This window comes from Cololabis saira, chromosome 12 (genome assembly GCF_033807715.1).
Source record: "Cololabis saira isolate AMF1-May2022 chromosome 12, fColSai1.1, whole genome shotgun sequence".
Lineage (NCBI taxonomy): Eukaryota > Metazoa > Chordata > Actinopteri > Beloniformes > Belonidae > Cololabis > Cololabis saira.
This window is the reverse complement of record NC_084598.1, coordinates 28335371-28388536: the sequence shown is the minus strand read 5'-3', so window position 1 is coordinate 28388536 and position 53166 is coordinate 28335371. Positions and strand designations below refer to the sequence as shown.

At 42.6% G+C, this 53166-nt stretch overlaps 1 protein-coding gene across 1 annotated transcript; it reads right to left on the bottom strand.

The window, feature by feature from the left end:
• Positions 1-412: 412 nt before the first annotated feature.
• On the bottom strand, positions 413-48308 carry casz1 (castor zinc finger 1). The gene is made up of 20 exons (XM_061736362.1): positions 48197-48308; positions 33857-34416; position 31993; positions 27698-28598; positions 25748-25813; positions 23093-23183; positions 20482-20646; positions 18738-18910; positions 17374-18242; positions 13443-13575; positions 13003-13066; positions 11850-12013; positions 11447-11569; positions 11040-11360; positions 10738-10936; positions 9772-9943; positions 8042-8190; positions 7194-7431; positions 6043-6408; positions 413-5317 (listed from the first exon to the last, which is right to left on the bottom strand). The coding sequence occupies exons 1-20, from the start codon at positions 48273-48275 to the stop codon at positions 4053-4055; spliced, it is 6099 nt and encodes a 2032-aa protein (XP_061592346.1). The 5' UTR covers positions 48276-48308; the 3' UTR covers positions 413-4052.
• Positions 48309-53166: the final 4858 nt, after the last annotated feature.

The window sequence follows — 53166 nt, the reverse complement described above, 5'->3', positions numbered from 1 at the left end:
TCTTCATCTAGCAGTGCACAGGCACAGCCACCTGCTTTTCCTCTGCTCACCCTCCCTCCCTCCATGCTTTGTGAACTTAATAAAAGCTGCCATTACGCAGCGCTTCATCTGTTTGGGCCCTAATCTGCCTTATAGGCATCATGTGACCACATATGCAGCACACACCTGTCGTGTATGTTCCAAGCCTCAACTGTTGCCTCTCCCTGCCGCTCACACACTCGCTCAGCCTGCTCCTGGCACGTCCACCGACTGTGTGTCGCTGTTGGCCAGCACACAACGTACAGCTACCACATGCACAGTTGGCACTCGTGATATGTACAACTGTAAGGTTGGGGGGTTTTTTTTCCACGTGAAAGAGAGAAAACTAAAAAGAAATGACCTCTTAATGATTTGTTTTATTGTTCAGAAACACACTGACACTGAAAACGGACCTAAAGTCATTCGGTATGTTTTTATTTCAGTGAGTGAAAAGCTCAAACTTTGCATCAGACATGCAGAAATGAAAGGAAAAACATAAATATAGCACAATGACGACGGACAGCACTGCATCTGAGAGGAAATAAGCAATTTGACGAGAATGTGAAGTAGTGCTCAGGGCAAGTTGTTTTGGTTTTTTTATGTTTTTCTTTTGTTTGTTTTTTTAAAGCACTATTTTTCCATATAAAATGTCTCATAAATGAAGCCAAATTGAATGCTGATTGTGAATGGCTTTTACTCCAAAAGTGCAATATATTTTACAAAATCTGAAAAGTTGCTCCGTTTCTCCGCAGTGGGTTTAATATTTTACCTTTTCCAGCAGTGGAAGCAGATCTGTGTTTATCTCCAGACCACTGTTTTATACCATCTTTTTTCCTCAGTTAATTAAAGCAGTAAAATGATCTGTCTTTTCAGTGGAAGTCTACGCAAGATTTGGAGGTTGTTTCCGTCTGGTTTTTGTGTAATATAATTTTCAGCTTTATTCCTTTTTTTTTTTTTTCCCCCTCTGGTAGATTATATACAGGATACCAGCTGGCTGACAGATGGTGATGCCTTTATCTGTGTTTTTTTTTCCTTCTTTTTTTTCATTAAAAACATCACAAGGAAGAGAAGGAGGAAGCATGGGAACAGCTGTAGATGAGGGGACAGAGTCAGCACACTGGCCTCTGGGTGACATGAGGGAGAGGGAGAACTCAGCACATGGCTTGAAGCAAAAGAAAAAAAAAAGGGGAAGAAATGATAATATTAAATGTGCCCTGTTAGCAGTGAGCAAGATGCAGAGAGCCGTCTTGTTAGCGGCAGCAGACCCTTATGTCTCCTTAATGGTCCTTGGCTCTTGTTCCCACACCAGAACAAACAATGGGGTGACCCCGACAACAAATATTGTTGATTCGTAAAACCTGCATGGATGCAGATGGTTTACTCTCTTTAAATGCTTTGAATTAAAAAAAAAAAAAAAAAAGGATCCCAGTTGGATCCCAGTTTACAGGCAGAAAGTCGGAAACAGATGCACGAGGCGATGAAGTTATTGAAGTTATTGGTCTTAACCGGAGCTGTGAGCGGCTTAAACAGAAATACAGGTGTGTTGTTACAGCCTCTCTCGGGGGGAGACCACACTTCAGTAGTATCGGTGACTGACAGAGGGGGCTCCGGTGACCTCCTGCCCCCCCGCGCATCCGCAGCACCTCTCCGCTCCACGCACACGTCCTAATGTTCAGGCTGGACCGCCGGCAAGCAATACATGTTCAACGTCATAATAATTCAATTTATTTAGTTTTAACTTTTTACAGATCCTGCTCTTCTGCAGCTTCACACACGCGCGCACGCGCACACACACACACACACACACACACACACACACACAAATTGAATTCAAGTGCATGACGTCTACCAGCCCCGACACTTATCTTTGCAGATTATTCAAGTTAATGAGCCACAAAAACAAATGAAAGAAAAAAAAAACACACGCAGAAAAATGACAATGAATAAAGTGAGTTGATAAATAAAGCAGAAACATCAGCGAATGAGTTAAGGGTCAGTGTATTTCAGTTTGAGCTGCTGACAAAATTTGGAAAATTGTATGTATAATGCAAACAAATTGAACTGTCTAAACAACCTTTGGTGTAAAAATAACGAAAAGAAAAAAAGCTCACACACACAAGCAAACTATAATGAGGCTATTTGATTTTTTCTTTTTTTTACTTTTTATTATTCATTTCTCCTTTTTAGGGTTTTTCTTTTTAAAGGAAGCTGTTCATCAAAGAGCATTTTGTTCATATATAGTTATTTTTTACAGAGGAAAATACTGTACAGCCTTTTTTTTCCCTTCTCAAAACAATATCTCAAGGAATATAATCTACACACATTATTATTCCCTATGTTATGATCATTTCTTTCCAATGCCAAGCTCAGGAGATAATTCAATGAGTCCACTCCTCCGTCATACATATTTGCTCAATAAAAACCAGAGGGTGGTCTGACAGGTTTATAATTTGGTACGACAGTAAGTGAGCATTGCTATGAACTTCTGAAGAATTAATTTAAATCACAGTCCATATTAGTGTTTCTTATTTGGTTGCCCTTTTTCTGGCACACCGCAGATTCTTTTTTTTTTCTTTCCCCATATCAAACTGTCTAATCACAAAAGAAGCAAAAAATAAAAACCAGTCTTTAAATAAACCACAGAACAACAGTTTGTTGTCACACTAACATCTATTTGTGCATCAAAGCAAAAGTGAACTAAAACAACATCTTTAAAGCAAATTCCCTGTTAAAAGATATATATCATTCTTTTTTTTTCAGACGTTAAAAATGAACCTAAAAAGTGCAATAACACCCTAAAAATTTCGCATTGGAAGGTCACATAAATATTAAATAAAAACTGTTACAACAGGAGCTCAACCACAACCATAGTGAATGAAAAACAAAATGCCGTTGAGACATTTTTCGGTCTGTACAGTTTCAACATAGACACTCCCTGACGCCTCCGCCGTCCGATCTGCTGCGTTCGTTCGAGAGACACGTTTCTTCCTCCGATCAGTCCGACCCGGCCCGGCCCCCCGCCCTCCCCCTCCCCAGCCCCACCCAGCTCCACCCTCACCACTTCGCCTGCTAACAAATCGATATGCTTCTGACTAACAACACAACAAAAACATTTTAATGCAAAGATGCAAATAGTAACAAAAATATTTTTAAATATGAGTCATCTATGATCACTGTTTTTCATCATGGTCAGCTAATATAAAAGTGCACTATTCACGCACAAACTTGATTCCTCCACGGAGGGTAAAATGACGAGGGCTACGCTTGGAGTTGGTGCGACTTGAACATTTCTTGCGAATGTCAGAGAGAACGTTTGAAGCTGGCGGCTTGCTGGACGCCTAAGTGCAGCTGATACTGATCAAACAGTTACTGGTCAATTCCATCTGTCACTGAGAACATAGAAGCAGAGAGATGGGAGCAAGAAAACGGTGTCCCTTATCTCTCAGTGTCTAATAATATTAATCAATAATAATAACAATAATAATACAGAAAAAAGATTAAATGTTAGAAACATGTCCTGTTTCCCTTAGTGATTCATGCCCCTGTTTTCTATGTATCCTGCAGTTCATGTCACTTGTGTCAGCTAGTTCCTTTTGTATATTGTCGTTCATACACACACACACACACTCACACACTTACGGATAGTTATATAGAGTGATTTGTTTTTGTTTTTCTGTTGTTTTTTTTTCGCACACAAAAAAGTGAAAAAATTAAAAATAAATTAAAGTCAAACATGCACGCACACAAAAAGACTGATGTGTAGTAAAATGCTTTACATTGCTGCCCCGTGTGTAAAACAGGGGGCCTAACTCCTCTGTGTGTCTCTGTTCATATTTTAATGCATAATTGAATTAATAATGTTGGTCATCTTGTAAACATCATGATAAATCATTTTGGGCCGTCATTTTCTCCTCATTGCTGTTTTTTTTTTATTTTAAAGTCATCTTAAGTCTCTAAACATGATGAATGAGGCCACTTTTCTTTTGTCTATTCATGGTGCGCAGGAGTTCCTACAGTCTGTCGCATTGCTTTTTTTATGGGTCAGTGTCTTCCTTTTCCAATTGGTAAGCATCAGTGTGGTTAACGGAACCATCAAAAGTCTTGCTGTTGTCCTTTTCACCATCCGCCATTGAATCATCATTTGAGTCACTGTTTAGCTCATCCTCTGCCTCCTCTTCCTCCTCTTCGTCCTCTTCGTCCTCTTCTTCAGCATGTGCCTCCTCCTCGGGTGACAAGTCCTCTTCGGCATCTCCAGATGTTGCCGTGGTGTCGTCCTGAGCTGCCGACACGCCGAGCGATGGTGCGGGATTGTGGCCCAATCGCGCTGCATCGTGGTGCGTCTTCTTGCTGAGGTCCAGCGAGTCGCTCAGACCCAGGCCGGCTGCGTTCTTCAGGAAAAACAGGGAGCTGCTGGTGTCGGTGCCCAGGTTGAGGGAGCTATCCAGGCTGATGGAAGACGGCGGGTACGAGTGGTTGTAGCCGGAGCAGACGCCACCTGTGTGGTAGAGCATGGTGGGAGCACTGCTGTTCATGCTGTGGGACAAAGCGTGGAGGCCACCGGGTGAGGAAGTAGAAAGACCCATGGAGGAAGGAGGGACCACCGCCACATTTCCTGGCAGGTGCGCCCCTTCTCGTTTTGGAGACACAGACGGCAGCTCACCCCGCTCCTGCTTCTCATGCTTTCTCTTGTGGGAGTCCATCTGGGACATGCCGACCACTGTGTGCTTACACTCGGGGAAGGTGCAGTGGAAGTGTGAACACTTAAGCTTATATTTGCAGTCAGGTACCTCACAGTCAACACTGGAGCTGAACTGGCAGAAGCCAGCGGCGCTGATCACATCTTGCTTGCCGTGGTGCTTGCGGTGGGCCGTCACCTTGGTGCTGTCGGTGCAGCGGAAGCCACAGCGCAGGCAGTGGAAGTGGGTGCTGTTGCCAGAAAACTGGCAGTCTGGGAAGTTGCAGCTGAGCGAAGACTTGAAGCGCTTGAAGTCGTCCAGGACCAGGTTGTCCACGCGGTCGTGGTGCTGCGCGTGCTTGTACATGTGGGTGCGTCCGCAGAACTTGTAGCCGCAGTTCTCGCGAGTGCAGTGGTAGTGGGTCACCTTGAGAGAAAACTGGCATCCTGAATCTTTGCAGTTCTCATACAGGTCGTAGCGCCGGAAGCCGTCCAGCATCATGCCCTCATCCAGCATCTTCCGTGATGATGCGGTCTTGCGGCGCTTGCCAAATGGTGACATGTCCTCGATGATCCAGAAGCGCTTCTTTGCACCAGTGGCTGTGGGAATGGAGATGGTATTGCCTGAAGAAAAGAAGGAAAAACATTAAAGATTAATAAGTTGGTTCATAAGGTGAAAGCTACAGAATAAAAAACTAATTACTATCCTGGTTAAAACTTTAATGTTGAATTCTCCTCAGCCAGAAGTGGTTCAGAGCTGAGTAAGCACGGAGAGCCACGTTTTATTTAAGTCCTAATTCCCAGAGTAATTAGAAGAGAAGAAAAATGATAGATTGACTGTTGAACATGACACTTTTACAGGGTGTCTCAAGCCTCCAAACACAGACTGAGCTGCGCGTCTTAACCAACCCTCTCATCTCCGTGTTGTTTTATGAGGGGCACCCACCTTGTGCAACACCCTGGGGTCACTGCTAATGATCTGATCCCTGTTCTGCAAGACAGGAAGCAGCGGGCCTCGATAAAACTTGAGGCGTGATTAAAATAAGAAGCTGCTGATGCAGTCTGGTAAAGGGAAGCTAAACAAGGCCCAGGCTTCGGAGAAAAGGTGCCACATTTAAGCAAGTAAAACAAAAAGTGAAAGTAGTTTGAATGGCATCAGTGGAGCAGTTATACATATTTCTGTTGTGACTGTAAACTTTCACATATATTTCCTCTTTTTGCATGTCTCGTATTTTTCATTTTCAATCATCTTTTGCAACAAAAAGGCTGGATCACACAGTTAAATGCTGCACAGGACTCAATAATTGAGAGTGACAGCTGCAGTGTTGGTTTGCGCCGGGGATAAGTACCTGCAGCATCCTGCACTATAGGGACGTCATTTTTAACTGGAGACGGAGTGGCAATGATGGGGCTGAAAGCTGGTGTGTTGGTTGGCATGACAACACTCCGAGTTGCTCCCAGAGAGGCGCTGAGCAGAGAGTATGACAGACAGGATGGAGAGAGGAGGTATGGGAGTGAGGGGAGAGAAGGTCGGAGGAGAGCGGGAGAGAGAGATGGGGCCTGGGACTGGTAGCCAGGCTGAGGACCGCAGGGTAGTGGCAGTGGAGGAGGAGGTGGTGGTGGAGGAGGAGGAGGGGAAGAAGGAGGTGCGTTTTGGGTTGTGCTAGTGTCAGCAGGGGTGGTAGGAGCAGAAGTGGTGGCGGGGAAGCCTTGTCCTGGAGAGACAGGTTGACCAGAAGGGGTGAAGGACAGGTGAGAAGGGGAAAAAAACATACACAAAAACAGGGGCCAAATCCCACACACACACACACACACGCACACACACACACACACACACACACCAAGGGATGGGAGGTAAAAAGGGAAAGATAAAAGATAAGAGAATGATACAAAATGAGGCCCATTCAAGACAAGTAACCCAAACACCAGCCAAAAAAAAAACCCAGTGATGAGAGTGGTGGATAACAACATGACAGAATGTGAAAACAAAAGATTTAGCACAACTAGAGAAGAATCTGTCAGGTATGTTTGAGGAAAAAAAAGTGTGAGTTTCTCATTTCCCTTCATTTGTCCCACAGCTGAGCCAACTAAAAAAGTTAAAGTGTACATAAAGCCACAGAGATGATGAGCTCTGGCCAAGGAAAATGTGATAAGCTACATTCAAAGCAATAACTCAGACCACTGATGTACAGAATGGAGGTTTTATGACAATGAACAGGCAAACTGAAAAAATGTATTGTCCACGACTCAGAGCATAACAATACAGCACTGTCATCAACCTCATATATTATTACTAATGTGTCTATTGATTGGAAGTTAAACTACTGAATCATGAAATACGTGAATGAAGTATGAATGAAACGACAAGCTGCTGGCTTTCTGGGTGAAGTATGAGCGTGTACGGAGGGCGGAACATTAGACAAGAAAACCTGTTTTTTTTTTTATCTTCAGACAAAACCACATCAAAATGACCCCTTGGGGATATTTTACACATGCTCACCTGCTGGAGAGCTATCGTTGCCTACAGGTGTGCTGGTGCAGCTTCGGTCCTGGTTGGAGGACTCAGAAGAGAGTCCCAAGGGGCTTCCTCCTCCTCCCATGTAGTCCATGTAGTCATCGGTCTCATCAATGGAAACGGAGGAGAAGCTGGAGGTGATGCCAGATTGGCCCATCATGGACCCGGACATAAAACCGGGAGCTTGCTGCATCTCGTCCCCCCTTTGGCCGAGTGGCATCACCTGGAAAACGAGTCATCTTCATCGTTAAAGTGTGTTAGGAACAAACCACTCGAGCTATCATGAGTCATCTATGCAGGTGTTGTCTCCTGGCATAAAAACAAGAATTTCTCAAAAGAAGAATGTCAGAAACTATTTTTGAAAGAATGAACCTCGCACTTTTGTCACATGACAATCACAACAGAAGAAGAAAAAAGAACATACAGGACAAGAAAATCCACATTTAAAACCATGTATGGTACAACATGTACTTGATGATCCGTGCAGGAAATGTCTTTACAGGGTAAAAACATTTTTAACAAAGGATTGTCGTGACAGTTTGTTATCGACTGGTATGACAGGATATGACTGGTACTTTTTTGTAGAACATCAAACGAATGAAATCCTTCCCCGAATCTGACTCATAAAATAGGAGACAACAAAAACAATTAAAAAAAAATTTTAAAAAGAAAAAGGAAAAAATAGGTGCTCCCAGACGAGCAGGAAAGTGGGCAGACATTGTTACTTTTAAACACTGATGCACGCATTTACTGAAAATGCCCATTTGTAACATTAACATTCAATTCTTTGAAAGGGTGTGTCGGATACTTGGCTTTTGTTTGCATGTTTGTACCTGGGACGGGACTCTGTCAAAGTTCTTCCCCAGCATCCGCCTCATGTGTTTGCGTGCGTGTGAGGTCATCTGGTGCTTGAGCAGGAAGGAGAACTGGCAACCCTCTCGGATGCAGTGGAAGTGGCTGTTGACTTGGTTATACTTACAACCTGCCAAGGAGAAAACGGTGACAGCTGTAAACTCTCCATTTGCAGATTAATTTGTCTTCGGCTCGTTGCGAGGCAGCCAAAACCAGCTACAGCGCTAAAGGCAATATTATCAGTGTGAGGGTGTTATGATGAGATCAATCACAAGGTGAAATTTTTTTTTTTTTTTTTTTTTTTTAATTTCATGATATGGCTTTGACAAAAGAGGGATCGGGTTTCAAAGTGTTTTGGAGTGTACATGTAGGAGGAATATTAGATCACTGGTGTCACACTGAGCAAGTCAAGGCTTCTATGCACTAAACCTGTGGAGCTCTTTTATTACACTGACAGGCTTTATTCAATTAGGAATTTACATAAATAAATTCTCATTTTCTGTGGGCCAATAATGCTCACATCCCTGCAAACCAAAGTAAATATACGATTATTACCATATTAAATTCATTTTTCAAAGTATCTCCATTGTCATTTCTCCTTTTGCTCTACATTGTTCTGCTGTCTGCTTCATAGTCTTCAGTTATTTTCTCTTGTTTTAACTGGTCTAACTCTAATTGCTTTATGATTTCAAATTAAATGATTGTTCCGTTTTGTGCCTGTTAATCAAATACGATTATATAAAGCAGGCAGAAATAATTGAAAGAGTAACATGCTGGGCAGGTGCTAGCATGTCAGTAACCATGACACCCGGTTTAAGAGAAAAACATGTCTGTGTCATCAAATAGCTTTCGTACACACAACGCTTTAGACACGCAAAGTTGAGCAAATAACAGTAACCTCTGTGACACAGAGGCCCTTTTGTGAGACAGAAACCAGGTAACATCATCAGCGGTGTTCAGTTTAATGTTGCTGCCATGGATACTGGCAACCCATCAATTCTTTATGACTGGAGCGCTGGTGATGGTAATCCTTTCTGTTTTTCCTCCAGCCTGAACAATGCAGTTGGCAGATCAGGCTGGGGACAAAAAACAGCTGTTTAGGGCCTGGTTTTGTTTGCTTTGTTCATGTGTTCTGAAAAGCTTGTATAACCGACTAAAAAAAGAAAAGGAAAAAAAGATCACTTTAATTTGTTTCTGTGTGATGGCAGCGGTAGCTGTGAGGCGCAGCTTCAGAACACAAACAGGCTAAACCAGACAAGCCAGATAATTAACAAACACAAACCTAATTGCTCATTTCTGACAGGGGCAAAAGAAAGAGGAAAACAACCTGGATGTGATTGCCCTCTTTGACATTATTGCTCATATAGTAGTACAGGCAAGACTTCCTTTGGGACTTGAGGTGGCATTGTGAATATGCAAAATGTGGGGACAAAACCTACGAGGCAGCCTCGTTTCATGCCTCTTAAAACAACTTACAAAACACGATGCTGTGTTTGCCAACACTGGTTTCGCTCCCTTAGTAAACAGTGAATATCCTCTTGCAACAGCCAGTACAAATCAATCCATATCTCTCTCAGTTTAACACTTTTAATCTCTCTCGGTAAAATACCCTCAACAGCTGTTCAAGTTCAAGACATGGAGGTTTTCAGAGGAAGCACGAGTCAAACAGGCTAAAACATATATGCAGGATCAGAGGGATTTCTGTTCTTACCCAGCCTCCCACACTCCTCCCTCTTGGTGAAATATTTGAAGCCGTTGGCCGCGCGGCGCTCTGCCTTCTCGTGCTTCTTGACATGCCACGGCAGCTTGGTGGTGATGTTGGTGACAAAGAAGCAGCCAGGCCGCAGACAGTGATAGTGGCCCCTCATTCTGAACTCACATTGCTGCAGAAGAGACAAATAAGTGCAGAGTTTCAGGGGTCACGTGTTGTCGATGTCTGAATGTTATTTCATTTCATTACATACGTCTGTGTAAAGTTAAGGTGAATACACATCTTCTATAAAACCATAATAAACACTTTTTCTCTTTACAGTTATGAAGAGCATCCCGCATTTGTAACCACAATTACTTTGCCTTTCCAGGGTTCTCACAAACACCCCCCCTTTCTAACATGTCTGTACACCACCATCTGTTTGTGAGGCCCAGGTCCCAAAGGACTGGGCCAATAAAGATCTGCTCAGTTCAGGAGACGGAGACTAAAGGGAGGAGGAAGGGAGTAGAAGGGAGAGGGGGTGCATTTTTTGTGAGAGGGGGGTGATTTTCGACACATTAATGAATTCATTTAAACGGTTTTCCAAATACGGGCTCATGAGAGCAGGCAGGGGCTGCCATTTAGGTTTCATTTGCCAAGCATTCCCCTGATTTTTGCCCTATTCCAGACAGCCTTGTTTACTGTGCAAGTGACAATGATTTATTGGGTAATATCAGCTAAATTGGCCTTTTCTGAGAGGAGAATGCGGCAGTCAAAATGACATCATTGACATATAAACAGGCATTACTGGGGTGAGTCGACTGTCTTTCTCAGCAGAGATGGAAGACGGGGAGCAGTGGTTGTGAAAGCCTTGAGTCAAATAACCTCAAATACTGGTCTAATAGATAGCATACTTCATGCTTGGAAACCTCTAGGAGTTGACAGTCAGTGATTCAGCGAATGGCTGAATTATCAAGCTGCACTCACCTGGTTGGGACAGAGACACTGAAGAGAATAGTAGGAAAACTGGTCACGGACATTGATCAGGTTGTTGTTGGGATTGATGTGGTCCAAACAATGGGACTCTGCTTTCCCGGAGGTCTTGCACACATACTTGCAGTTCCCAAACAAGCAGTGGAAGTGGAACTTGTTTGAGTACTTACAGTCAGTAGCCAAACAGGGATCACTGGGTGGAAAAAAAAATGGTAAAATATGGTTTAATCAGCTCTTGGAGGAAAAATAAAAAACAACACACTGAGCTGTTTATCAGACTCAAATGTTTCCCATACTTTTCCTGGAACTGCAGAAAGCCAGGTTTGACTTGTGGCTTTGCATTCTCCAGAGAGGTGGTGGCCAGAGGGGAGTTTGCTGGCAGGTTGGGCATTGATGCTGGAATCTGGGGGATGCTGCCGGTTAGCTGCTTCCAGGCCAGCACGGAGGGAGGAGGAGAGCTGTAGCCGCCAGAGGAGGTGAGGTGTGCCACATCCATGGAGGGATTATTGGCCATGGAGACAGGGGCAACAGGCTGGAGCGGGGCTGACTCACAGGACTCCTTGCCGTCACCAAAAGGAGGCTCTGACTTCACCTTTAAGGTGGCTCGGAGATGGAAGCTGAGAGAAAAAGACAAGTCCTCATTTTTACATCGATCATCAAAGTGAAAAAGGTTTTTCCAGACATGAATGGGTGTAACACTCACTTAGCATGTTTAATTGCTCCATCAACAGTGCTGAAGAGTGCACCACAGTCCTCAACCAGGCAGTGAAAATGCACCTTCTGAAGGAAGTCGCATTGAGCTTCGCAGAAGTCATCTGTATCAAACCTTCACATGCACAGACAAGAAAAACTATTAACTGCCTCATCTAAAGAAACACCAACAACTGGTTCAACTTCTCATCTGACAGGAAATGCTTTCAGGTGTGATTCTGTAAGTCACGCCACAATCCTGCAAGGTCGGATTCTTTATGTTCCACGTGATTTACAGTTACTCTGTACGTGAAAGGATGGTATTTCTATGAAAGGAGCTCATAGAGACGCTGCTTTCTGACATTCTGACCATTATCTCACTATCATAATGAGTGACTCTTATCGTGTTTCTTTACCTGCGGAGGTATGTCCTCCAGATCTCAGAGGGTTTCTCTGGCAGGGGCCTCTTCAGCACTCTTTGTGTGTACATTGCTGCCTCAGAAGCGTTGTTGGCCTGGCCTCCCTCCGGCTCCATCTTCACGTTCATGGCATTGAAGAGAGCAGGGTTCGCCTGTGACATCTTCAAAACACAGTACGCATAAACCAACAGTGGCAGGCTTGGCTGAGCATTTGTAAGCGCGGGAACTTGCATATGGTAGTGGCAGTGTGAGAATGAGCAAACACACACACACACACACACACACACACACACACACACACACCCACACACGCACAAACTGAAATTGGCAAAGCAAAAGAGAACAGGCAGAATTACAAACATCCGGACTTTTGCTTGAGTTCTGGCCAAGCGTGTTTTCTAAGCATGCTCCGGGGACATCTGTTAACCCTTTTATGTGAGGTGGTGGCTTAAAATCAGAAAGCCTGACACAACAAGAGTTGAGATATTAAACAACTCTGCTTTCTAGGTTTAATAACTACAACCCTGAAGTTAAGCTCCAAAGGAAAAGCTGAATAGACTGTGTGTGTTTAGAGAAGATGTAAGAGAAGGTTGTGATCAATGGGTAAGATGAGAAAAAAAAGGAGACTGATCTGCCATTACATCATCAATGTGATGGAAAGCGCCAAGCATATTTGTATCAGTCAGATAAGACATATGACTAAGACATTGCCCTTTTTAATCTTCACAAAAACGTATACACATTTTAATTTCCATACGCTAACATTTAGAGTTGTTAAAAAATGAGGGCAGCGCCTTTCAGTTTTTTTCTCCTCTGGCTTTTTAATCAAATAATTTATAAACTCTATAAATAAATGTAGAGTGAGGCGGGGAAGAAAAAGTATAAAGGGGGAGAAAAAAAATGGACGGCGAGTTCAGAACAGCTCATCAAAAAACAAACATCTCTATATATCTGGCATGGCACGCAGCTACTGCTTCATTATATTAATTTGTGAGAGGTGCAGTGAAAATTACACCATATGAAAAATGGCTGGAAAATTTAAATGATACAAACTCATCTTATTAGCAGTGAAACATTAAAAAACAAACAGGCCCCTCTATGTCTCACTAATTTGTCTTGGGATGAAAGGCGTTTGATGGATGGATCTTACCTTATTCATAAGCGAGGATAAAAGAGATGTATTTCCTGGTACAGGGTGTCCGTTTGATTCATTACTGGAACAAGGAAAATGAACAATGTTTAGTCAAGATTTGCATGAGAACAGTAAATATTACTATTTATCACACAAGGTGTGCAAGTATAATGAAGAAGAAAAATGCTTCTTAAGAAATCAAATCTACTGTAGGGCGGTGTGGAGATTGGTGTCAAAGGTTTATGTAAACATCCCTCTGACACAAAAATAGAGAAAAAGTATGAAGATTTTTATAATTGTACATTTAGTTGGCAGGAAAAGGTGCCAAATAGGAACAAAAAGATATAAAATAAAATGATTTCCTTTATATTTCATAATTATAAATAAATTAGTTGAAAGGGCAAGTATTTCCATTTTCCATTTTTAATGAACCTTTAATGTAGCGTGCGTGTATATACCTGTGGTCTTTCTTGCTCAAGTCCAAGCTGTGTTCCTGTGTGGAACCATGGGAAGCTCCAGAGATGTTATCCATTGGCTCCTGCTTCACTTGAACCAGATTGAACTGGCTGGCTGAAGCCGGGTGTCCGTTCCCTGAGGATTGCACCGCAGACAGGGAGGAGAGAAAACGCAACAAAGTTATTGTTGGTCAGCATTATTACCCCTTGATGAGATCCAATCTGACTTCTGTCCAGGCCTGAAAAGAAAACTCAGAGATATAATTATTGCAAAATTATGTCAGGCCGTCAAGCCTCTTAAATGGTGATTGAGAGGCGGGAGATATGAGGGAAAAAGACTCCTTTTTCTCCAGCACTTGTCACAACTCATTTGCCCGGCTGCCTCTTAACTGGTCATTAAGTGAGATGCTAATGCTGAGGGAAAGTGGCAGTCTCAGATTGGCCACCCCCTCCCTCACCACCTTCTCAAGCTCCTTGTTGGCCTGACAACGAGCGGCGGCCAATGCCACTGAGTGCGCCCACAAGCAACAGGGGCGCTATGTCGGTCAGATTGGAGCTGACAGCCAATCAGATTGGTTCAAATAGCGCGACCTCTCGATCACAGGCTCCTCAAAATAGGTATGCAGCGAATGCTCTGAGTGCAGACAGGAGAGCTGAATTCAAACAAATATAAACACCAGGGGACGACCCGGGGTAAAAATGCTGACAGGAAGGTGAATTCTGCCCCCTCCTAATCCTCTGGGGTTGAAATATCAATTTGTCCTGGGGCTATACAGAGAAAGCTACGCTTCTAGCTGACAATAAATGGCAGTTTCTATCTTAAAAATATATAAGTGAGTGGGAGGTGTGACCATTCTGGAGTGCACCAGCGGAAACATCTGATGTTAAGGAATCAGGCCTGGTGTTGAGGGAAAGTGACAGTCAAGGTCATGGGCACCCAAGTGTGTGACCTTAGCCCTCAGCCTGGTGACGATCTACTCTCTTTTGTTGCAAGAAGAAAAAACAAAAAACCAGACCCCTGTGCTCTGTTTAAGAGCACAGACCCCCCCCCCCTGTTAAAAGATGACCCAGAGACATATCAGGCAGAATCAGAGTGGAAAAGCCAGTCTTGGGCCTTGTCAGCTGAAAGCTAGGAGATGGGGAAGTGTCAGTGTCAGTGTCAGTTCAGTTTGACAATGGCTGAGGTTGGAGGGACTGGGGGGTGGGGCAGGGGTGGGGCCAAAGGAAAACAGCAGTCAAACAATTTTGTGTCTGGTTTGATGACTCTGAATGTTTACCAAGTCCACGTCCACGCCTTCATCCCTCCCCCACCAACTTGAGAGGAGTATAGCCAAAATTAACTAGCCAGAAAAACCCTGCCTTGTCATTGACAATTAAATCAACTGAAAGCAGATTACATCAAGAGTAGCCACTCACTGTATGATCCCCACATGATCACCAGGCTGAGGGAAATATTACTTCACTAAATCAGAGGATAAGTTGACTGTTTAAGGTGGATTATGAGGGGGAAAAAAAATCTCACTCTGGTGCACTTCGGGAAAGGATTCTTTTTTTCTTTTCCTACTTCCCAAGGAGGGAGAACAAATGAGTTTGACTCAAAGCAGCTTCTTTCTGGAAATTATCCAGGAATAATGTACCACCATGTAATTACTCTGGATAAGATACAGAGCTTCTGAAAGATCATTTGTACTGTGTGTCTAATTAGTAAACCCTTCAGATGCTTGAATCTCTCGAAAAACACTTAGGGGTAAATTAGAGTGGAACATTATTAAAAAAAAAAAAATACCGCGAATAACTGAAGGCAGAAACAAACAAAAAAACACAATTCACCGCAAAAGAGACAAGGTTTCACAACCCAACGAGAAAATAAACACAGTGAAAAATAGCCACAAACACAGTGACTTTTCTCACACCTTTTTGACAGAGAAGCACAAACCACTTCCTTCTCATTTGAGACCCAAATGTCCTGTTCACACAGTTTATGAAGCAAATATGAGAAACAAAACCACAGCTACCCCTCAGTCATATATCTGCGTCAACTTTTTTACAATAATGTAAGCGATCAAGAGTGTGGAGCTTTCTTTCAAAACCATTTGTTTCCCAGCAAAGAGATCTGAGCTGCAGCTCTGAGCGTAACAGCGAAAGGGGTGGTGAAGGCACCATCTGTGGACGCCCCGCCCTGAATGGAGGCACTTTCCCAGTGTTCACGCTACCTGCTGGAAGCCCAGAGAGGTGGAGCTCAGCCTGACAGCATGGGCTCTGCTCGGCTCCCTGGAGCAGCTGCCCCAGCTCTCTCCCCGGACCTGTCCTGCTCCGGGAGCACCACCAGGAATTGTAATCCTTCTCAGTCCCAACATCCGGAGCAGTTCCATTAACAATCCACACCCCACCTGCTCAAACTGGGGAACCTACTTTATCTGAATGCAACAGCATGCTCTGTGGTGCATATTCAAAATTGAATACTTGAACTTTATTTTCGCTCTCGGGGGGGCTTTGTTGAGAGGGATATGATAAACATAGACAAGCCAATTACCTCCAAAATTTATGTGAATTATGTTTATGCTAAACAGACACTGACATGTTTTTGTGGAAACAGAAGGTTTTGAGAGTGTGTGTCTTTGCTGATGCGTGCGTGTGTGTTTGTCTTGTATCAAAGTTTGCTTCTCCGCTCTGGTGCACTGAGCCATTTCTGCCTCAGTAATTTCTGTTTTTTCTTTTCTTTTTTTATCAGTTTTTTATTTATTTATTTATTTATTTATTTAGTTCTTGCAATTTCTGAACTTAATTTCATTCCACCTCCATTTGCTTGGAACGGGCGCAGACAGAGATAAGAGACCATTGATGAGGAAGCATGTTCAACACAAGCCCCAAAGGCCCCCACTCTCGACATCATAAGAGACTTTTACGGGCCCTACTCTCCCCTGTCAGCGTATTTATCTCCAAATGGATTGTGGGTATCTAACAAACGATCAACACAATAACAAGCCCAAAGCAGAGGACCATGCCTCTGGTATGTTTCTTGAAGCCTGAGAGCAGTGGGTCCCCCCCCCCCCCTCGTTCTCTTTGCTCTGGGATGCAGAGACGACCTCTGAGTGCACTCTCTCTGCCCTGTCCACACACAGCAAAACGGTGAAGCCTTGCATTACACAAGCAGAGTATTCTCTCTAGATATCACATAGTCATATCCTTCATATGATAAACAATTAAGCTATTCAAAGCGTGTATACTTTTGTCTCAAAATACAATGGTAAGGAAATAGGCAAAGGTACAGTATTTCATTCAATGTATTTTTATACTAAGCATTTGCCTTAAAGGGGACCTATTATGGCATCTAATATCTATTTTAAACAGGCCTTGAATGTCTTAAAAACAAGCTTTTGATTGTTTTTGCTAAATAAATGAGAACTTCAGCCTCTGAGCCATGTCTTTATCTTCCCAGTCTCTAACCTCATTCTCTATGCGGGATTCTGAGTGGCGTCTATGATAATGAGGCTCTGTGCTGATTGGCTGCCTGACGCGATGACGCGATGACGCGAATGATGCGATACACCGCTACGAAAAAATGGCGGAAGCTCCGGCCGGTGGAGTTAGTTGTGGGCGTGGTTTCACGCATCAGAGGCCAACCTATGTAAATCGCGTCCGTCGTTACGTAACGACTGGCGCAGAATCTGAACGGCTCGTAGAAGCCACATCACACTGGACGGCTCAGAAGGCTGCAGAATTTGGTTGCTTTCCTCCTTCTCTGAGTTGGCAGGCTGAGGGGAGACCACTTTATATACTGTATGTTAAAGCAAGAAAAAACGTTTTTTTCATAATAGGTCCCCTTTAAACAATTATTTCAAATTTGTGATTTTTTTTTTTTGTCCAGTAATTTTATTTCTTAGACATATACCATCAAAGTAATAATCAAAATGCCAAACATTTGTAAAGTTACCTGTGTCTGTGTTGTTGGAGGGTTTCAGAGCGGCAGCGGCCAGTCTGGCCATCATGGGTGATATCAGACCCTTGCTGGCGGAGATCTTCTCCATAATGGAGGAGGTGGCCAAGGAGGTCGGAGTACATGCCATGGCTGCATCTCCCCCCACCCTGGAGCAGCCTTGGGCCAGGGAGTCGGTGGGCACGGAGTGGGCCCCAGAAGAAACTGCTGATATCAGACTAGCGGCTGGTGGAGTTGGTTGAAGAGGCAGCCTAGGCATAAGAGGGAAGAATGGGTTGGAGCTGGCCAGAGCACTGTTGGAGAGAGCGAGGGCCACCGGCATGTTGCTGGGTAGGGCTTGGGTCAGCAGGCTGGACATGCGCTGGCCAGCGCTGGCTAGTGAGGGGGTTTGCTTTAGAGTCAGGCCTGGCATAGAGGAGGAGGAGACAGCAGTGGTCGCTGTGGTCAGCAAGTGTGGTACAGTAGTGGACTGCTGGGTCGTAGGGGAGGCACTCAGGCTGGAGTTCTTGCTACTGATGGCCGAGAAGTCCATCAGATCATCATTGCTGGATTCCTCTGGCTCATCCTTCGGAGCCATGAAGGTGTTGGCGAGGCCCATGACACCAGAGGAGCGGATGTGCCGACGCTCATGTTTGCGTTTGTGTGAGGTCATCTGGCTGGTGGAGGTAAAGGTGAAGCCACAGCCTGAACGAATACAATGGAAGTGGTTGGTAGCTTTGCTGTAGACGCAGCCCTCGTACTTGCATTCCTCATACTTGTAGAACTTCTTGAAGCCATCTTTGGCATAGGCATCATCCTTGATGTGGTAGCTCTTGTGCTTCTCAATGTCACACTTGTTCTTAAAAGTGAATGTGCAGCCTTGGCGTCTGAGAAAAGTACAGATGGGAGTTATGGAGAAGGTTCTCTTGATTTAAGCACTTCACAATGGAGGAATGATAACTGGGGTGGTTTAGTGACACTGCAGCAGCATAGCGACACATCACAGTCTGCAACTTTTGCAAGAGTAGTTCGTTTTTGTGATTGAGACTTTAATCAATCAATCACATAACTCTACAGCTTCTGCTAATATTCTCTTATGCTTTTTAAAATAAGATAAACTATTCAAATTCTTTTAGAGGTTTACTATTTCAAATGTATTACACATGCTCCTTTCTAGTTTGTCACTGTTAGTTTGGGATTATTTCAAAAATAGTATTCAAGGCTGCTGTTTAATTTAATAAAAAAATTACATTAAATAGGAAAGTGTTCATTTGAAATGGCATTATCAATTCAATAAAACAGTCTTTCCTGTTTATGGTTTCTGAAGGTTTTATCACAGAAATAAACTAAAGTGCATAATCCATCACATGAAGTCTTTTCACCTGCAGTGGAAGTGTGTGGTCTTCTGACCGTAGAACTGACACCCGACTGTGCCACAATCCTCGGTAGCACGAAATCTCTGGAAACCGTCGTTGATCAGCTGAGCGTTCTTTTTATGGAAGTTTTCATGCGTCATGACATCTGAGGTGCTGGTGTATACCTTGCTGCAACCCACCTGCAAAGCCGAGACAAAGCATGGTAATGGAAACTGAGATTGAGGCCCACAGTGTGTGAGTTTCAGTTTTCAAGACAGCTTTGAAAAAGTAGTGCTTCTGAAATGCTGTGCTTTAAAGAGATCTGATATACTGTACAAGCTCTTTGTGGTTAAGGAAACGCTAGTGGCCTAGATATGCGTACAAAGTTGTTTTCTCACATTCGATATTTAATTTGTGGTAATGTACATGCGAGCATTGTGAGTCTCGTGTTAAAACTGACAATTGGAAACAATTTTTGTCATCGCAGTGACAACTGGAAAGCGAAAAGAAAAGAACTTACTGAAAGTGTCACTGGTCAGAGAAGGCAGCTGAAACTACAGTACCTTCCTGGCAGAGAGGCTTTTTAGAAAATGAAATTCATATGTGGACTGTGACGGTGGATTTGCTACAAACTTACTGTAACTGTGAAAATAAATTTCAGAAGGGGAGGAGGTAGAGGAAAGTAAGATGACTGTCTTAGTGTTGAATTTAAAACGTCCTGGTACAAACAAGGCCTCAGAGCCAGCAGAGGGAGGGGGGAAGCAGGTAATGTTTGAAATAAAAGAAGCAATTGTATATCATCCATGGCACTTTTCACCCGCACAATACGGGCAACTTCTCCATATTGAGTCAAACAATGAAAAAAATGTCACTCTGTTTTTTTCCCTCCTAAATCCAGGGAGCCAGTGCCAACATCTGCAGGTTCTCAGGGAGGGACAGTTAAAACAGGGGCTGAAATGTCCTAATAACAATTATGCTGTTAGAGGAGTGTAAAAAAAGTATATATCCTGACTCTCAGCTGCGTCGCTGCCCTGCCAGTGAGAAAACCCTCCCCACGATGACACATTTGAAAATAAGCAGATGCAAAGAAAAAAGAACTAAACAAATCCAGAAGGGGGGAATTGTCTTCAACAGGCAACACGGTACTAAAAGATGAAAAATGTGCAGTTTATATAAACACTTTACTGAATTTTATCCATGCCAAATAAGGAACGAGAGTGAGGAGATGGGTAAAGCCCCGGCAGCCTCACGTGTTCAGTTTTTCTTTTTTACTTTTCATTTTTTAAAGAATCTAGTTTAGGACACATCTTCCATTGCTGCTCTTTAAGACACGTGTGACTCCATTTTACAGTCGTAGGTTAATGACACGACTTCTAACAATCCTGACATCATGCATGATTTCATATCATGTCACTCTGGTGCTGTTTGTTTAAACCTTGTTTGACCTGTTTTAAACAAATAATCTTTTGCACTTATCAAGTTCTTAAATGAACAGAATTGGGCTTCATTCTTCTGTATGAACTAATTCATGTCATCAGAAATCCGATATGATGTGTGGCTCTGGAATATAAATTGAATTAATATTTTTCTTTCTTTCTCAGCATAAGTAAGCAGTGGGTTATTTGTATGGTTGGTAGTGCAGATCAATGTTTGCAGATGTTTTAAGGTGTGCCTGTGCATATGTCTGCATGCTTGTCTACCGTACTTGTTTAAGGATTTACTGTACGTTTAGCTGTAGGTAAAGGAGGAGCCGTAGGTCTGCGTGGTGTACCTGCATGCAGTGGTAATGGGTGCTTTTTCCATTGAGGTGGCAACCATGGTAGTAGACGCTGCAGTCGTCCAGAGGGCTGAAGCGCATGAAGCCATGCTGCAGGGAGTTGTCCCTCTTCTTGTGCATGTTGTAGTGCCTGATTACATCCTGCTTACTGGTAAACCTCTGCAAAAGGGGAGGGGGAAAATGTACGGCAACAGGTTGGTGTTTATTTAAACCGGTCACAGAATCAGCAACAAGTCACTTTATCTGTGAGGAAGCAGCAGCTGCAGCATGCAGGAGCCAGTTGGCACTAGCGAGGGATGTGCACACTGCAATGGAGAGGGCCAAGATGTCTTTAAAGATGATGCGTTCTGTGGTTATTGATTTACTCTGCATATCTCAAACTTGTGTCCTTTTTCTAAAAGCAGCACTGAAGGCGTGGGGACCCTCTGAGTGCAGGAGAGGCTTCCACATGGAACATGAAATATACTCCCCAAACGCCACTTGTCTCTTTGTTATTTTTCTCCCCCCTTCCAACAAAGCGTATTTTTCAAATTAAGATGAATCAATTGACATGCAAGATCACAGTTCTCGTGTTTTTGGCTCTGGAAAAATTATGTTCCATGCAGATGGTTTCTCAGATGTGCACAGGGGAAAACAGGAGACAACGGAAACAAACAAACAAGTCAACCAAAAACATTTTCCTTTCAATTCACTGAGATATGATTCAATTTTTAATTAAAGCATTAACGCTTGCTTTTGGTGCAGGTTTCGCCGGTAATGATGAATGAATATGCTAAGACACCCGACTGCTAAAATTACGAGTAAATAAATAAATAAATCCCTCCCACACCCACAAGTCAGGAAGGGGAAACAGAAAGAAAGTCATTCCACAGAGACCTGCAGCAACCAAATCTGCTGTAATTGGGTTTAAGCTGATGTTACAGAAACTGTAACAGGAGAAGCCTAAATCAATGAGACAGTTCTATCTTCAATCCATATCTATCTGCAATTTGGGGGTGGGTCGGGGGCTGGGGGCTGGCATCTGAAAGAAATATTCTTAAAAGCAACTAATTGCTGTACAAAGTAGGGTAATTGCTTTGTGTCATGTGTTCCACTTGCGCGCGGCTAAAAAGCTGAGATCTCACACAGCTGTTCATTGCTCTTGGACTGCTTCCCGCTGTATGTTCTGAGATGTCTGACTGCTGTAAGAGCACACACTTCATTAGGATTTTTAATTCAACTGATTAATGTTTTATCATTATTCGAATATCTTTTTCTTTCCCTTTTTTCCCCCTGAAAATGTCAAATCTATGCTATGCACTTTGAGCTTTCTAGTATGCAATGGTGGATGATGACCGGAAGACAAGTTGAACTGCGGTCATGGTACATTCGATCCATCAAGCTGTCCAAAATAGGCCATGGAGAGAGCTGACTGGGAAAAAGATCTCTTTTTCAGTCGAGTGGTGATGAAGGTTAGGAGCCACTTGCTACATTTATTTTAGGATTCCCACTAGTGTGGCAAGATGCACACTCTCCCTCATGTACAAGCCCATGAAAGGAGAATGTTAGGACTCAGCCAATCGCCCCACAGGCTGGTGGCAGGATAATATTCCAGGAGTGTGTCATGTAACATTTCATGAGTTATCGCTCTGCCTGCTTGTTTTTTTCATTGTATTGACATCCTGAGAGCTGGCTTCCAAAGCATATCTGTGTTTCCACGCAACGCGAAAGCAACAGAGAAATGTGGACCTGACCGTGGAAATTGCCATGATAACCTGAACTAACGCTCTAAATAATGACATGGAATGATTTTCCTTCGTATTCTTCCAAGAATGTGTCTCATCAGACTGTGAAGTTGGATTCAAGCAGAAAATGAAAGCTTAGATCAGTGATGCCTCTCACCACATAAACATTTTTTATCAAGAGGTAATCTCTTTCGATTGGGAGTAGACAGGAGATTATAGTAGGAGATGGCTTCATTCAGAAAATTGTTAGGAAAGCGGGGAGAAGCTGTGCAGGGATGCAAGAATAATTTTTTTAACATCTTTGACAAATCTTCTGGTGTTTGCATTACTCTCTCAGGCTGCCGCAAACGCGGGGCCTGTACTATGATCTGAACGACCCACTTTGTGTTTTTTTCTTTGTCCTTCTTGTGCCATACATGATATCTCATGGGAATCGGGCAAGATTAATAAAGTGTGAGTGGATTAAAGCTAGGCTCCTTTAAGTTGCAATGTCTTAAACAAAACAAAAAAGAAAAATTGTTTGATTAAAAAAAAATAATAATAAAAAAATGAGAGCCATATTTTTAAGATTTGCTTGGATCGTGGACCCATGACACTAAGAAGATTAAAAAACTGTTTCATGTCCTGCAGACCTAAGACCAAAAAACTTTTCATCTGTGTCAACTTTGGCTAGGTGTGACCACAAATGAAAAGATTACATGTTACCACTGAACATCACATCCTCTTTTTCATATCATGCTTTAATCACTGCACGATGTTATAATGAACAATGCCATTAAATCTTTCACCAATGGCGTTTGAAATGTGCTGCCACATGACATAAATGTTAAAAGCTTAGTTTAGGTTATGATCAGAGAGAAGGATGAAGTGCTGGTGCTGACCTGGTAGTTACAATCGGGGTCCATGCAGTGATAATGCTCTCTGTACTGGTAGGCACAGTGCACGTGTCCACAGTGTTGACTTCCAGAGAACCTGAAAAGTGAGTGACAGGACACATTTCAAGAGTTGCACATTTTGGCAGCGAAACAAAGCACTGAATAAAACTCCCCTGATTCTGGTTAAAAACTCAGAAACAAAGCTCATCAACGGAAGAACTATTTATGGTGGGGAAAAGCTGAATGAATCAACTCTGAAAGATGTGATTCAGAAATGATCAACGGCAAATCACTGCTGATTAGTGAAGAAAACATTTAAAAATACCACAAGCACAAAATAAAATAGGCAAAGGAATACTCGCTGTGCTCATCACACATGTCACCTTCAAAGTAACACAGCTCACACCTTCAAACTGACTGCTGCTTTTCACACTCTTGCAATAATTTACCCATCGGTCACACCAATTTCAACCAAATTATCTTCATTTATTTCCAAAGGACCCATAAGAGACACTTATTATGCTAAATCCCCTTCTCTTCACATATGCACACAGCCTCTAAATCATTAGGAATACCGTGACTTCTTTATTTTTCCTCACTGTGAAAGTCCTTGTCAAAGCAGTGCACAATCCTTTCAGGTTAACCAGTTTTATGGGTAAAGGTAAAGCATAAAGAGTCAGGTATTATACCATTTCACCGTCCCAACTGGAGCCTAGGAACCCAATTTTAGTCCGGGGATAGTTATTGAAAGAAAAAAAAAGAGGCAGCTATTTGCTGTCAGACAGCCACTTTTATGGTGGTGATTATAAGCCTGACGATGATGACTGTTAAAATCCTCCAATTACCAGTGAAAACACACAAATAAACATTTGCACTGCTGCTGCCAAGGACTCCATCTGCTATAGTGCAGAGGAGAGGGGGAAAAGGGGGCTAAGTAATATTTTTCCATCTCTCTTTCTGTTCTTTCCTTGTTAGGATTATCCCAGAGCTGCATTTACAGATCACTTTGCTGAGTTCATTAAGTTAATTGAGCAGCATATCCACCACTGTTTTTAAGTTGGCTTGTGAGTGTGTGGGTGTGTGAGTGTGTGTGTGTGTGTATCTTTGTAAGCCTGGAAAATACTGATGAAGGTAGAGAAAAAGTCAGACCAGAAGTTGAACTTGCATACGATAAAAACCAACACTGCTCTTTCACACACATATACATGCACATCCGCCATGATTAACACACAAAGCAACCCCACCTCTCCGTCCCCCTGAGACCACGGCCCACCCCTCTGCTCAGTGCCCAGCTGTATCACTTTGCCTCTGGACAATTCCCACTTGCCGCGTCAGGGGGCCTAATGGGCCTCTGCTATTCAGCAGCAGATTAAATATTAATATCGCCACAATACAGAGATTGCAGCGCATCTCCAGTTACAATAGAGATACACAGATCAAAGTGTCAAGGCAACGGCGGGTGCATAAAAGCATTTAAAGAGTGAAAACTACTGCTAAACGTTGGACAGGAAGCCTTTTTAAAACACCAAATTCTAGTGTGTTGAAAAGATGAGCAGCTTTTGCTATTTCCTCTTTTTGTGAAGATTGAATAAAATATTTGTAAAGGTTTTTTTTTTTCTTATTGTGCACTCATTAGCCCTGGCTTTATAAACGACCCCTCTCCCCACCTCTACCTCCCCTCTCACTGCTACATTTGCCCTTTCTATGAGCCCTCTTTTTCCATTTTTTTTCCTCCCTCCTCTTCTTTCCTTTCTCTTTTTTTTTCCTCAGCCCCAACACGGAAATTGAAACTGTATCTGGGCTTATCTGCAACCTCCCTGTGCATCAACTGCCGAGATGTTTAGACAAATTTTATGCATTATGCAGCGCAAATATCAAAACAGTTCTTGGCAGTGCCAGCAGAAGCCTCATTAAAAATTCCTTAATTAAATCTTCTTGCAAAATGTAATCAGTCCAAGGAAGGGGTTTTGTGTGTGTGTGAGTGTCTCTGTGCAAGAGAACGAGTGCATGTGTGTTTTCTGTCAGTGCCAAGGCTTTGATTTGTGCCCTTCATGTTATGGTTTGGAGAAGTAATCATTAGCGCCAAAGCCACTTTGCCTTTTCAAATGCTGCTTTTCTTTCTTTTTGAACAGAATAAACAAACAAGTGATAATCACCTTTCTAGAGTCGGCATAAGATGAATTAAGAATGGGGACATTGTTCTGTGTCCACTGAAACATTAGATATCATCCCTCCTTTGATGGATTTGTCTCTGTTGGTGTGAATGACGCACTTTTTAGATCAGTAACTTTGTCTCGTGTTTAGATGGCAGAACTCAACAGGAACCCAGCCTGATCACTTACCTCTCAGTTACAGCTGACTTGTACACAATTATGTTATTCTTAATCTTTTACTGCAGTGCACACTGTGAGCATTTATTCATCCATTTACAGTGAGCCATCATCGAACCATTTCTCTTTCATTACGGCTCATCCTTCCACCACCTCTAAACACATAAATTGAAGTCTTTTCCTAATTAATTTACTGCCCAAAGAACATTGTCATACCAGTTTACGATGTAGTTACATCACTAAAATGCACCATCTGTGGTTTTATAAAATAAAGGTTGGCTCTGTTTTGAGTGTATTTCTACTGGTGCAGCACATTGATGGATTTGCATACCTCGCAATATATTTCTGGTAGAGGTTGATGTCATCACTGGTGGGTTTATCTGGTGGCAGACCATTCCTAATGCAACAGCAAACACAAAACAGACAGGATTAATGGTGAGCTAGGGCTGCCTGTTCTTAATAAGAACAAACTGACACAATATTTACTTACAAGCGGCTCTCAAACTTTGGACTATCAATATACATTTTCCTTTGGCATAACAGTGTTTCCAGGAGCCGTGTAAATCAAGGATGGAAGGTGCATACTTTGATGCATGGTCTCCCAACCAATGAAAGGCAAAAAGCGGGTGCAAAAGGACATTAATCTTTTATGGATTTATTTTGGTGAGTGCTCATATGCATAACTGGATAATGGGGATTCTTTTTGGGTGGGTGGGGGGGCACACACGCTGTGAACACACACACACACACACACACACACACACACACACACACACACACACACACACACACACACACACACACACACACACACAATCCCTGGAGGTCCTAGCTCCACACTGATGTCAAAGTTTACCTACACCCGTCAGGACACAGGCGTAAGGCGATTCTAGATGTATTCGGATCAAGATGATAGACTCAGTGGAAGTTTCCGTTCCAACAAGTTTCAAGACAGGAATTAAAGTGGAATTTATCAAATTACAGCGGCAGCCTGTGCTGCCACCTGTGTTGTGATTCCCTTCATAAAGCTGGCAGCAGTACGGCTTGCAGGATAACAGTCATAACACAGCATTGGTCCTGTTCCCTCCCTCCCAGCAAATGGTATTTAGCTCCATGTGAGCAGCTCCGTGCAGGGGATGACCTCAGGTTAACCTGGCTCAGAGGGGAGGATGCACTGCCACGCATTCCCCCCAACACCCCATCTCCTCCCACTCGCACCAGACTGGGTCAGTTAGCCGGCTTCACAGAGCCCCAACCTGACAAAGGCCAAAGCCTCAGGGAGGGGTGCCCGAGGGCTCTTGAACAGTTTTCTCTGATATATCTTGACTAACTAGAAACAAGGTCAAAACCAATCAAATAGACTCTGGGAGCTGCTTCCTACCAGCCCTGCGCACAGCTGTAGGTTAGCTCCCCAAACCCCTCGTTTGCTTCCTTTAAAGTGCACTCGTCAGGCAGTGTTGAGTTGGCCCCTGCGACTTGCCGGGAGGTTAGTCATGGCTCCAAAGTAATTAAAGGGGAGTTGTTACACCCTAGCCACAAGAAAGAAGTCAGTCACTTTGCGATGACTGTGCTAAATCAGTCTCCATGGAGTGCTACAGCAAGTAAACACTTCATGCGCCTTCGCAACTCATCATGTCGCGGATCTATTGGGCGCTATGCGCTATTTCACACTACATTTCTAGTGGCTCCTATGGAGGTAGCAATTACCTTTGCGTTAGGCCAACTGACTCGCAGAAACAGTGTATGTAAGCTTCTCATTAGCTCCAAGGGTTTCACTGAGAGACTAGATCAGTGTGAAGAAGAGTCTGGATTTGGCATCTTTTCAATTTTCCAAATTTGAACTCATCAGCAAATAATTACTTTTTTTTTTTTTTACATCAGAGGGGCTCTGTCAAGAATCACACATTTCACAATTTCCACTACAAGAGATCAGCCATTCTATACATGCTTATCTCTTGTTGTGAATCATCATCCATTTGTCGTTTGGTCTGATGCACCATTTATCACACTGTTGCTCTGCATTTTTTTAAATCTGGATATATAGAAAAAAAGAAAAAAAAACTAGTTGACAGATCTAGAGGACTAGTTAAAATACACCTTTCTTTTCTTGATTGAAAAAGGGTAAACTTTAAATTGTTAGGACATTTCCTGATCTATCACACATTTTACGTGATGGTGAATCAGCTCTAGTCATACTTGAAGGCATATTATTGAAACAAATCAAAAGCTAAAGACCTTTTAAAAGAGCTTTGTTGTATATTATGAAAATGTATGGACTTACTTAACAGAGGAAACTGTGCCCGTGGTGATAGAGTCAGTCTTGGAAAAGCTGGATTTGATGTAGTCAGCAGCATTGAAGCTTATGTGTCCGGCCTGGTCCATTGTAAGCCCTGGAGCAATGGTAGCACCAACTGCACCCACAGTAGGGACACCAGGAGCTCCTGGATTACCCGGTGCTGTTGCTAGAACATTGGGCATCAGTGATGCTTCGGGGTTTCCCGGCATTAGCTTTTGAATCGTTCTGATGTCATACTTTGAAGGGCGACCCACTTTGCCAGTCTTAAAGGCGATGGCACCTCCCATGTCAGGGTTTCCCTCACCGGGCTTAAAGAGGTGCAGAAACTTGACGTTCTCCAGGTCGTACTTCGAGGGTCGCTTGTAAGCACTGCCGTTCTGCTGTTGTAAACTCTCGCCCATCTTCAACTTCTGGATGAAGAAGTCATACTTGGAGGCGCGGGAAGCCATGTTTTGCATGTGGGAGGGGTTGGGGGGCCGAGAATTAACCAGCTGAAGGGCCACCGGCTGTTTGTGGTCCAGGCTGGATGGGTATATCTGTGCTTCAGCCCCTGGTAGGCACCCTGAGGTCTGGAGCATGGTAGCGCTCTTGTCTTGGGACAGTTTTGAGTTGAGGTCGTCCGGTTTGGGTGGGGGAGTATGCATGGGCCACGGTAGGGTCTCGCCAGCTTTCAGCTTGCGAATGTACTCTTCATACTTGGAGAAGCGGGCGCGTCGTGAGGCCTCCTCGCTGCTGAGGGACGAAGGGTCTGAGGTAGCGGCTTTGAGCTTCTCGAAGCTGATCTTCTTGGTCAGCTCATCCCTTACCTGCTGGTCATCATAACCAAACATCCCCAGAAACTCAGTCATGGTATTGGCTGCATAGTCTTGCAGAGCAGATGTTTCTCCTGCACAGAGGAGAAGAGGAGAGACTCATGTATATGGATTTTCTAAATATTTGCAATTTTTTTCTTAAAATCTGCTGCATATACAGCCCAAGGTTTATGTTTAGTAATCTTTTGGCTCTATCTTTTGGCTTTTACTTTGATTTGTTATTATTTGTTATTACAAATAGATCAGTCTGGTAACCTCATATTGCATCTGTAAATTGTATTATGTCTACATATTCATAAATTAGCATTTAGGATAACATTCAGCTACATTGCGGTCATTTAATACAGCTAAAAACCTAAAACTTAATAACAACCTTATCGTTCTGAAAGGTACATGTCTAGAAATAACACATTGCTGTTTTCTTCTTTACACTGGAACAGCAGCCAATGTGTCAACAGGAAAAGTGCTTGTGCTCTGCAAGGCTCCAACATCTGTAAAAGCGTGTGTATTTACAGTATGTGTCTACAAACAAAGTCTGAGGCTCTTCCTGTTTTGGAAGTGCTGCTTAATGTGCAGGTGACAAGCTGTAGAAACTTTTGTTTGTTTGTTTGCTTTATATTTATCATTTTGATGATGTCAAAACTGATTAGAAAAGTAAAGAAGGAGGTTGGTGTTTTAAATGACAAATTATATGAAAAGCACATTAAGTGATATATCTGGCAAAATGATACAAGTGATACTTTAGGGATTTCAAATAAATCAGCAAATTCAGCTTTTTAGAAATTATGTAAAGGTGTCAGTGTGTTTAGCTTTTTTCAAACTTAATATTTTTTCAAGATGAGTGATTCTTGGTGTTATAAGAAGCCAGGATGCATTGCAACATCTGCAGAAAAATGATTGCATATTTAGTGCATTTCATAAAAAGATATTTTTAAGTAACAATTAGTGACACCTTTAAAAGTGAAAGAAACAATTCTTTCCTCTTTCTACATATTTATGAACTGAGGTATTGCTCTTGTTTTAAGAGTCCATAAAGTTGTACAATTTCTCCAGGGACACAGGTGAAATACAGTAAATGTATAGTTTAATTGCATTATGTAGAGATGAATTCTGCCCCATTAAGTTTAATCCAGGTTAGTAGAAGTGGTCAGAGAGTGGGTAAAAGTAAAGGCTGATTTGGCCTGAAAACAGTGGGGGGACCAAGCGCTGCGTAAAGAAGAACTTGGATGAGTGAGTGAGACAAAAGCATAAATGAAAAGAGATACAGTAAGTGGGAACAGTGGCGCAGGCTTTCACCAAACTGTGATGTTTGCAGTTCTGAGTCATTTCCAAATGTCTCCTGTTGCGTTACTTTGCATATTAGGCAGAATCCCAGAACACAGATATGCTAGTTATGTACCAGATGATAATTTCAACAGGGCCATGTAAAACCTTTGGCCTTCTTAACTCAGCCTTGGCACAGCCACTGGGACAAGGTCCAACGTCTCTTTAAAAAAGATTTTTATCGCTGTTTTCATCACCAGAGCACACATGAGCCTGTGCGAGGTAATACCACCTACCATCCAAGGTAATTAATACACAAATATATCTGCTCTTGTCTCATATTTCTCAGTTATTGCTAAATCAGTCACTGGGCGCTGCTCTTCACATCTTCTGTGTGGCATGTAAAATAATCCCCAAATTTCCATTCCCCATGTTGGGGTTTGTTCCTCTGCTCCATGGATCAGTATGAAAGAGTATCTGGTGGATCGAAGCGGCATGAAAAATTTAAGAGAAATGGATCAGGTGTTTGAGAGGAAAAACCTACATGTTTGCCACAGATCGGTTTGTCAAATCTGTCGTGTTTGCACATGTATTAAAACCACAGAGAGATACAGTAGTGTATTTGTGTGTGTGCTGTGTTTGTATTTACTGCTTGCTGAAGTTTCTGTCTTCATTGCGCTCTAACTGATCATTGTCCTTGCTATGAAGTTGTTAAAGAAATACAATTTAACAAGTCAATTTAAAATGAAGAAAGGGGAAAAAAAAAGTTTAAATTTAAAACCCACTTTATCTTCTGTCGTTATATAAAAGTATCTCATGTATCTCATGTATGGCTCTAAATTTAGAGCAGCCTCACCCATTACGGTCTGTATGAGAAAAGAGAAACTGCTGCCTGAAGAATTATAGTTAAGAAATAAATACAGCACGTAAATAATATCATATCCAAACATGTAGTTGTAAAAATACACATGCAATCTAATATATTAAATATAATTATAATAATTATTATAAATGATCAATATTCATTCGAAGCACGTGCAACATTAAAAAGAAAAACTATACTGTAGTTCTAGAGTCAATTGTAAATGATTACAAATGGTTAAGTAGTTTTTTACATTTGCTTGGGGTATTATCATCACCTTCTCTGAAAAATTAGCCAGGACATGTGATGTACTATCAATGAAAGGCAAATGACTAGACTTGAAGGGATTATGACAGGGACAGACAGGAGATAACCTTTCTAAAACACCATGTAAATGAGTTTTCTGGTCAGCCTCTATCTGTCTCCCTCTTGATGATGTCATGTGACACCAGGTGGGATGTACGTTGCACGGGATAAAGCTTGATTTGGCCCCACCCTCTCTGTTGACCTTCCTCCCCTCAAAATGAAGGAATGAATAAATAGATAATCTTCTTTTTTTTCTTTTACAATCACCCATTCTCTCATGGTAACTGACACATTTGACATTTCTATCTGCACTCTCTCTGGTGACACTGGAAAAGATCTACAAACAAGTAGTTCCTAATCTTGACACTTCAGGCAAGTAAAATCCAATGCACGTCGGAGACCTGCCTTGTCTATATTTGTGGCAATTAGGCCACATTTTCCCTCGCAGATATGATAACAGATGGGCATTATATCTCCATTTGTTGACCAAACATGGCCATCAGAGTGGCATGGCTTCACTGCTCACGGGACAGAGAGGCAGAGGTGTTGCTGATGATAAAGATGCAAGCTACTGGCTATATATGGACTAATCTAGAGTCTGAATAGCTCCTAAAGAGTGTCACTACAGAAGCACAAACGCAGAATGTATAATATTTAGTTAGTCTTAGTCTTTCTTTTTTTTTTGTTATAACAGGCTACACATATATATATATATATATATATATATATATATATATATATATATATATATATATATATATATATATGTGTGTGTGTATACATTTATGTTCATATCAGTGATTACATTTGAATATGTTTTGTTGAAAAGGATAGTGTTAAGCAAACAAAGAGTAGCTAGTATGTACATTTGTTGATATAATGTGACACCAAAAAAAAAAAATTCCAAAGCTTCAAACTTGCTCACTGTTTGCCAAGTTAATTAACAGGCAGTAAATAGAGGGGGCTTTGAAATCGTCTGAAATGAAGAATAACCTCTTAGGATGAACCCAGAATTGCAAATGGAAGTCATGGTCAACCCTATTTGATCCATCGCTACGAGCATCTCTGTCATTGCTTTCATAGTTTTTATTCACTAGGTTTTTTTTTTCCTGTTGACTGGCTTATGAGGGCTCTAATGCGACATCTAAATTATCTAGGAAAAGTATTCTGGGGTTTTGCACTGATAGGATATCCGCACGATGCCTCAATGTGAGGAGTTAAATGTTTTGAAGGTCGCAGTTTCTCTCATTGATCTTGCAATGTTTGTTAATTACATTGTCACTGATGTTGTGAGAGATAATTAAGCCACTATGTTTATATGCATAATTATGTGCACTCCACATCAGCCTTTGAAAGACAGCGGCGAGAAAGAGAGAGTGCAAAAGAGAGAGAGAGGAAAAATGTTTTAATTGTGAGCTGAGCAGAAACATGGCAATATAGATGCCCTAGTTACAATCAACAAAGAGCAACTAAGAAAAAAAACTTTAAAGAAAAGATTTGCCACTGATGCAGTATGCTCTCCCTGCAGTCTTCAGACACCGGCTTTGTTGTGCTATTTAAACCGGTGAGTGAACGAAAAAGGAAAAGGTGTAGGCCTGCTGCACAGTAGTTCCACATGTTTACGGAGCAGCCTTTTTTTACTGCAATGAAGTAAACAAAATGACTAATTAAAACCACAAAAGACTTCTTTTATCTCTGAAATGAAACCTGCTTCATTTTCTGAGAAGCCCCTGCCCTCACTTGTGTGTGAGTGTGGCTGTGCAGTTAGTGTTAGCAAAAAGAAATGACGTCAAAAACTACCATTTGCACATGTCACTGGGGAGCATATCTAAATCAAGATGAAAGCCCAGAAAACAGTTAAACTGACGTGAACAGGCACAGAACAAAGCTTGTTTTTGTACAGCAACAACCGGTTTCACCTGCAAAATGCTTTTTTTCCCCTCTCTCTTTCTGTCTGTGTGAAACAGGCTTTATCTATTGATAAAAACCAAGCTATGTTTTTTTTCCTTGTTTTTACTGCACCGTTTTAAGTTCTGCGAAACAAGGCAGCTTATAAGCATACGAGAGTTCAGTTTCAAGGGTCAAAAGTGTATAACACTAAAAGGCGCTTTCTTAAAAGATTGTTTGTACCGTTAACACATTCTGTGCCAACTTTATCTATTTGATAATCAACGAGTTATACTGAGGGAACATCGTGCCACAGCTAACCAGGGGTTATTATGAGTCACTAACAGCAAGAGCTCATTGTATTAAAAAATCAATTAAAACATGTTCATGTCTGCTAACAAAAAAAAAAGTGTTATGTAGAGCTGTAATATAACTTTCTTATTTGGGGACTATATTTAACCACTGATCTTTTGTATTTGGCAACAGCGGGGAAAAAAAAATAAAGAAAACTAAACGGAAGGCTGCTCCATGTTACAGAGGAGCTCGAGGCAGTGGCTAAGTTTAGTGAGCTTAGAGAAAAAAAATCAAAGACTCAGTATGTAATCCTGGCTGTAATATGAAGCTTAGCCTGGCCCTGCCATTTGCTTTCGGCCTTCAGCTGCTGGGAGAATGCATAAATGCATAAATGCTTAACGTTATAAACCTTCTCCGTTTATGAATTTCTTCATACACTTAACTACACACAAATTCCTGTTTTCCCCTCTGGCAAGTCAGTTGAATCTGTATTTGGAGTAATAATGTCACTGGCTATTCATAACGTTAACTCTAGAGCATCTCTTTCCAGTGGTGGGCACACTTAAGCTTATGTGGATGTGGGAATGTCACCTCTCCTCTCTATAAGCCTTTAAAGCTTTGAAGGGCAAAACTGGTGTTGGTGTAAGTTGTGTACAATGGGTCAAGTATAAATCAGAGAAGGTGGAGGTATATTTGTCAGAGGAGATGGGCTAATCCTACTGGAGAGGAGAAAGGTGCTTGGCGACGCTGGGGCTCATTTGGAGGAATATAGTTGTCATCATTTGGAGGCCTGTCTTCAGCCTCTTTGTCGTCGTGGTAACTGCCATCCTGAGACGCCACGGTGGCCTCAGGCTCCTCAGCATTGTCCTCGTCATCACTGCAGCCTTTAGGCTGTACCATGTATACGCCCTCAGGAGGACCGTCTTCATCGTGGCTAACTTTGAGTTCACGCTCCTGCTCGTCATCGGGAGCTAGTGGCTCATCACTGTATTCGCCGTTGACCCACTTCTCTATGGCCTCGCGTCTCTTCTGATCCTCTTCGAGGCTCTGACTCAGGCTCAGGTTCTCTGTGAAGTTGGTCTCGCAGTCATCATAATGGGAACTGCCACGCTCACTGTTTTCTGCTACACTCTGGTCTCCCTCTGCATTCTGGGAACTGCTGTCGAACACCACTTGGCGACTCAGCTTGGCACAGATAGCATTGAGTTTTAGGCCACCTTTCCTTTTGGCGGCCATCTTGGGTTTTCCTGAGGTCGTTTCAGTGCAAAAAGTCCTTTCAGCTGAAACAAGAAAAAGAGAAGAACTTGGATTAGGAAAAAGAGGTATAAGATTGGCTAAAATCAATTCTACTCAGCAATTTCACTCCACCGTGCACTCAACATACAGGTATGTTTTTTTCTTCCCTTTGTTAAAAAAACGAGAGTTAGTTTTGCTTTCAATATGACCAGAAACTGAGTTTGGACCAGTTCTTCCATGTTTGAAACTTCAACCAATTTTAAACATCACAATGGAAAAAAAACAAATTACTGGCACAGACAAAAGTGGCTGCTGCTATTAATAACATCCAAAAGCACTTAACAATAACAGCGCAAGACTGGAAGGACACACAGAGATACTGTACATGTCTGTCTCAGTCAGGTCTTTGGTCAGCTTTTAACACACTGGTGGGAAAAAAGGAGAGGGGAAAAACAGGCCAAGCAGCTGAAACCACAGGCAGATATGTATCAGACCCCCCTATAGTACTACAAGCAGCAAGTACGCAGCTACATAATCCTGCACATGACAGCATTATATAGACACTGTGAAATGTTATCTTCACTCTCACCTCAAGGGGTGGTGTGTGTGTGTGAGTGTGTGTGAGTGTGTGTGTGGTGGGGGGGCATTTAAGCTCCTAAGACGTGGAAGGAAAACACTGAGCACTTTTTCGGCATTTTAAATCTCATATTAGCTTTCTCTACACGAGCTGCTGAAATGGCTATAAAGTACGTTGTTTATTAAAATTTTGTAGTTTTATACATCTTTAGTGAACAATATTATATACCCCAACCTGTCTCTGCATTTTTGCCCAGCGGGGCCTCTCTGAACAATAGCACATGATGGAGTGTGCTTTGGGGCAGGAATGGGTGGCATTATTTCAACCTAACTGGGGCTATCTTTATAACATGTCCTCTGATGAGGCAGGAACAGCTGCCTGTGGCATTCCATATCCAGAGCTGCCTTTTTAGGGCAGAAACTGCACTCTGTTACCTTTCAACTTATTTCCAGGACCACCACAGATCCCTTCTAAGAAGAGATTATCTGAATAATTAACTAATAAACAAAAAGAAAGCAAAATGTACAATATCAAGAAAGGAGAAAAAAAATCGCTGGGGGGATTACAACGAGCATGTGTTCTTTTATTAAGCAGGAAGCAAAGCTGTAAAAACCGTCCATGCAGAAATGTTTCTTTTTCTGGGTTATATCGAGTTGAAAAGTAAACCGTGGCACACTCTTAAGATAATCCACAATATTGACTTATGGACTCAGTGTTTCAGTGTAGAAAAGTGTGTAATATCAGAGGTAACAAAGTTCTATCTTGAAGACTCAATTCGCTCTTTATATCAGCGAGTGTGAGCCTCTTCATTTCCCTTCAGCCATAAAGCCAAGCACAATCATGTGTGAGCCATTGCTGGCATTATGTAAATCACATCGCAGCAACATAAAATCCTGTTTTCATTTTCTTTTCCAAAGCTGCGGAATCATTAAAGGATATGCAATTTGAAGGAGTTTACAGATCACCCCGTCGCCAGACAATGAACCCAGTGTTACCCACACATGCTTTCTCAGTTATGGTATTTACATTGCAGTCTTCCTCTCTGAAACAATGACTACAGGAATCATGCAGTTTTGAGGGGACTGTACATTAGCGGCGGGGTTACTGTACGTTTCAGTGGTAGACAATTGAAGGTGGGGGTGAATGGACAGCGATTTCGGAAAGACAAAACAAAACAAAAAACAATCAGCTGGAAAAACTATTAGGAAGTGGAAGACATAAATTGTATTTTTTTTTTTTTTCAGAAAAACCCTGCAAAGGTAGTTGAGGTCATTTGGGTGTTGCTGTTGAGGTCATTCTTTTTTATTTTCCATGGTCAGTATTTCATACCTTAACTACCCATTTCCGTTGCGCCGCAATCTCCAGCTCCTTGTAGGAAATGACCCCTTCTTGATTGTTTCTTTCCATTAGTGCTTATTTATGTGTGATTTTTCTGTTAACATTTAGAATCATGAGTGGAAAACCAAGTGTTTCCCATTGACATTCAACCAGGCTTCAAACTAAATATTCAGAAATCATGTTAAATGTTTTTTTTTCTTTAAAATAACAAAAGGAGAACATGATTTAAAAGAAATAAAATATTGTGTGCTTCCCTCGAGGAAGAACATGCTATGGTTCAACAGTTTATTGAAGCAGTCAGAATTATTATTTATGCTCCGGGTTTCTGTCCACTGCAGCTTTTTGCCATTGCTTACAGTAAAGATTGCTATGGTAACCCTAAGCTGTTTACCTCAAGTCATTTGTGTGCATGATAGCATACAATGATATAAAATCTGTGGGGATTTACATGAAAGAACAACTTCTCCCCCTGGGGCCAACCCCCCCACCTCTGTGAGAGTCCAGTAAGCATTCTGCCTTATTAATGAATATCAGAAAGAAAAACAACACTGTCACATGCATTGGACATAATTTACTCTCCGTTTTAGGCCGGTGTGCTAATTGTCAAGGAGGAGACACCTCAGTGAGCACTGGGAGCTGGAAAAAGTCGGCAGGTTTGAGTCTGAACACGGCAGCTGAAACTAATGTTTCCAACTGCTTATGTTTACAGTGACATTACTTTTTCTGGAAACAGTACAGGACCTCAAAGAAGAGCCACATAGTGTCTGTATAAGGACAAAACACGAAGAAAAAGACAGTAAATTATTTTGAATGCGTTTGGACAAGGTCGGGTTCTTTTTCATCTTCAGTCAAAAATAAGAGCATCAGCATTAAAGTTCTTTTGGTCCTGCTTCTTCTCGGAGCCAGATGAGTCACCTTGTGTTATCTGGCCCTCTGCACTGACAAAAGAACCGTTCCACCGCTCTAAGCCCTACAGGTCTTTTTGGCTTTTGATGCAGAGTGTCTGTTTGTGTGCCAGAATGATATCAGGCTCAATCAAGTGGTGTTTCAAATCCTAATAACAGTGTTGGAAGTGGATTATTTGTGTGAACGTGCACAGACTGTAATGGAGCCTGCCACAGGTACAGGATGTGGAAATGAACACTGGTTCTGTCTGGAAGGGTCAAGACTTTATTGCTATCCAACATACAATCTAACATACCAGACACCTCACAACCAAATGCTTATGCAATCAACTTGTGGAAGAAATGCGTCACTCAGAAAACTGCAAAACATAACTTTGTTGTTAATTTAGAGCACACCAACTCCCCACAGTGTTTGAGTTTGGATGGAGCAAGCTCACAGGAGGGGTCTGCATATAAGAGAGGTAGATATAACCTGCTTAAAGTGAAGCTTATCTCTTCAACTAATCAAACACAGATACAGGGCCTGTTGTAGATTCCCGCTGAGTTCCAACATGACTGACACAGGGACAAACCCCCTGCAATATCTCAAGTTAATTAATACAAACAAGGTCTGCAAGATGTCTGTTCAGCTCAGGATTATTTTACAATATGCAACCGAGAGTTGCACTACTGTAACTCTTGAAAAAAGTCTAGTTATAACTTTAGGAACCTTTGGCAGATTAATCGACAAGGCTCCCAGTGTGTGGCTCAGTGAACCTTTCATGTCTCTGGCTCTCCAGGGAGATGTACGTGTGAGAGAGTGTGTGTGCGTGCGTGTGTGTAAGTGTGTTTCAGGAAAATTGCTGAACCACATAAGCAAACACACACAGACAAGCTTGGAAATTAGTGTGTTTTTATTTTTGCAAATTTACAACCTGCAATAGGAAAATGTTTCCCTCCACACTCTTTTTTTCAGTCTCTCTTCTTCCCTGCATGGTACAGGAGCTGCAGCAGCCGCAAGGAAGTCAAGCGGAAAGCCACTGATGGACATCTACGCCACTGCACCCAGACCCCAGCATCTGGCCCATCTCTCATTTTTATTACAGAAGAATAACAATAAGCAGGTCCCCGACCCCGCCGTGAGATTTTGCCACAGTTTTCTAACAGTCGTTGCAGCCGATGCTGAGAAATTTCCATTTTTCCGCATGCATATTTAATTGAGTTTTGTCCCAGTGGTGCGGAAATGATTTGTTTTTTGCTCTCTGTTCACTTGACTCCTCTTCGGAGTCGCTAACCCTGATTAAGACGTTCCCGTTAATTTCCCAGCGCACACCTTTTTTGTGCATTAATGGTTCTGATCGTCTAATTAAAACTTCTCAGCTCGGCTGCTGATCACCACTCGTTGTGCCTCTGACCTGAAGTTTTAATTGCCGCATCAGAAGCGATAATAATAATTTTGAGGTTCTGATGATTAAAAACAATGCCATTGCCAGCTAGTTGATAGATGGTTGGTTTGGGAAGGGTATATCCTTAGAAAAGCGACTGCTAAGGTGGGTTTATTGTCAACTTTCAAAGAGCAGTTAAAGACAGTTGGTGGTGTTGACAACTACAGGATATCACTGATGGGAAAAGGTGGAAGAGCTTATGGGAATCTCCAAGCCCTCGTGTCCCCAACAGGCTCTTCCTGAATAAACAGGTTTGGCTTTGACTTGGAATTAGCTTTCTCCACCTCAAATCTAAATTTGCCAGGGAGGGACTGATACTTCGGAGCTCTACTCACTTGGCAGGCTTGCCAGGTTGGCGAGGAGAGAGAAATGGACAGAGAGAACCAACGATAAAGGCACATAAAAGATTATGGCAGTCCAATACCTTCTGCTTATTTTCATAAAAAGATAGCACAGTAGTCAAAGCACAAAAGGTACATTGTTCATAAAATGACTCAATGTAAAAAAAAAAAAAAAGGAACCTACAGTAACTGTTGTCACGATCATAAAACACTGTGCTGATGAGATGATATGATATGTAGATCACTGTCAAAACAGGAGGAGTGAGTTATATGTAAGAGCAACTCGCTCATGATCTTTTCTTAAAACAGTACTTTAGCACTGTATTTTACAGATCACATGAACTGCAGCATTGATAGGAAATGATTCAGTTATGAAGAGAGATACCGTGCAGCCGGGAAGTTGCCACCAGCTCTGATCTGTCACATTTTGTTCTGTTTTTAACTGCTGGATTTTTATTGGATTTTTGAGGTTTCAGCATAAGATCAATGCTCTGCAGCGAAGCTGCTGTACACACATGCACACAGACACACGCACACACACACACACACACACACACACACACACACACACACACACACACACACACACACACACACACACACGGACATGCAGCCACCCTTGCCTCACATCGTACACCCCTCTTGTCCTTTTTCCCACAGATCTATTGTATTATTTAACAGTTGGTTGCACGTCTATCTGCTTGTTTTTCTAATTTTTTTCATCAATAAAGCACTTACTACTTGTAGTTCTGAATGTGACCTTGCTTATTGTCTGTACTCTATCTGGAACCACTGACCTTGAAGAACTCGTTTGGACTATTTCACTTCGGTTCAGTCCACAGGCTGTTATCAAATGCAAGCCCTCAGCCAAGTGCCACGCTCCCGTCACACCACCGCAAAAAAAACAAACACACTGCAGGACAAAGACATACAAACGGCCCCTGTGACACACAGACTTCACAGGACAATGGCTGAAGAAAACAATGTATATTTCAAGCGCAGATGGAGGAGGAAAGACACTGAACTTAAGGGCAATCAAGCAGGAAAGTTGAGATCTAAGGACAAATCCGCCCTTTGGCTTCATCACAAACAGGGTAATTATGGTATTTTCCAGAGCAGAGGACAAGCAATCTAAAATGGTCTGAGGGAGAAAAAAAAACAATCTGACATGAGTGACAAGAGCCATTCTGACAGCTACGTACCAAAACAGCCAACTTTTATTCAGTTTGCTGCTTAGGGTAATTCACGGGACATGCAACTAACTTGTTAAAATTGTACATCAAATCTGGACTCACAGCTGGCACCAGATGATGACTTAATTTGTAAGTGTGCAGCAGGAGGCAAGAACTTAAAAAATACACAACCGCATTCGCTCCCATGCCTCCGCAGGCTGAAACAAGGGAAATTTATTCTTGCGGCTTTGTTTTGAGACTCATGTTCAGTTTCATGACACCGGGAGTGCAATTTGATAAGCCAACCGGCATGGTAAATGAGCAGACGACCCCTGTGTCCCTCCCCCACGGTCGCTGTGTTTGGTGTGGGAGCAAGGCAGTGTATAGTACAGTGGAGAAGGGGCTCAGCGGTGCACCTCTCAAGGGCCCTTGAGCTAATATCTGTACAGATTAACTGCTTCAGTTGTATTTTGGTCACGGGGATCTCTCTTTGCCTTAGTGGCTTGTTGGGAGGGAGAAGGGGAGATGTGTGTGAGTGTGTGTGTAATCGTGCTCAGTTGGACACTTTTTCTGTAGTGGAAAAATCAGATCGACTTCCTTGAGAGGTCAGGGAGACTGGTGTGTATCACTCCATATATTTGCAACCATTTCAATTTACCAGAATCCAGATCTTACACTTCTGAATAAGTCATCTGCTGCTTCTTACCGCCGTCTATCTCTCCACAGGACACACACGCGCACTCACAGTGTCAACCCTGTTTACCCTCGGGTAAGCTCTGCACACTCTGCTCCATTAGTTATCAATTAAGTCTGGAAATCTCCACCTGGCTGACACACACATGCAGGGTGAAGCCGGCGCATGTGAGTAGCACCTCTCTCCACAGGAAGTTGAGGGACGCGTGCCGCATTTAAGTTTGGGTGAGAGTGTGTTTGCGTGTCCATGTGGGTGGCACTTTTGTCCATGAGGTTAACCTTGATATGAGGCCCTGTCAGGCCAGATAATGTCAATCAATGACAAGCCCTCACAGATAACCCCTAATGTGAAGCCTAAAAAGCAAAGCTGTTTAGATCTTTAGACATGCCCCCTTTCACCAGCATATGAATTGCATTACAAGGAAATGAGCTGTGGCATTTCTTTAATAAGACTCTTAAGACATTTTGACAGCATATAAGGCCCTCTGCCGTTAAAAAAAATTACATAAAGCCCCTGCTGACAAAGCCCCCTCACACAAGGCAGCGAGCGCTCTGATGGACAGATGCAAGTCCCTCTTAAGTGGAGGGAAGGAAAAGACAAGTAGGGAGGAGGGAAAAGGAAAAAGAAGGGTGGACCTTGTTTTTTCTCTAGCTCCAGGGGACTTCTTAATTGATTTCCAAGGTTATGTTTCAAATTTGTTTTTCAGAAACCAGAGCCTTGTGAACGAGAGCGTAGGACAATGTTTTTCAAGTAATTTCCCTAAATTCAACCTAGTTTGGCATACCTGCGCTACAGCCCGCTGATTTCCTTTCACCCTGCTTCTCCCCGCTTTTCCAACTACCAACCCAGACATTCAATTGACCTCTTTTTTTTTTCTTTATGTCCTTGAAAGACGTAAAAAGGGAGTAAGACAGTAACCCCCCCACCCCCCCAAAATAAAAAATAAATAAAAAATTAAGAAATAAAGTATTTCCAGACAGGATGCTGGCACTGACAACATTGATCCCTGACTACCATTAAAACATTTGCTCTGCTTGAAAGACTTTACTCTTTTGGACTTTACACGCGGTTGAATGAATCAAAGGTGCTTGTTAAAATGTCTTTCTGAGTAACTTCTCTTTATCTGTGAAAAAAAATTAAAGAAAGGAAAAGAAATCATACATTTAAATCATTTGCTAACCCATACTATTTTGCAGCACAGTGAAACCTTTATCAAAATCAACTCTTTAAAGAGCTAAGAGAGGAAGTGATGTAAGTGACTGTTCCCGTTCATGAGATTTACATTTGGTAGACCCTGTGGCTGCGACTCTTCTGTCAGGACTTTGGCTGGCTACTGTATGTGCAGGATTTCTGACAAGCAGGATGGAAGTGAGGAGAGGGTTTGTGATCACATAAGACATCTCAAAGTGTCTTCTATGTGCTCGTGTGGCTAGGGAAATGTGTGGTAGATGCACAGTCTACTGTAAACGTATACCGTATGTCAAGTGGTTGTAACCGATACACCGTGTGTGTCGCAAGCATTTTTGCAGCATTGGAGGCAGCAGAAGATTGTGGTCCGGGCTTTCCTTCTGCTCCTCTGTCTAGTGACTGCAGATCACGTCAGTTTCTCTGAGGCCCACGTAAACACTCATGACAAACAATAGACAACATGTGTAACACACACACACACACACACACACACACACACACGCACACACACACACACACACACACACACACACACACACACACACACACACACACACACACACACACACACACACACACACACACACACACACACACACACCACTGTGCCAGAGAAAGGTATAAAATATTGCAATTGACGGAAAAGTTTGACATGAACTGAAGGTGGAACTAAAAGTGACAGCTTTCACCTAAAACAGGAACATTCATGTTTCTGGGAGTTCAGTATGGCAGGAATGTGCCATGGCTGAGTTTAAAGGTGTGATAACACAACCGTCTAAATAAAAGGGAGGGAGGGGGGGGGGTGGAATAATAGCTGTGAAACGATGAAATAAGCAATGCTGCTTTACAGGAAAAAAAAAAAAAAAACGAAAAAATAAAGCTGTCTATTTTGGGGCTCAGTATACAAAAGGAAGTGCTGCGACGTTAACTCAAATAAATAAATTTGCTTTTGATAAAACCACAGCAACTGCTTGTGCATTCTACACCAAACCCACTTTGTTTCCTGCGTCTTTATTTTCATGACTTGTCACATTTGCTTTTCACTAAAATGTCTCACACAAACAACTGAAGGTTTTAAAATGGTGCTGTGTTTACAGCTTAAAATATAATTTATTTGAAAAGTGCAGGGCAGGTTAAAGGAAAGGCTCAGAAGTGAATGTGTAGCGCTTGCCTATCTGCGTTGAATCCAGCTGCCCGTTTTACATTTCTGCAACATTAATATTCCTCTTATTATTATTTTAAAGTGAAAACGGATACTCTGTTGAAGTGCAAATCTGATGAATTACGGGAGCAGATTGCTGCTATTAATTATTAAAACCTATTTTATAAATATTCAGGTCTGTCATGCATCTAATAATGAACGCTTTAGAGGAGGTTACTTCCTGTGTGCATCCTAATGTGTCAGAAATATCGCTTTTAATCACACTTGTGTCAGTGAGTGTGCCGAGTTTGAACCTGCTGAAAAAATCTGCCAAATCAAGGAAACTCAGACGGCCAACTACTGTGCTCATCACGGCTCTTCCATTCCTGCTGTTTTGCGTGACACAGGTTCCTCTTCTGCCCTGTCTAAAGACGCGGCGAACACCTCACGGCTCCCTGCTGCATTCTTGCTGTGGTAATTTGAATGGAGAATAATGCATCGGCAGCACTCTACCTTCTGGACACACCTAGTCCCAGCGCTACTGCTGCCATATGTTGCGTTGATACATATTCATAACATTTTCTCCTGTGTTGAGTGTCTGTGAGCAATGATGCCTAAATGACTGTCTCGCAACTTCAAATGGGAGGAAGGAAAAGGAAAAGAAGAGCACAAAGAAAGTTTAACCGTGCTTCTCCGATCTCCTATTTTTTTCCCTCACTTTTCTGCAACGGAAACAAGTTTAGGTGCGTGAACAAGAGGCTCGGGAGTTGCAGGATTGTCTTCAAGAAGTCGTGTGAGGCGGCAACTGTCAGGAGAGCTGGATGTACTGTCAGGTGGATGGTTTCCATGGTAGAACTACAGTTGAGTTGTACCACAACCATCACATACCCCAGCTGTATCAGCTGTGTACAGTAAGGCATAAACACAACCTGAGACACACACTGTGGAGCACTCTGAGATTAACACTGTCAGAGCTACAATGATACCCCTTCATTATCTGCACACGGGGCCTCCTTCATGCGCTTGCTTGCCTCAGTGTCCTCTCCACCGCTTCTCTGTGGAGGTGGTAATTACTAAAGCTAACATTTCTTCCTCTCTATGCCTCAAACTACCCGCCACTTGCCAAGATTTCATTTTTGCAGCGCTGTTAAATGCCCTGCCAGCTTTTTGCCAACTGGTGCAACAGCGGAAGGTCTGCCAGAGCGGATGATAACACCTGTTTGACTACCTGGGTTATGAGTCTCAGTGTGGTACCCGAGATTCAGATCAGTCATCTAGGTCAAACACTCATTGTTGTAGGGCAACAGAGAAATGCTTGATGTACCACCGCACTATCTGTTCTGCTGATCATCGCTGGTGTAACTGGCTGCGATCAGAGCGATGTTCCCTCTTTCATGGCATTTTTCATTATCAACAATGCTCTTACTCTTTAGCTTTCTTCTGTCTCTCCCACTGGAACCATGGCTTTATCAAAGGTGATGGCTTGCTCAGCTGCATTTTCTCAAATGTCTTCTTCAGCCAGCCATTTCCCAAGCTGCTCTCGGGTAAACGTCACTCACAAAAACGGGGGAAGATTTGATGGCGAGATCAAAAAGAAAGGAAGGGCAGTAAGGAGCGCAGCGAAATCTAGGGGTGGGGGGGGTTCTAGGAACGATACCCTCCTCCCCCCGTCTGATACCAGCGAGGGGGTGAGGGTAATTCCTCCAAGCAGGGCCTGTGTTTTCAGATGCAAAGACAACAAAACGCAGGGCTCTGCCATGAGACATCAAAACGGGTGATTTTGACTTCAGAGGGTCTTCAGATGCTTGAGGAGTTGTCAGTGTTGGGCCAATGGGACTGAACAGAGAGAACAGAAGGTACCAGCAGACTGTTAACAACCGATACGGGAACCACGCCAGGAAGGCCTTCTCCTCCCAAAATGCCAGTCGGCACCAGATGACTAAAGGCTTCCCCAGACTGTAATGTCCCACCTGAGCACTTTCATCTGCTGAAAGTTAAATGGCTAAAAAGTTTATCAGATGCACTGTGTCTTTACATTTATTTTCCTGTTGAAAACAGTGTTCAAAAAGTGCAAATCCCACATGTCGGTGCCCCATCAGTAGAAATAAAACGAACACAAAAAAGAAAAGATTGGGGTTTCAACAGGTGTCTAAAAAATGAGAAATCTTATGTGTTTTTTGCCTCACTGAGAAATTTTCATCAGCAACTCATAGACTCACGTTGTTCTTTGGAGACCTGAGCTGTGTTGTGACATGCTGAGAGGGATGTCCGCATTTTCTTCTGTGTTGTTCTCGCTCATTCTTGGAGCATTAGGCTCACTCTAAATAGCCTAAAGCAGATTAGGCTGGCTCATATTCAAATGCACATTTCTTCTAAAACCCACTCCACGAGTGGGCCGAGGAGATCAGCGCAGCAGCCCGGAGAGACGGTAGTCAGAGAAGATTCTGTCACATATAAATCAGCACAGAGGAGGAAAGGAGACAGAGAGGAAGAGTGAGGGAGAAAGGCTGAGGTAAAAGACAAACAAGTGTTGGCTCTGCTATATGAGTTTAGTTAGCTAGAGAGTTAGTGTATGAGTTATGGCCAGTGAAGGGCTGAAGGATGCTGTATTTATGAGGGGACTGAGTGAGTGTTAAATCCCTGGTAAGAAATAAAGTCGTCCCTGAGCGAACAGGGGAAACATTTCACTCAGTCTAAGAGATGCCTTGGAAAAAAATGAAAGTCATCTCTCTTCCACAGGAAGCACTGTTCAATATTCCCTAAAATTGCTTTATTTCTTAAAAATGCTATAGATCACATCCAAGTGGACTGAAACTCATATTTGAAATCGGGCGGAGGATTTTGTCTGTGTGCATAATATGAGTTCAAGAGCCAAGGATAGGGAAAGAAACTGATTCTTCTAAAATTGCATGCAGATTTTCTGAGGGATCTTTGGCTGAGAGGGTTTGCCAAAACACACAGTGCACTTGTTGCAGTGCAAGGGTTCATCCAGGGAAAGTTTTCCATAGTGGTTTACCCAGAAAAAAGTAGTGCTTTTCAATTCAAATATTTCAATTTAGGTACGTCAATGTCTCTTTAGAAATCTATCTGTATGTCTATGCCTATGAATGAACATCATTTCTGAATATTTTTTGTTCCTGCAAAAAAAAATCATCTCAGAGCCAGACTTAAAAAGTTAGAAACAAAGGGGAGGTTCGTCGCCATTGGAAAAGGAACAAGCTCCACATCCCACACTGTGCACAACCCCGTTTAAGTCAGACCTCTCTGTAAACCCCTGCAGTAGTAATAACAATTATTACTTAAAAAGGAAATATTTTTGCATTAACTTAAAAGGCTATATCTTTTTCTTCCCCTCAAGCCTGTGCGGCCTCACTTACTCTAAGTATCTTCATAAATCACCAGTTACTGTTAACATCTACTCCACAATTCAGTCATCAATCTCCTACCAGGTCAGAGTGAAAACAGAGGGGGAAATGTCTGCTTAGTAAAATGTCTCTCTCGTGAATGCTGCTACCACCACCCACTACTCAAAGAGAGAAACACACACACACACACACACACACACACACACACACACACACACACACACACACACACACACACACACACACACACACACACACACACACAGTATGTTCGCAGACCAGTAGCATACAGTGCAAATCAGTTAAATAATAAGCACGTGCCCGGCACACTGCAACCGCACCAGTCCTATGGGACATGGAGCCGGCTGCCAGATCGCCACGGTAACGCTAGCCAAATTCAATTCTGACTTCACCTCTCACTCTGCTGGTTCCATTTGTTCTAAAAACAAATAAACAGCGAGCGAGGAGTGAGAGTCAGCCAACTTCTGACTGAACAAGAACTCTCAGGCCCCGGCTGAAGCGTCTGTCTGCTCGAGAGACAGACGCCCACTGGGCTGCGTGTGAATCTGCGTTTGTGTTCACAGACCCAGTATTTATTTAACCAAAAGGAGAAAATCTAATTGTACACAAGGAGGATTATTCCTCTCAGAAACATGTCTCCACGAGGGAGAAAAAGACTCTTTAGCCTTTTTTCAACAGACACTGTTTACATCAGTGGAGTGGAAAATCCCTCCAATGACAAACCTCTCCATCACAACATCTGTATCTAAACAGCCAGATCAATCTGGAGCGACAACACAAATTAGCTCATGGAAGATCCAAACACATCTGCACTTGACATCAGAGCAGGGGGCTTTAGGTGCTTTTATCTTTTATCTATTTTTAGCTTTTAAATACATACTTTCAGTTCTTTTTTTTCATTGAAATTCAAATATTGTATGTTCATAATTGGGATCTAAATATTTGACGCAGTCATGGCAACAGCATCATGTAACATATTTTTGTTTAAATTAAATATATATATATATATATATATATATATATATATATATATATATATATATATATATATATATATATATGTGTGTGTGTGTGTGTGTGTGTGTGAAATAATTTTCAATGCTATTATAACATAAATGAACATTATTAAAAAAAACACAATATTTTTTCTGAAATGTTGAGTAAATTAGTAAAAAATAAAAATTCCTCCAAAGTGCAAAGGCACAAGATCTGAATAAATGTACTTTTTTTAAATGTCCTTCCCTGCTCTCACTGCTGTAAACTGTAACAAGTGGTACACCGGAGTGCTACAAGGCCTAACACAACAAGTGACAGGCAAAACTTTTGGAGGATCCGTTGACACTCACAACTGATACAAACATGAAAACCAGAGAATGTTTTCCAGAAAACAAACATTACACCTGCTGTTTCTTGACTCTTGCGCTCACTTTAACACCACCCACATTACTACACGTGTGTGCCTGACTCATGCCAACTGCAAATAGTAGCAAACCCGTTCACAACGTAGCACTCAACTTGTGAGTGTGTGTGTTTGTGTGAGGGGGGAGGAAGAGGAAGGTGTGTGTGTGTGTGTGTGTGTGTGTGTGTGTGTGTGTGTGTGTGTGTGTGTGTGTGTGTGTGTGTGTGTGTGTGTGTGAGAGAGACAGAGAGAGTCTTACCTGGCAGCAGACCGCCCTCAGCGCTCTGTCTCACCTCTCCCTCCTGCCCTGGAAGAATTCTCTCCACAAAGCAAGGCATTTTCTCCACAACTGCTCCCTGCCAAGGCTCTGCTCCCTCTCTCCCCCTCTCCCTCCCTCTCACCTTCTCACTCCTCTCCTCTTTCCCACTCTGTCCTCCTCTCTTGCTGTCTATCTCTCCTCCCTTCTTACCCTCCCCCTCTCCCTTTCTCACAGATGTCGAGGCTGCGCGAGTTTGCCCACTTTACCAGTAGGGGTCCTTCATCGCCCTTCTCCCACCCCACAGCCGCACGGGGGGAACAAAACACACACAGGCCACTTAACGGGCGCCCTCCTGTCACTGCTACAATGAGAGCCCAGCGCAGAGCGCAGAGAGAGAGAAAGACAGGTGTGAAGTGGGTAGTGTGCAGCGGGGGCTGGCCCTCGGCCCTTTCCAGCCCTGCTCAGCCCTGTGCGGTCGGGCTCTGCCTCGGCTCCTGAAGCGTAGTACAGTAGTGTCACACTCACACACGCACGCACACGGCCATATGAGCACACAGATTGACTTACAGCGGGTCTCTCAGAGCCAGCAGCCAGAGAGACGTGGAGATGCAGAGAGTGTTTGTGGGTACGCACACACTTTCACTCCAACACTACACAGACACACACACACTCAGAACAACTGCCGGTGTTTGCTGCTGCCACTGTTGACAGTGATAACATGTGCTTTGTGCCCCCTGTGTGAGTGTGTGTGGCAGGGCGCATGTACACGCACAGGAAAGCGCACACGTCCACAGACAAGCACGGCAGATTCCTCTCGCCTCATGTATTCCAGGTCTCAATCCGGTTGTTCGTTCTTTCTTTACTTTTTTTAAAAGGAAAACTGTCTTCATTGACACTGGCATGTTATATTTGAAGGCTTTCAGCCAGCGCGCAGTGTGGAATTTGTAGTTTCTCTTCTACTTGTGGGACACTTTTCACATTGCAATATCAATGGTGGAGAGTACTATCTATCTCACTAAAGAATGTGAGATCTAGTTTACCCTTTAAATAAAGATAGATTCACCCTTTTAAAAGAAGAGGAGATTATACAAATGTGGGAAAGTTGTTTTAATAATACAATTCCTGTTTAACAGGTAACTCAAAGATTGTGATGAGTATAGCAAGATTAACAACGTGTACATCTCGGTCCCGTATTTTTTTTACATTTTTTTTTAATCAAATATTGCTCAACTTTTATGATGCTTTATATTGTAGGAAAGAGCAGCGGTCAGGATGATATGCTATGAAAGCATCAGAACAGTAATTATCAGGCCACGTCTCTATGAGGACCTGTTTTTCCATTTATTGCTGCCTGAAACAGGATAAGGGTATCTGCACTCAGGAGTCAATATCCCGGACGTGCTGTTAGTATCATTTGAAAAGAGGGTGGATCACCTTTATTTGAGGCAAACAAAGCCTTCTGATGACATAAAATCATACTTGACAGACAAGGCTCCAACGCCCAGTCAGACTGCCTTGAAAATGTTGGCAAAGAGTGATAAAGAAAATAGGATGTAAAAAGAGCAGGACACGGATGTTGAGCAAAGTCACCAGAAAGTGTGCAGACTTAAAATCATGATAAGCTAATGAGGGAAACAGGGTTGTGCTTTTGGTGGACTCTTATCAGTGTTTGCATCAGTGGCAAATCTCCCTTGACAGCAAAACTGAAATTAAATACAGGTTTATATGCAGATGAAAGAAAGTCATTTGTATTTACAGGAAATATGAATGATGCACTCAACCATTATCCTCTTGTTGTGTTAACCAGAACAGCCCCTGTATTAAATGTTGGAGGAGCAGCAGCACAAGGACAAGTAAAACATACCTTAAATAGACTACAAATGAAGTCACTTAACACCCACTCGTTCCCTCACCACCCCGTGCTCTGTCTGTCTTCAACAGTGAAAAAGCCTGTGTTTGACTATCTCCCGCTCTACTTCACAGTTGTCTTTTGCTTTTTAAACAGGCACCTCGCCTGTCACAACGCAGGAACGGGCGCATTCCCCTTAAATGGTTCCTTTTGACAACTGATCTGTAAATACAGCCGGATCTGCAACTTCCCTCTTTCTCTCTCTCCTCAACTTTCTCCCTTTTTGCCGTTGCTTTCTCTCTCTCTGACCGAACTCCTGCCAGACTCTCTCTCTCTCTCTCTCTCTCTCTCCCTCTCTCTCTCTCTCACACACACACACACACACACACACACACACACACACACACACACACACACACACACACACACACACGCAACATGAAGGTCTCACTATGACCCCCAACACACATATACCCAGAATCCTACTCACACACACACCAAAACACATCCAATCACACACATTTACCCCCACATCCCCCTCCCAACTTCCCCAACTCCATTCCCCCTGCCTCTATAAAAACACAAATATGCCATAACTCAGGCAGTGCTTCCACATAGCCTCCATCTTGCCCTGTACCGGGGAGGGGGAGGCCTCTTAGGAAGGTCACCAACAAATGGTTTTCCGATTCACTGCCCCTGAAATAATTTTGTGTATTAAAACCTGAATCTGCACTTTCTGGCCTGAAAGCTTTTCTAATTATTCCGGTGTCCTTGGGACAGACACAGATCCTTCACACGCCGGGGGAAACAAGCTATGGAGCAACTACTACAGCCACAAACACCCCTCCACCACCGCCGCCACCTCCTCCCTCCCTCCCTGCATCCCTTTCTCTATCCCTCCATCTCCCCACCTTCTCTCTCCTCTACTGCTCCTCTCCTCTTTACTCTTTACAGCCACCCCCCTCCCCAATCTGTTTTCAAAGCGTGTCTGTCCTTTATTAAATTGTTTTCTTTTCCACATTATCAGTTGCCATGGAGACCTCATCTCTCGGATTATTTGAATTTCATTATATCTATTGATTTGGGAGCATTTCATCTTTTTTATTGTTTTTCTGTCAATTTTCGAAACGAATAACCATCTAATTTGCGTCAGCGCTGATTACGTTCGTCCCTCAATAGAGGTCGGCAGCTGCGCCGGGGAAACAAATCAATGGAAAAACATCATAAAACTCGAAAGTACAATCAACCAGGATATGGGTGACATTCCGTGGTTGCTGAAACGAAGTCATCAAAAAATATATACTTTTTTTTCCTGTGCCTCTGCATGTGTGGGGGTGCAGTGAGGAGGACACATATGTGTCTGGCTAGATATATTACTATATTTCAGCAGATAATATACTATGGTAAATTTCCATACTGATAACAGCCCCTCCCTGCCTGACTAAAACAAAAAAATGCTTACTGTATCTAAATAATTTATGCAATTTTAGCATTTCTATATAAATTTTTTAATAAGCTGCTTGGAGCAAAGTGGCCATTAACAAAACACACAGCTGTCCAATGGGCTAAGCCCAGCAGATCAATTGCACTTTTTTATGACATGATAAAATGCTTTTAAAGCAATTTACACAAATATGGAAAAAATGACTTCATGGGCTTCATTTATTCATAAGGACGTGTATTAGGGAGAAAAAAAAATCTTGCAAAAGCTAGACAGGAGAGATCGTCCCAGTCCTAACTGGAACGGACTTGCTGCCCTCTCCACAAGGACATAAAGTTTCATTACTGATGCACGCAGTCAAAGGCAATTTAGCAAACACAGTGTGCAAAAGAAAACATCAGCATATTGCAAGTGTTCTTGTATTAGGAGGACCTTGCTTGTTGTTTTCCAATTTTTATTCATTTTTGTGGGAGGGGCAGGGCGGGAGGTGATGTTTTTTTTTTTGTTGATTTTTTTTTTCCCACCTTACCCTGCCCAGTGTCACCCTGACCCGAAACCAAAGAGAAGTGGCCTCAGTTATAGAATGTGCACTTTCTGGTCCTACGAAACAAAGTCAGACCAAGTGCTGGACATTAAGGCCTTGCAAATGTGTATGCATATGTCTGCTGTTAGTGTTATACAGAACATGGTAACCATGCTCATTATATTAGAAAGCACTAACACAAGTCTGGATGGATGGGGGTGAGGGGGTGGGGGGGCATTTAGAGGCTAATCTTATTTCAAGGCATCCCCTTCATGTGCAGACATAGTGCCTGAACCGCTCCATAAGATGCTCATATTGAAGGCTGCGTGTTTGCAACACATGTCATCGTTTGACAAAGCATTACTTTTCACCCCAACAATATTCTCCTGCTCAGGCCTCTGAAATGAGGCCGCTAACAAATTAGCTTTTTATGTTTATTTGTGTGTGGGTGTGTCTGAGAGGGAGCAAGGGAGATCTCATTTTCTAAGGCACCAGGTCTAAACCTGACAGAGGAAGGGAGAGAAAAGGAAAGAAAAAGGCTGAATGTTTTGGAGTCACGATTCTTTTCCTGATTGCCATAGCTGTCTGAGTTGTGCAAAACATGACCCTCCCCTCCCTCAGCCACGACAGAAACACGGGCGACTGGATAAACACTATTTTATGCACTGACTAGATGAATCGGCAGACAGTAATTGCAGTCCTCCTCTGGCCCCAGCAAAACTCTACTGTACAGGCTCTTTCTCTAAAACCCAACTGAAGCAGCACACAGTACAAAACAGTAGGTGTGTGTGACACATTTGTCAGTGCTTCTCCAAACTGGTTAAATATAAATATTAGACTCTATAACACCGATGGGACGTTCTCTGCTGCTTTCAGTGATGTGTTAATAATCTGTAGCTGAAAGAGGACTTGTTATGTGGACGGACAGTGTTATCATGTGCGGTCAAAAGCTGGCTTTGTAGAGAAAGTTGGGTGATTTTTTTTCCTGCTACCCTTGCAATTTGGGCTTTCCTCTCTCCATCGTAACAAAAATAACAAGCTAGTGTCCCAAACTAAACATTCCCACAGAGTGGCTTGCTGCCTGCGAGGTCCCTGACCCCAACATGCCCACCACAGATAACTCAGTCTCGTAGTAATATTTAATTAAAAAACAAAAA

Excerpts from the sequence above, each read along its gene's own strand:
- casz1 (XM_061736362.1), bottom strand. The coding sequence starts at position 48,275 with ATGCCTTGCTTTGTGGAGAGAATTCTTCCAGGGCAGGAGGGAGAGGTG. Across the intron at positions 23,184-25,747 it reads TACCAGAAATATATTGCGAG|GTTCTCTGGAAGTCAACACT; the intron begins GTATGCAAATCC and ends CTCACTTTTCAG. Across the intron at positions 13,576-17,373 it reads CTCCAACAACACAGACACAG|GGAACGGACACCCGGCTTCA; the intron begins GTAACTTTACAA and ends TGCAATCCTCAG.